Source organism: Odocoileus virginianus, chromosome 2, assembly GCF_023699985.2.
Source record: "Odocoileus virginianus isolate 20LAN1187 ecotype Illinois chromosome 2, Ovbor_1.2, whole genome shotgun sequence".
Taxonomy (NCBI): Eukaryota; Metazoa; Chordata; class Mammalia; order Artiodactyla; family Cervidae; genus Odocoileus; species Odocoileus virginianus.
Window position 1 is genome coordinate 40,156,653 of NC_069675.1, and position 72,089 is coordinate 40,228,741.

The window sequence follows — 72,089 nt, forward strand, 5'->3', positions numbered from 1 at the left end:
AGAATGCATGTTCTCGTGGGGAAAAAAAGGGCTTATAAACAAGGTTAAGAGTTTAGGCCTTAGCCATAAAAGCCTGGCTAGATGCATGGAGTGTAGTACTAGGTGTCCCAATGTCTCTATAGTAAAAATAAATGTGTTCTGGGATGTTGAGGACACACATCTAAACCACAGCCCCCAAGCACACAGTGAATCAGGAGCTCTCCAGGCTCCCAATCACTAGCATTCGGAGTGAGAAGGTGCCTGAGAAGGTGCTTCAGGGGCATAGGACACTGAGGGCCAGAAGAAGGTCCTTACAGAAAGGAGGGATATGACAGTTGACCTTAGAAGCTATTGTGAGGACCAGAATCTCCTGTCAGGTCAACCTGAGTAGAGGTTCTTCCTTTCTTTGCTCTTGCTGGCTCTAAAAGCTGAACCATCACCTCTGCTTCCTGCCATTAATATTTGCCACTTGTTGCTCCAAGATAGCTTATTTGGGTTGGAATAGAGGCCCAGGGTTTTCTCCTTACATTCCACTCCTATAGCCAGCACACAGTGATGCAAAAGGTTGGGTGCACTGATAGCTTTTCAGGGCCCTGTACATAAAGATCACGTCAGAGGAAGCAGTTTTTGCCATGCTCTACTCCCCTGCTGCTCTGCCAACGTGTGTGTGTGTGTGTGTGTGTGTGTGTGTGTGTGTGAACGTGTGTGCTCAGTCATTCAGTTGTATCTGACTCTTTGCAATATTATGGGCTGTAGCCTGCCAGGATCCTCTGTTCATGGGATTTTCCCAGCAAGAATACTGGGATGAGTCGCCATTCCCTACTCCAGCTCTACCAATATCATTCTGTAATTTAACAAAAACTTATTTAATACTGAAATTTGCAAGATATAATTGGCTAAAATATCAGTGACCTATGTTGTGATTATTTGGAGAACTATATCTGATATCATCTGGTACAAATTACCCAGATTTATATCCTTATTCCTGAGATTATCTATTTATATCTAAATTTCTACTGCAAGTTACTGAAGATTTCCCCCATATTCTTGTAACAATGATAGGCACTGGAGAAGGACTGTCTGGTTTACAAGCTTTTTGCCATTTATTTGAAAATTTAAACAATGAGAATAAAAGTAATATCTACCTTAAAGGGTTATTGAGAGGATTAATTGATTGGTTTTTGTAATGGACTTATCTTTATAATTACCAGGGTAAGCACTCAGTGTTTTCTTTTGATTCTATCATTGTAATCTATGAATGGTCTGGCACCTGTTGATTTATAATGACCTCCCAAGCTCATCCAGTGGAAGACAGAGAGTGGAAAGAAGTGATTCTTCTTCTTTGTTCTAATACAGAGAGTGGCCTATCCAAGCCCAACCCCAGAATGAATAAGTGGAGATAGTCCAAGGGCAGCAAATGGAGAAGGATGCGGCAGAGAGTAATAGTGATAAACGTGTATTGGGGTGGCATTGTCTGGGGTTGAACCCCCTTTCTGCCCCTTAATACCTATAATGACCTTGAGCAAGTTATATAAACTTTCAGTACCTCAAATTTCTTCTTTGTAAAAAGGAGATAATCATAGGATTTACTCACAAGTTTGTTGGGAATATTAAGTGACTCAATATATGTAAATAAAATAGAACATTTCTACCTGATACGCTGTAAGTTCTATAGAAGGAAGTAAAAAAGGGGGTGATGCCCCAGATTCAGTTAATACACAGTACTCTTCAATGGCTTTTCTTGAATCTCTTATTATCCAAAATGTGTTAATGTCAAGTGTCTTTATCCAACTGAGTTTTTTTTTCAATAATTGTCCAACTATCTTCTCATTTTTGGGTATATGTTTGAATTTTTTTTTCTACCATGGTTTCCTAACTTTATTATCAACTTTAGAAAAGAAACAGATGAACAAATGTAAGCCCTCCCTTACATGAATACACTCTCAGTCTGCATCTGGAGTGTATCCAGACTTGTCCCCTTTGGTGTCTAGAATGACTGGTAAGAAGCAGTCGGGTCCATTTCTGTCTCTGAAGGAGGGATGGCACAGCCTTCTTCTTGTATGAGTCCTATTCTAAAGCAACACTGGACTCTTTGATTACTCCGCTTATGTCAGGCTATGTAATTTTTCCCTAAAACAGCCTGAAATGATGAGAGACAATAGACAGAATAAGAAAGCTTGCTGGACTAAAGCAGGCATTTGCCCCTGTAACTGTTACTGAGCTCCTCTGAGCTTCAGTTTCCTCCTATGTAAAATGGACATAATGCCATGTACTATTTGGTGCACCATTTACAGTCATGGAGATCATAAAATATTATTGCAATGCTTTGTTTTACTAGAGTAGTTGTATTTTCTTTCTTGATTTTATAAAAAATCTGCATTTACTCATGGAAGTGTGCTCTGTAGATGAGTTCCATCTTTCATGTGTGGCGAAACAGGAGAGGGCTGAAGACATCTCCATAGATATTGTCTTCCTCACCTGAACTTATGATGTGTCCCCAGAGGCAGAGAGCTCACAGTTGTGTTCCCTGACAAATTCTCAGTGTGCTGTTCTAGGCCTCACGTTTGTGCAAAAACGTAAGGTCCACCAGCAAACCACGGTGACACAGAGTTCGACTTTCTCTTATGAATAATAAACAGCCTGAGAAGGACACTTGGCTGAATTGAAGGCCACCTTTTCTCCCCATGGAAGCAGTTCACAGATGTCTCTGTAATCATGACCAAGCTACTCCTGAAGTGGTTTTGGGTCAACACTGGCACATAAACAGAAGTCCAACTAAAACCCTGGTATGACTCTAATAATCTTAGTCTAGAAAAATTTAAAGCAGATGTAACCAAATGGCTGCTTAGTCATAACAAAGGAAAGATCACAAAAGGGAAAGCAGTCACAGGTGAGTCTCAACATTCAGATTTATTGTGTACCCTCCAATGAAGATCTCTTAGTATTGAACATGTTAATTTGCTGTATATTTGAATATCTGTGGCATCATTATGAAAAGTCAGTGAGGTCTACAATGGTGAGTTTTCTGCTTTTGTTTCCAGGTTGATATAATTTCTAAAATATGAAAAGACAAAACATACTGAGTCCTCTAGCAGACTACCTTATAACTTATAAAGTGCCACACGATTTCAGTTCTCTGGTTTATCTGTTGAGTTTATTGTCATATTGGTCCCCAGTGGTAACATACAGATAGAACATTTCTGGCTCACGTTAGGTGATCATGTCCCAGTGTTAATGAGACAGCATTCATCATGTGTCTGCTATTGTACTCTTGTTGGATTCTTTTACTAATTATAAAGACAAAACTCTTTTATAGTGATCAGCTACAATTGAAAGATATTTTTACAGACTAGGATTTTAGCTCCATAATTTATTTAATAAATCTAGAATGTTTTGACATCATGAAAATGACAATGTGGTGGAATAATGTTCTACATTAATTGTCAGAGGCTAATGAGAAAAGAACAGAGGCACACTTAACACATAAATGGGATTTTTGTATCAAATGAAGGGTAAATGATCTCACAGCACCTAGCGAAAAATGCCAGAAATTTGATAGTTGGTCAAATAGAGAATTCCAGTTGAATAGTTGTCATCACAGGGCATATAGCAGTATAAGCATACTGAACTCACAGAAATCCACGCAGGGCAATAGGTGTCATCCACATTGCTCATAGATGTCCTCTGCAGACCCATCTTTGTGCATCACAACTTGCAGGAGTTCATGAGTAAGTGGTAATTAACAATGAAGAATTTTCTATTACATTATATTTTAAAAATATTTTTAAGTATTTTAGGATTAATTTTGGGATGGACTGCTAAATGGATGGTTCCATTAAACCATTATGGATTTATGGCTTAAATTAACTATTCTTTAAAGAGGAAAAATGACTAAGTGATGACTATGATGTTTTGTTGCTCTTGTTTTATTTGGGTTCATCAGGTGTTAGTCATGCCATGTGGGATCTAGTTCCCTGACCAGGGATAAAAGCCCTGCATTGGGAGTGAGAAATCTTAGCCACTGGACCACCAGGGATGTCCCCAGTGATAACTGTGATCAAGGGAATTGTTATGAGGCTCAAGATTAAAATAAGTTTAAAGAAAATCAAATGCCATATATATATTAATATGTATATATTACAATTAAATCCCCAAAGATCATTTAGTTCAGCAAAACAACATCATCTGCCACATCAAATCATTTGAATAGTTTCAGCTACATAGTTTTATTTGTATATATTAAAACATAAACTGAGGCATATTTAAAATTTTAAGGGTTTATTGAGCATTTATTGATTAGAATCAGGTAGTGTGAAAAGAAGGGCATCCCAGGTGGTGCTAGTGGTAAAGAACCTACCTGCCAATGCAGCAGACATGAGACAAGCTCAGTCCCTGGGTCGGGAAGATCCCCTGGAGGAGGAAATGGCACCCAACTCCAGTATTCTTGCCTGGAGAACCCCATGGACAGAGAAGCCAGGTGGGCTGCAGTCCATAGGGTCACAAAAAGTCAGACACAACTGAAGCAACTTAGCACACATGTGTGAAGGCACACACATATATGAAGGCATACATAGTGTCAAAAGAAGTTCTTAGGAATCTTCCACTAACAAGAGTCAGGGGAAAGACTTACATGAGAAAATGTGGAAGCAAAGAAAGGAAATTATTTGACTGACTATCGCTTAAAGGCTGGTTGGTTGTTTTTGATTGGTTTCCTTAGTGTTTTGACTTGGTAACTTGGAGGCATTTACAGGTTGAGATTTTGTTTGTTTATGGAGGTCACCATGATATTGGAGTTTGATGGCTCTTTATTTAATTAATATAACATATATAATGTGAGGCTTTGTCTAGATTTTTACAAGGTATGAATTATAAGCATATTTGCACATACTTAGTAAAATATAAAAATAATTTATGAGAATGAAAGATTTTAACAATTTTTTCCTCCAAAAGTTTTCTTTATTCAAGTACTAGAGAAATGGATAATGGTTTTTCAAAGGATAAGGGTTTTAGTAGTAAAATTTTAAATTGATAGAATGCCGATGTGTGTGTGTATATATATGTGTGTGTGTGTGTGTGTGTGTGTGTGTGTGTATTTTAGGTCTTACTCTTCTCAGTTTAAAAATAAAATATATTCCAAAAGAATAAATGACTTGTTCAAAGTCATACAATTACTAAGTAGCAGAATAAAGAGTTAAAGTAAAACATGCTGCTGCTGCTGCTGCTGCTAAGTCGCTTCAGTCGTGTCCGACTCTGTGCGACCCCATAGACAGCAGCCCACCAGGCTCCCCCGTCCCTGGGATTCTCCAGGCAAGAACACTGGAGTGGGTTGCCATTTCCTTCTCCAGTGCATGAAAGTGAAAAGTGAAAGCGAAGCCGCTCAATTGTGTCTGGCTCCCAGCAACCCCATGGACTGCAGCCCACCAGGCTCCTCCGTCCATGGGATTTGCCAGGCAAGAGTACTGGAGTGGGTTGCCATTGGCTTCTCCGGAAAGTAAAACATGCATGGTTGCAATTTATACTATTTTCTCAAAACAGTACCCCACAGTATTAGCCAGGTAAATACAGAAGGACAGTTAACAAAAATAATGAATTTGGTTTTGGAAAAGTCGACCAGTAGTTCCCATTCTTGATGAAATTGCACTCTTGGTTCAGGAAATTTGATGAAGCTACTGGTAATAATTAGGATAAAAGATTAATTATATAAGAATAAAAAGCACTCTACACTAGCTCAGAAATACTCAAAAGTGTTTTCCATCAAAAGTGGAAACTCTTTAGCCTTACTGCATGAACATCACTCATCTTCCACTTTTAACATGATATAAATATTCACTTGGCTTCCCAGGGGGCACTAGTGGTAACGAATGTGCCTGCCAATGCTGGAGATGTAGGAGACCTGGGTTCACTATTAACAACTGTGATTTATAGGGAGAATGATCACTTTTCTACTCCTCCCTTTCTCGTCTTCCTTCTCCTGCAGCTGTTTCCCCTCTTTTCCTTGCTCCTCTTCTGCCTCCTCAGCCTTCTTCGTGTTCAATGTTTTGTTCTGTTCCTTTTTCCCACCTCTTGTCTCCTGATGCCATTGTCTGCCTCTAGATATTTCTGTCATGTTGATCTTCTAAGTAGGAAGCTTTGCCTTCATAGAGTGACTTAAAGTGAGACCAGCTCCACTGCCTAGGGCAAGAGAAAAGAGTTATCTTATAGGTGGATTATAATGTACCAATACCTGAGAATCCAAAATTATTTGACACTAAAAGACATGCTGTAGGGAATGAATGTATCAGAAAGGCATGAGATCTTTTCAAATAGAACCAAATCAAGTATTTATTGAGTACCTACCATGTACCAAGACTAGAGTAGTAAATAAAAACTGAAAACAAGGATAGGGCAAACTTGTTTTCAGATTGGGCATACACAAATTTAAATTATAATGCAAATTTAATTTTAAATAGTTGCTTGAGACAGCTATAAAATAAAAAGTTAGAAGGAGATATAAAAGTAATTTATAAATAGTGAAGGCTAATTCTATAAAGTTGAAAGAAGACAGAGGTAGAATTTGAATTGTATCTGGAAGTTGTATAAGAATTTGCATAGTTGGAAAAATAAAAATATAGTAGGACTATTATCGGAAGGAAATGGTGAATTATTCTAATAAATTCTTTATATAATTAGACAAGTCAATAACAGAATGTTTTTAAAAAAGCACCAAATCACTAGTGAATATCTCCATTTGAAGAGATTGTATATTATCATCAGGAAAAGTAGGGATAGTAATATCAGAAATAGAAAGAATAGTAGTTATGGTGGTAGTTACCACTTATGGAAACCCTACTACATCTACTACTGATACATGCCAAGAACTATAAACACTACTGCAGACTCATCATGAATCTAAATGATTAAATGTGGCAGATCATGAGTGGTAATTTAAAATTGTTTATTTTTTCCTTAACTATTGGAGTCCATCCTTTACATTTAAACATGTATTACATTTAAGTCTTAGAAATTGTCAGAAATGCAATTTGTATGGGGAGAGAAGGTATTATTTTGGCACCAGGCAAAATGAAAAAAAAAAAAGTTCTTTTTTTCCCCACACATGTTTCCAGTTTTTCTGCTTAATTTTGGAAAGAGGTAATTCTATGTCAAAATTAGGCCGAGTGAAAAATGCACACACAGTAATCTTCATTTTCATTATCTGGAGCAGTTCAAAAGGCTCAAAAAATGGAACTATTCTCAAAGAAAGGAATGCATATTCAGGTAATTACAAATAACAGACGCATCTGGTTATCTTAATTGTTTGGGAATGTCTCAATTAGCTGAGAATGTTTTCATGATGACTTGGAGACAGTGAAAAATTTTCACAGCAGATGGATTCAACGGTGAGAAGAAATAGAGGCAGCTCACCCTGAAGTCTATCTATGATGACAAAATCCATTCAAATATCCGTATCTTTTGGATTTTATTTGCCTGTAAAGGGAATTTGTTGTTGTTCAGTTGCCAAGTTGTGTCTGACTCTTTGCGACCCAGTGGACTGTAGCATGCCAGGCTCCTCTGTCCTCCACTATCCCCTAGAGTTTGCTCAAATTCATGTCCACTGAGTCAGTGATGCCATCGAACCATCTCATCCTCTGTTGTCCCCTTCTCTTTTGTCTTCAGTCTTTCCCAGTATCAGGGTCTTTTCCATAGGAGATGGCTCTTCACATCAGGTGACCAATGTCTTGGAGCTTCAGCATCAGTCCCTTCAATTAATTTTAAGGATTGATTTCCCTTAGGATTGATTAGTTTGATCTACTTGCAGTCCAAGGGGGGCTCTCAAGAGCCTTCTCCAGCACCACAAAGAAACGTTATTTTGTTTTGATCTCTTCAAATTCATTGGTTGGTCTGAAGAGGAGGCAGGACTGTTGATGCTATGGTCACCCAGGCTAAGGCATGTCAGCTTCCTATTCTCCATCTTGACCACAGTTCCATTTCTTAACAGAGGTTGCCTTCTCACTGAAATTCGATTTTTAGGCCTACTCTGTGATTTGACCTTGCTCATTGAGAAGCTTAGCGTGACCTCAAAATCTAGGCACACCCTCAGTCTAGTTTAGGACTGATGGTCTTTGGATACTTTGAAATAATTCACATTGGTGTACTTTGGTCAGTTACTCAGCAACATGTTTTGCTTTAGACTTGCCACCTCATGAGGGCTGCCATAACCTATCATACTTCTAGGAGGTCAGAGTCAGTCCAGATCCTGCCCTTTTCTGAGTTTTTCTTCTTTAAATACTTTTTTTTTTTTTTTAAAGAAACAGATTTGTCAACTGCAGGATGGTACATAAGCAGTTACCATGATGTCAAACAAATCAATACCTTATCCTCCCAAGTTTCCTCCTGGATTAAAATATGCCCCTCTACCCAACTCCCTTGCTTTGTGGTTTATTAATGTAGATTAAAACAGATGGGGTCATCTGTTAAAGGGGCAATTTCCAATGTGACTGTTGGGGAAAATCTCTCAGAGCATTTCTAATCTTGATAGACACTCTCTCAAGCCAGAGGAAACTGCCCATAATTCTTAGTGAGGAGGTTATGAATTATTAGATATCATTAATTCTTTGCTTAATAGCCACCTTTACACAGAAAACATAATCTGGGTTAAATTTTAAGGGCCAAAGACACCTGGGGGGATTAGTCTAATCAGCAAGCAGATGTTCTACGTGTGCCTGTTAGTTGCTCAGTCATGACCGACTATTAGCGACCCCATGGACTATAGCCAACCAGGCTCCTCTGTCCATGGAATTCTCCAGGCAAGAATACTGCAGTGGGTTGCTATGCCCTTTTCCAGGGCATCTTCCTGGCCCAGGGATTGAACCTGGGTCTCCTGCATTGCAGGCAGATTCTTTACCATCTGAGCCACCAGATGTTCTATGGCCCCAAACAAATTCTGATCAATATTATTCATCTGTCAGCCCTTGAAATAGAATGTGGACTACTCCACCAAATCTTTCTTGCCTGTAGGGATTAGCAGGGGAACTTAACTCTCTGACAGTTACCTTCTTGTGAAAAAGAAGTCAGTATCTCCTAATTTTTCACCGCAGCCCTACGTGTTTACAGCATGAATGCTTAGAAACTATTCGAGGCGGGTACAACTGAAAGGGAGTGGGAATCCCTGGTGGCTTAGACGGTGAAGCGTCTGCATACAGTGCAGGAGACCTGGGTTCGATCCCTGGGTCAGGAAGATCCTCTGGAGAAGGAAATGGCAACCCACTCCAGTACTCTTGCCTGGAAAATCCCATGGATGGAGGAGCCTGGGAGGCTACAGTCCATGAGGTCGCAAAGAGTTGGACACGACTGAGCAACTTCACTTCACTTCACTTCTAGGGAAAGAATGGGAGACTTTCTCTCAGGAAGGGGAGGATGTAAGATTCTGGTGCTTCAACCTTCTTCTCTCCTGTAGTTATTCCTTTTAAGAAATAGAGCCTACTCTTGCTGTTTAACAGAGCCTTACAAAGTCTCAAGGGTCTCATCAATAGCATTTCTTCTTAAATTCTGGACTCTTGGAAGCAAAGATATCAGTGTAATATGTTCTGAATTATTATATTAAGTCATGGGTCCCATATGAACCAAGTCTCTCTCTCAGGGCTTCTCTCCTACCACACATTTTCTCACCTAATCCTTGCTTGCCCACCATGGAAACGTTAGACAATTCATTGCTGGATTCTATACAAACTCTTTGTGTTTTAGAAGATATCAAACAATACCTTACAAAAGCTAAAAAGCTTTTCTTTGTGAGTGAAATAAGTGGCCATAACGTAGACATAAAACCTGTCTTCAAGGAACATCTGATCTCTTACTCCATGTTTTTTCACAAAGAAGTACACTAGCTTTGGAGCCTATCCTTCAGGGTTTCCGACCTTCACCTTTCCTAAATCTTCCAGGACTGTTATCAGTGTCAGAAAGTTCTCTACAATGGCCTTCTCTTCAATACCTGTCCATCCTTCAGGGTTCACTTGTCTGCCTTCTCCCAACTGCCTTTGCAATCAAAGAAGACTTTGATTAAAGGAAGACTTTGATTGCAATTCTCATTTCTAAAGATCTTTTATCTCAGAAGAGTTATAGGATTTAGTTAAGCAATGGGTCACATGAACATTCAGTCAAACCCAGTGCTACCTGCATAGCTGTGTATTCAGCAAGAGTAGTAATTTCACTTAGAAAAGGAATATGCCTTTTGTGTTTAGCACTATGTTTGGTCAACAATAGATTTTCAGGTGGGATAAGTTGAGAGGAGAGACATTTGCCAGGCTGCAGTCCAAGAAAGTCTTCCAGTGGTGGTTCTTTATGGATGCTTTAGACTTTATGAAAAGATAAAACCAGCAATTGTCTCATTTCATTACCAACACAAGAGTCAAAATATGCATATAATGTTTAAAAATGTAAGACATGACCTTACAGGTTATGAAAGAAGGAGTTAGTCCAACATGTCTGACTCTTTGTGACCCCATGGATGTAGCCCACCAGTCTCCTCTGTCCATAGGATTCTCCAAGTAAGAACACTGGAGTGGGTTGCCATTCCCTTCTCCAGGGAATCTTCCCAACCCAGGGACTGAACCCCAACTGAAGGCAGGAGGAGAAGGGGATGACAGAAGATGAGATGTTTGGACGGCATCACCAACTCAATGGACATGAGTTTGAGCAAGCTCTGGGAGTTGGTGATGGACTGGGAAGCCTGGCATGCTGCAGTCCATGAGGTTGCAAAGAGTTGGACATGACTGAGCGACTGAACTGAACTCCCTCATTGCAGGCAGATTCTTTACAGTCTGAGCCACCAGGGAAGCCGTATTCACTTATAACCTAGGAATCAAAGTTTTAGGCAATGTTCCTAATTCAATATTAATATATTTTCATTCTCAAGGTTAAATGTAGGTGAATTAATGCTACACACACATAGACATCAATGAAGAGAACGTTAGGACTTAACACCAGGTGAGTGACTCAGAATCATCTCAACAAATACCCTAAAGCGAATTACCCTAAGGCGAATCTGTGGCTCTGTGGGTAGCAGAGGGTTAGGCCTTCTGAACCACAGAAAACTGGCCTTCAATCCCAACCATGTGGTCTGGACCATTCACCTAATCTCGCTAAGCCTTCATTTCTTCAATCATAAAAGGTATGTAATAGTACCTCACACAATCAAATGAGCTTGAAATTCAGGTAAAACAATAAAGTCCCAGGGTTTAAAAGCTGCTGAATATCAGTGCAGTCTCTTAACACTATAACTCAAATCTTGATGCCCCAATATCAATCTGGTTTCTGCAGAAAAATGACTTACAGAGTTCCTCTTCCCAAGTATTTCTCAATTCCAGGCTGACTTTCCTCTGTTTACTGATCTGCCTTAATTTTTCATCCCTGCTACAAGGATCTCAGCTGAGACTCCACAGAACTTAGACTTAGAAAGTGTCCCAAGAAGTCCTGCTTCAAATTGAAGCCTTGTTCCCTTTATCACTGAGGTGCTGGCTGCAGTAGGAACCTCATGACGAGCTTGCAAGTGGAGTGAGAGGCAGTGCTGTGGCACAAGGCCAGGCCACTGGGTGGGCTTGCATCTGAAGGCAGGGGAACCTGATGGATCAGTTAGTTCCATCTTCAGACTCACAGTCAGGAGCAAAGTGGCCCCTTGTAGGTTTGTTTGGATTAAAGGAGGGAGGGTAAGGTACCACAGCAAAGTTTGATCGAGGTACTCAGTGATCTAGCTAGCCTCCAAATAAATTTTTACCCAAGTCTGCCAATCTGTCTGCCTAACTACTCATCTATCTCTCTAAGTCCTTGTACTCCCAGGAGTTTCTTCTGTATGAAATAGGTATACACAAGAGACATGTGGATTCTTGTCCACCTGGCTTAGTACATGGATGTCACACTGTTGAGTAAGTACTTGATATATCCTATATACAAAAGAAAGTCAAAAGCAGGGAGTTTGGAGAAGAAAAGCGTAGGTAGGCAATATGAGCACTTCTCCAGAAAACTGAACAATCCTTTTTTTTTCCTTGAGATAAAGCTGGAGGAGCTTCACCTCTGAGCAGGAAATAGATGGGTTTGCATGTTAATTGGATAACTGGTGTCAGTCAGTTCAGTCTCTCAGTTGTGTCCGACTCTTTGCAACCCCATGGACTGCAGCACACATCCATCACCAACTCCTGGAGCTTGCTCAAACTCATGTCCATGGAGTTAGTGATGCCATATAACCATCTCATCTTCTGTCGTCCCCTTCTCCTCCTGCCTTCAATCTTTCCCAGCATCAGGGTCTTTTCCAATGAGTCGGCTCTCCACAGCAGGTGGCCAAAGTATTGGAGCTTCAGCATCAGTCCTTCCAATGAATATTCAGGACTGATTTCCTTTACCATTGACTAGTTGGATCTCCTTGCAGTCCAAGGGACTCTCAAGAGTCTTCTCTAACACCACAGTTCAAAGCAATTCTGCTATCAATTCAAATATAAAGACACAGATTAAACCAAATTTTAAACAACTTTAAGATTACTTGTTTTAATATTCCTAATTGGTGCTCTTCTACAGACTACATGGAGGCAGCAGCTTGGTAGGCACAGAGAAGCATAGAAAAATATCTAGAAAAGGACGTCAAATAAAAAGTGTCTCCATTTTTATAAGAAAATAAAATGAATTTTAGTGTAAGAAGGCTTAACTTCTTGAAATAACAATCTAAAACACTGCATTTATAGACGAAAACACTGGGACAGAGAGAGGTTATATGTGAAACCAAAATATTATTCCTCAGAGCTTTAAGTTGAAGCCTAATTAATTTAAGAAAGTGTTAAGAAGAGAACTGAACTTATGATATTTTCTAGACTTTCTAGGCACAACATGTAAAATAATCTCAACTGGTGAATCTTCAGTTTCTACCTAGAATCGACAGGACCAAGATATTGTCAATAATCATTATATACATTGGATCTTAATTTGAGAATGCTGATATTTGCAATTTGTAGGTGGTTTATTTGGGTTCAGAGGCAAACATTTGTACAGCATTGTTTGATTTTACCAGGGGCAGAGTAAAGTGTGTTAGAAACAGAGACAGAATAGAAAGCAAGCATTCTTGTCCCGACATTTCACAAACTAAGCTGCAGGGAGGCATGGGCTAGCTTCACCCTTCTGATCAACACATCATTTGTAAAGTGACTCTGCAACTCTTCTTATCATGAATTGGGTTGTGCGCACCACTGGAGTTGGGTTAGCTTTGCAACTTGATTTGACCAATAGAATATGGCAAGAGTGACAGCATACCAATTCAGAACCTCGGTCTCAGGAAGCCCTGTGATCTCTCTCTCTCTCTTACTATAAAAAGCCCAGTCTAGCTTGAAGGAGGAGAGAACATGAGAGCATAACAAGTCAATCAATTCTCCTAGTCGAGATCCCAAATGTGGGACAGACCAGCTAAGACTACAAAGCTAGTCATCTTGTTGATCTACAGCCTAACTCTGATGCATACATGAGCCATGCCAGACCAGTATGACCCAGTGGCCTGACCCATAGCCTCATAAGCAATAACAAATGTCTACTATTTGAAGTCAAATCATTTTGGGAATGGTAGTTATCATGCATCATTATTGTGATAATAGACTACTGATACAGAGAGATATGTGTCTGATGGGATTAATACTATATTATTAATATTATTAATTATATTATTAATATAATTAACTATAGTTAATTAATATATTAATTAATAATATATAGTTAATTAATATTAACTATAATACAATATAGTTCTGACGTCTGCTGAAGTGGATTAGATGTCACTAATTTGTGGGTAAAAATATAAGGATATGAATATAAATATATACATATATTTCCTCTAAGTATATGTAGATATATATATATACACATATATACTATATATACATACACACATATACTATATATATATATACACACACACATATATACACACACATATATACATATATTTATAACCACATCTCTGTAGATATGTTCAAATTTAAACATTTATATTTGCCTATATCTAGATTAATAGACACAAACTGTAAAGTCAGATAAGATGTTTTACACAGAGCTCCTCAACCTGATACATTCATCTTCATGTAACGGTGAATTACTCATTTCTGTCATCAAGAATTTGCTAAAGGATCTACTGGTAGCATGTCCTGTGTGCTGACATAAACTGGCCCTGGGCAGATTTATTCAGTAGGCTGAGTAACTAGCATCTCTTGTGATTTAGCCAAACGCAGGTTTGATTTGCTCAGCCATCCTTTTCTTCCCCTTATTATGGTTCGGGTGGCCCTGCATAAGATTTCTTACATCAGCGATTAGTCCCTGTATCATTTTTATAGGTCTATTTTTAAAAGGTGCTTATTTAAGTGACTGGTAACTAATCACAGTTCTATAATTGACTGAAACGTTGACTCAGTGTAAAATCCAAATTAAATTGAAAAAGAAACCCAAATCCTCATTATAAATTATTCTTCGCAGCTCCACAAACACTCATTTTACAAACAGCAAAAGCATGAAGAGACAAACTTTGCCTTCCTGCAAAAAATATGTTCAACAATTACAGACCAAAATTTATAGCAAAGGAAGGATGTTCCTCTTTCTTTGCAGTGACACTAATAAAAGGAAAGAAATATAAGTGCTGCTTAGTGTAGGCTGGGAAATGCCTAAATTTTAAAATTAGAATAGTAGCATTTTATTTCTGGACAAGCTCGATTGATCTTTTTACACAGAGCGACAGACAGGCTTAGGGGGGCATGACCTCATCACAAAGATTTGGGCTTCAAAGGCCGCTCCTCAAACCTCTTGCTGATCACCTGCCCTTCTACCACCCCAAATTAAACATTTAAAAGTTTTGAAGCCGCCTTGCTTTACATTAAACATTTTTCTACCATCCTCCAGTCAATTACCCAGAGGCCAGAAATATCTCTTTCCCCATTCAGCCCATGGCACCTCCACTGTGAAGTGCTCTAAATCCATTAGCGGGGCCCTCTCTGCATGCTACATCATCAGAGGAACAAAGCTGTGATGATGTAGAACAACCCACGTTCATGTATATCACCAGAGTTCTAGCCTCCTGATCAGCCGGCGGGCTTAATAAACATTCCAGATGGCTTGCTCTGCCTGAAGGAAGAATGGATAATCACACTACACTCCCCTCCAAACAATAATAAAATAAGGCCATGGTAGCACAGAAGCCCGAGCCTGCCAAAAACATTGAAAGGACTGCTTAGAACAATAGAATCAAGTGATTGGAAGGCACATCAGTGCCCTCACCCTTTATGAAGGAAGGTGGCCTGCTTTCCTATAAAGCATGCAAAACCAATTGTGTTATGCAACAGCTCTGCTGAAAAATAAAGAAAGCAAAAAAAAAAAAAAAAAACCTCCATCTAAACCAAATAGTTTCTTTTAAAAGAATTTGGTGAAAAGGAAATTTAAATAAAAGCTCAGAAATAAAATAACCTTTGCAGGCCAGAATCAAGAGCTATGCATACATAGCCTGGGACATACAGCTTTAGGTTATACTTGTAAGTAGGCAGCAGAAGGGGTTTGATCAGTTTTATATTCACTTTAAGGGATTTTGAGTGGGATTGCATAATTAGAGTGACCAGGGTATTCTGTGAAGAGTCTGTAGAGGCTTAAAAGATGGATTTTTTAGGAGGAATTGAGGTGAGCACGCTGATGCTCAGTGCTGAGGCCAATTCTTACAGCATACATCCCTCCTCTTTTTTTTGTTCTCTCTGAATCTCTCTCCCATTTTGCATCTTGTGCTCTTTGGATGGATGCTCATCTATTATTGCTCATCTGCTTCTGATTGATAACTTATGTTCCCTTCTAGTTTAATACTTAATTTTGTTACTGTTTAGTTAGAGTGTATCAGAGTTGGAAGTTAAAGTCTGCTCACTATTTGTCAAGAAAGGTCTATGCAGAGCAGAGAGTATTTGGAGGACAATGAAACTATTCTTTGTGATACTATAATGGTACATACATGTCATATTTGTCAAGACTCGGGATATACAACACCAAGAATGAATCTTAATGTAAACTATGAACAGTGGGTGATAATGATGTCATTGTAGGTTCATCAGTTACAACAAAAATTTCACTCTGGTGGGAGATGCTGATAATGGAAGAGGCTACCCATGTTTGGGGACAGGGGGTATGTAGGAAATATCCATCTTCCTAACAGTTTTGCTGTGAACCTAAAACTGCTTTTAAAAGTACGGCCTATTTTTTTTTTTTAAAGAAAAGTCTATGTAGGCAAAATATGGGCTCCCCTGGTGGCTCAGATAGTAAAGAATCCACCTGTAATGTGGGAGACCTGGGTTTGATTCCTGGGTTAGGAAGATCCTCTGGAGGAGGGCATGGCAACCCACTCCAGTATTATTGCCTGGAGAATCCCCATGAACAGAGGAGCCTGGTGGGCTACAGTCCATGGGGCTGCAAAGAATCGAACACAACTGAGCGACTAAATACAGCACAGGGAAAATACACCTAGAACTCTGAGCAGTATTTTGATATACAAATTTGTCTCTGCCTATGGTCCAAATGAGATTTTTAAGTTCTGATTAGATGTATCTGCACATTGGTGTATATTAAGATTCTTTAAGGGTAAGCCAAAATCAAAATATTATTTCCCTGAGGAAAAGTATCTGCATATAAGGGTCCATGATGCTGGTCCCCATTTCTCCTAGTAATGTTTTCCACTGTTCATGATGAGTTGTAGGGGGTTATGGTGATGAGACTAGGGATGAGCCAATGGAGGTTACCATTATTGATGTTGTCATCTGAAGAGGAACATATCCATTAAGGATCTATAAGGTTTATGAGTGTCTGCTCAGTCATGTCCAATTCTTTTTGACCTCATGGACTGTGTAGCCTTCCAGGCTTCTTTGTCCATGGAGTTTTCCAGGCAGGAATACTGGAGTGGGTTGCCATTTTCTCCTTCAGGGTATCTTCCCAACCCGGGGATTGAACCCAGGTCCAGGGATCAAACCCATATCTCCTGCATTTGCAGGCAGATTCTTTACACTGAGCCACCTGGGAAGCCCCTATAAGGTTTATACCTGTGCCTATATAAAATTTATCCTCCTTAAGTGTGGGGTTCCATATCCACAGATCTGGAAGTTTCGTTGTACTAAGTCATTTTACATCAAGGACTTGAACATCACAGATTTTCACATCTAAGGTGATCATTTAAATCAGCATATAAACAATTTGTGAAAAATTAGTCTTAATTTTGGTTTTTATATTTATCATTATTATTCCCATGATATGAGCTTATTGTATAAAGCTAATGCAAACATTCTGCAAACAGTCCTCTGTCAATAAATTATTTAATGTACCATAGGAGATAGGATGTCAGAGTAGAAGGACTTGAGCTCACCTCCTCTCACAAAATCACCAAAATCACAACTAAATGCTAAACAACCAACAACAACAAAAAACTGGAACCTACCAAAAATGTTATCCTACATCCAAAGACAAAGAAGTCACAACAAGATGGTAGACAGATGTTTTCCTGATATAATCAAATCCTATACCTGTTGGGTGGGCTACCTGTAAACTGGAAAATAATTATATTGCATAAGTTCTCCCACAGGGGTAAGAGTTTGCAGCATCATGTCAGGTTTCCTAGCCTAGGAATCAGGCATCAGGAGGACGAGCCCCCAGAACATTTGACTTTGAAGGCTACCACAGTCTGAGTGCAGGAGGAGCTCGATAGGACTGGAGAAAACAGAGACTCCTCTCTTGGAGGGAGCACACAGGGTTTCATGTGCTTTAAGATCCAGGGAAAAGCAATGACTCCAGAGGAGCCTGAGCCAAAACTGGTGGGTCTTAGAGGGTCTCTCGGGGTTGGCTGTGGCCCATTGCAGGGGCACGGACACTGGTGTCCCTAGGGAATATTCCTTGGTGTGAGCTCTCCTGGAGGCTTCCATTTTGGCACCCATCCAATAGCCTGCAGGCTCCAATGCTGAAATCTCTCAGGCCAAACAACCAACAGGTTGGGAACACAGTTCCACCTATCAACAAAAAGGCTGCCTAAAGTCTTCCTGAACCTACAGCTACCTCTAGACACTTGACATGGCCCTGCCCACCAGAGGGACAAGACCAAGTCCACCTAGTAGGCAGGCACCAGTCACTTCCATCAGGAAGCCTGCACCAGACCAACCTCAGCCACTAGGGGGCAGACACTAGAAGCAAGAAGAACGGTAATCCTGCAGTCTGTGGAACGGAACCCACAAATACAGAAAGTCAGACAAAATGAGACAACACCAAAATATGTTCTAGATGAAGGAACAAGATAAAACCCCAGAAGAACAATTAAGTGAAGTGGAGTTAGGCAATCTGCCTGAGAAAGAATTCAGAATTACAATAGTAAAGGTGATCCAAGATCTCAGAAAAAGAATGGCGGTGCAGACTGAGGAAACAGAAGAAATGTTTAATAGAGATAGAAGACTTAAAAAACAAGCAAACATAGATAAACAATACAGTAACAGAAATGAAACATACACTAGAGGGAATCAATAGCAGAATAAATGAGGCGGAAGAACAGAGAAGTGAGCTGGAAGACGAAATCACTACTGTGGAACAGATAAAGAAAAAAGAAATGATGGTAGTCTATGGGACCTCTGGAATGAGGAAAAGAATAGAAAAGATCAATGAAACTAAAACCTGATTCTTTGAAAAGATAGACAAAATTGATAAACCTTTAGTGAGACTCATCAAGAAAAAAAATGTGAGGACTCAAATCAATAAAATAAGAAATGAAAAAGAAGTTATATGTGACATCACAGAAACACAAAGGATTATGAGCAACTACTATAATCAACTATATGCCGATAAATTAGACAACCTAGAAGAAATGAAAATTCTTAGAAAGGTACAATCTTCTCAGACAGAACCAGGAAGAAACAGAAAATATCAACAGACCAATCACAAGTACCGAAATTAAAACTGTTATTTTAAAACTCCCAACAAACAGATGTCTAGGACCAAATGGCTTCACAGGTAAATTCTATCAAACGTTTAGAGAAGAGTTAACACCTATTCTTCTGAGACTATTCTGAAAATTACAGAGGAAGGAACACTGCCAAGCTCATTCTACAAGGCCACCATTACCCTGATACCAAAACCAGACAAAAATACCACAAAAAATAAAATTAGAGACCAACATCGTTAATGAACATAGAGGCAAACATTTTCAACAAAATACTAGCAAAAAAAAAAAAATCCATCAATACATTAAAAGGATCATATACCTTGATCAAGTGGGACTTACCCCAGGGGTGCAAGGATTTTTCAATATCCACAAATCAATCATATGCAATAAACTACATTAACAAATTGAAGAATAAAAGTCATATGATCATCTCAACAGATGCAGAGAAAGCTTCTGACAGAATTCAACACCATTTATGATAAAAACTCTCCAGAAAATGGTCATAGAGGGAAACTACCTCAACATAATAAAGGGCATATATGACAAATCCATAGCTAACATCATACCCAATTGTGAAAAGCTGAAAACATCCTGTAAGATCAGGGATGAAAAATAAATGTTCATTTTTGCTACTTTTATTCAACACAGTTTTGGAAGTCCTAGTTACAGCAGTCAATCTTAAAGGAAAAACAAGTCAATCCTAAATGATATCAACCCTGAATACTCATTGGAAGGACTGATGCTGAAACTGAAGCTCCAGTTTTTTGGTCACCTAATGCAAACAGATGACTCATTGGAAAAGACTCTGATGCTGGGAAAGATTGAGAGAAGAGAAGAAGAGGGCGTCAGAGAATGAGATGGCTGGATGGCATCACCAATGCACTGAACATGAACTTGGATAAACTCTGGGAGATTCTGAGGGACAGGAAGGCCTGCCATGCTGTGGTCCATGGGGTTGTGAAGAGTCAGACATGACTGGGCAACTGAACAGAAACAAGTGACAGCAGAGAAGAGAAAGAAAGGAATCCAAATTTGAAAAGCAGTAAAAGTGTCACTATTTACAGAAAACTTGATAGTATACAATCATAAAGATGCCACCAGAAAACTACTAGAGCTCATCAATGAATCTGGTAAAATTGAAGGATAAAAAAGTCAGTACACAGAAACCTCTTACATTTCCATACACTAGCAATAAAAGGTAAGAAAGAGAAATTAAGGAAACAGTCCCATTTACCCATTGCACCAAATTAGTAAAATACCTAGAAATAAACCTACATAAGGAGGCAAAAGCCTATATTCTGAAAACTATAAGACATTGATTAAAGAAATCAAAGATGACACAAAGAGATGGAAAAATATATCATATCCTTGGATTGGAAAAATCAACATGTCAAAATGATGGTACTACCCTAAGCAACCTATAGATTCAATGTAATCCCCATCAAATTACCAATGACATTTTTCACAGAAATAGAACAAAATTTTTAAAAATTTGTATGGGAACACAAAAAACGTAGTCAAAGAAATTCTGAGAAAGTCAAACAGAAAATAAGGCTGCCTGACTTCAGACTGTACTACAAAGCTCCAGTAATCAAGACAGTATGGTGAATGAGTGAGTGAAAGTTGCTCAGTCGTGTCCGACTCTTTGTGACCCCATGGACTATACAGTCCATGGGATTCTTTAGGCTGGAATTCTGGAGTGGGTAGCCTTTCCCTTCTCCAGGGGATCATCCCAACCCAGGGACTGAACTCAGATCTCCTGCACTGCAGGTGAATTCTTTACCAACTGAGCCACAAGGGAAGCCCAGATAGTATGGTCCTGGCACAAAAACAGAAGTGTAGAGCAATGAAACAGGATAGAAAGCTGAGAAATAAACCCAGCCACCTTTGGTCAACTAATGTATGCTAAATGAGGCAGGAATATACAAGGGAGAAAACACAGCCTCTTCGATAATTTGTGCTGGGAAAACTGGACAGCTACATGTAAAAGAATGAAATTAGCACATTCTCTAACACCATATAACAAAAAGAAACTCAAAATGAGTTAAAGTACTAAATATAAGTCTGGATACTATAAATCTCTGAGAGGAAATTATAGGCAGAATACTCTTTGATATAAATCTCAGTAACATATTTTTGGATCCATCTCCTAGAGTAATGAAAATAGAAGCAAAAATAAATAAATGGGACCTAATTAAACTTAAAAGCTTTTACACAGCAAAGAAAACCATAAAGAAGATGAAAAGACAACCTGTAGAATGGGAGAAAATGTAAATTTGCAAACAAAGTGACCAACAAAAGATTAATATACAAACAGCCCACATAACTCAATATAAAAAGAATTTTAAAATGAGCAGATCTAAATATTAATAGGGGCTTACCAGGTGGGACTAGTGGTAAAGAACCCACCTGCCAGTGCAGGAGACCTAAGAGACATGGGTTTGATCCTTGGGGTCAGGAAAATCCCCTGGAGGAGAACATGGCAACCCACTCCAGTATTCTTGCCTGGAAAATTCCAGGGACAGAGGAAACTGGTGGGCTACAGTTCATGGGGTTGCAAAGAATTAGACATGACTGAAGTGACTTAGCAGCAGCAGCAGCAAATATTAATAGACATTTCTCAGTAGAAGACACACAGATGGCCAGAAGACATAGGAAAAGATGCTCAACATCGTTAATTGTCAGAGAAATGTAAATCAAAAATACAGAGGTATCACCGCACACTGGTCAGAGAGGCCATCAGCAAAAAGCATACAAACAATAAATGCTGAAGAAGATACAGAGAAAAAGGAACCCTCCTACACTGTTGGTGAGAATGATACAGCCACTGTGGAGAATAGTATGCTCCCGTTGCTCAGTCAGTTATGTCCAACTCTTTGTGACCCTACGGACTGTAGCCTAACAAGCTCCTCCATCCCTGGGATTTTTCAGGCAAGAATACTGAAGTCAGTTGCCATTTCCTTCTCCAGGGGATCTCCCCAATTCAGGTATTGAACCTGCATCTTCTGTGTCTCCTGCATTGGCAGGCAGATTTTTTTACCAGGAAGCTCCAGAATACAGTATGAAGATTCCTTTTAAAAAGTGAAAAACAGAGCTACCATATGATCCAGCAATCCCACTCTTGGGCTTAAATCCAGAAAAGATAAAAGCTCCAATTTGAAAAGACACATGAACCCCAATGTTCATTGTAGCACTGTTTATAACAGTCAAGACACAGAAACAACCTAACTTTCCATCGACATGGGAATGGATATAGAAGACGTTGTACATATATACAATGGAGAATTACTCAGCCATAAAAAAAGAATGAATAATGCCATTTGCAGCAACATGGATAGACCTAGAGATTATTATACTATGTGAAGTTAGTCAGACAGAAAAAGACAGATATCATGTGATGTCACTTACACGTGGAATATAAAAGGATGATACAAATGAAGTTATTTACAAAACAGAAACACATTTGCAGACTTTGAAAACAAATTTATGGTTACCAAAGGGGAAAGGTGGGAGAGAGGGATAAATTAGGAGTTTAGGATTAACACATGTGTGTGTGCTAAGTCTAGCTCTTTGTGATCCCTGGACTGTAGCCTGCCAGGCTCCTCTGCCCATGGCATTTCCCAGGCCAGAATAATGGAGTGGGTTGCCATTTCCTCCTCCAGGGGATCTTCCTTAACCAGGGATCAAACCCACATCCCTGTGTCTCCTGCATTGGCAGGTGGATTCTTTACCTCTGAGCCACCTGGGGAGCCTAGGATTACACGCTATTACACATACACGCTACTATATATGAGAGTCAATCAAATAGGACCCACAGTATAGCACAGGGAACTCTATCAATATTCTGTAATAAAATTCATGGGAAAAGAATCTGAAAAGGAATAGGTGTATCTATATATACATATATAGATATGTATGTATGTGTACACATGTACAGATATGTATATGTATAGATATATATCTATATGTATAATTGAATCACTGCTGTATAGCTGAAACTATTAACACAAAATTAATCAGCTATACTCCAATATAAAATAAACATTAAAGTAAAATTAAAACATATATATACGTATATCAAAATGTTAATAAAAGCATTAAAAACAAAAAGGATCTATGTTATATCATGTGTCCTATTAAAATATCAGCACTCTATTTTGCTTTTAAATACAGAATATTTCAAATCAAATGAGTTAGCAGCTTTTTAAAAAGTTAACCTGGCATAAAAATAGATAATAAGAAAAACTATGTTAAAATGAGAAAGAATATAAAATGTATTATTAAACTACAGTAATTAAAACTGTATGATCTGGATCATGAACAGAGAAGGAAAACAGTGAAATAAAGTCCGTATCAATTTATGACAAAATAAAGCCAGCTTCTCAAATCATAAGGGGGATAGAGGGATTATTTAATTTGACACAATTTCTAACTTTAAGGGGGAAAATAAAATTGGATGTGCAACCCTCAAGAAAGAACAGTAAATAAAAGGATAAAATTGTTAAGAGAAAATACAGGAAGGCATTTTCATACATCTAATATTTTAAAACAATTTAAACATGATTACAAGGTCATAGACTATAAAAAATAATTGAAAAGTTTATAAAGACAAAAGGAAAACATCTATTTAGTTTAAAATATACTATAATCAAAGTTGAGAATGGAAATTCAGTTGAAACGAAGTATCAATATATACACGAGGTTAATAAGTTTAACTTTGATATAATGTTTTTAAGCATTAAAGACAAAGATCAAAATTACAAGAGAGAATTATGCACAGGAAAAATAAATTTATTCAGAAATTAGATATAAGCCATGTAACACCATGAAATGATGTTCAACTGCCTTAACAATCCAAGAAGTACCAGGCAAAAATGAATAGTAAAAATTTCAGGAAATATGACAGATAAGAACACTTTCAAACATAATACTATATAAAGTATATGAAAATATTTTATATATAAATGTATTACATAAGCATCATATATACTGAGAAACCTCTAGCCCCCCTCACCTGTTTAAGATTCTTCTCTGAGAAAAGTGACTATATTATGAGGAAACATCTATAGATAATGACATTTTGTGGTCCCTAAGTGAAATCACTGGTTTATCACTTTTTCAACTAAAGTAAAATTCACAGGTTGTCTACCAATGTTTTAGAACTCTTTTCTTGAAATTAATGGGTAGCTTAAGATCAATCATAGATGTCTGAGGAAAACTTTAAGCATGAATAAAAGAGACTAAAGCAAATACAGAAAATCTTAGAGAACATAAAGACAATACAGATATTAGAGTGAAACTTGAAAAAAAAACAAAAACAAAAGTGTAGTTAACCTCCAAGATAGAAGATATGGAATCCAAGATGTAATAAACTTCTATGAGAACAAACATGGTAAGAAGAAGACATAAACTGTCAGAAACTAAATATATGTTAGCTGAAATTTTAAAAAATCAACCAAAGACCTAGAAGGAAAACAAACTTGTTAGAAGAAATTAAAGAAGAAAAGACTGAGACATGAGAAAACGCATAGGCAAATCTAAGCAGGCCAATGTCCAAATGAGAGAGGTCTTAGAAAAGAGAAATGCTGGAGTGGAAATTATGAAAACATTAACAAGAAAATATTTCAAAGCTGGTGACTGATCAGAAGTCTCCAGATTTAAGGTTTCCAAGGAACATCCAAAAAAACTATTAATTGAAATCTCATCACACAATGACTCATCATCATGACATTATAGATCAATAAAGAGAAAAAAAGATTTAAAAAAATATGACATAAGAAGACTAGGAATCAGAATGGCACCTGACATCTCAAAAGCAAATCTGAAATCTAGAAACAATGAAGAAACTAGAGGAAAACATATTTCCCACCAATAAATCTATATTCAAAAAAATTGTAAAATGAAGGTATTTCCAGATACCTGAAAAGTCACTCTCCAGATATTATTAAAATACTATATTGTAAAAGCAAAGGAGAAAAGGAAAGATATTCCCATTTGAATGCAGAGTTCCAAAGACTAGCCAGAAGAGATAAGAAAGCCTTCCTCAACGATCCGATGCAAAGAAATAGAGGAAAACAACAGAATGGGAAAGACTAGAGATCTCTTCAAGAAAATTAGAGATATCAAGGGGACATTTCAGGCAAAGATGGGTTCGATAAAGGACAGAAATGGTATGGACCTAACAGAAGCAGAAGATATTAAGAAGAGGTGTTAAGAATACACAGAAGAACTGTACAAAAAAGATCTTCACAAACCAGATAATCACAATGGTGTGATCAATGACCTAGAGCCAGACATCCTGGAATGTGAAGTCAAGTGGGCCTTAGAGAGCATCACTATGAACAAAGCTAGTGGATGTGATGGAGTTCCAGTTGAGCTATTTCAAATCCTGAAAGATGATGCTGTGAAAGTGCTGCACTCAATATGCCAGCAAATTTGGAAGACTCAGCAGTGGCCACAGGACTGGAAAAGGTCAGTTTTCATTCCAATCCCTAAGAAAGGTAATCCCAAAGAATGCTCAAACTACCACACAATTGCACTCATCTCACATGCTAGTAAAGTAATGTTCAGTAATTGCTGAAGCTCAAGCTTCAGCAATCCATGAACCGAGAATTTCGAGATGTTCAAGCTGGTTTTAGAAAAGTCAGAGGAACCAGAGATCAAATTGTCAATATCCGCTGGATCATCGAAAAAGCAAGAGAGTTCCAGAAAAACATCTATTTCTGCTTTATTGAGTATGTCAAAGCCTTTGACTGTGTGGATCACAATAAACTGTGGAAAATTCTGAAAGAGATGGGAATACCAGGCCACCTGACCTGCCTCTTGAGAAACCTGTATGCAGGTCAGGAAGCAACATTTAGAACTGGACATGGAACAACAGACTAGTTCCAAACAGGAAAAGGAGTACGTCAAGGCTATATATTGTCACCCTGCTTATTTAACTTCTATGCAGAGTACATCATGAGAAACACTGGGCTGGAAGAAGCACAAGCTGGAATCAAGATTGCTGGGAGAAATATCAATCACTTCAGATATGCAGATAACACCACCCTATGGCAGAAAGTAAGAAGAACTAAAAAGCCTCTTGATGAAAGTGAAAGAGGAGAGTGAAAAAGTTGGCTTAAAGCTCAACATTCAGAAAACTAAGATCATGGCATCTGGCCCATCACCTCATGGGAAATAGATGGGGAGACAGTGGAAACAGTGTCAGACTTTATTTTGGGGGGCTCCAAAATCACTGCAGATAGTGACTGCAGCCATGAAATTAAAAGACGCTTACTCCTTGGAAGGAAAGTTGTGACCAACCTAGATAGCATATTAAAAAGCAGAGACATTACTTTGCCAACAAAGGTCCATCTGGTCAAGACTATGGTTTTTCCAGTGGTCATGTATGGATGTGAGTGTTGGACTGTGAAGAAGGCTGAGCACTGAAAAATTGATGCTTTTGAACTGTGGTGTTGGAGAAGACTCTTGAGTCCCTTGGACTGCAAGGAGATCCAACCAGTCCATCCTGAAGGAGATCAGTCCTCGGTGTTCATTGGAAGGGCTGATGCTGAAGCTGAAACTCCAGTACTTTGGCCACCTCATGCGAAGAGTTGACTCATTGGAAAAGATCCTGATGCTTGGAGGGATTGGGGGCAGGAGGAGGAGGGGACGACAGAGGATGAGATGGCTGGATGGCATCACCAACTCGATGGGCATGAGTTTGAGTAAACTCCGGGAGTTAGTGATGGACAGGGAGGCCTGGTGTGCTGCAATTCATGGGGTCACAAAGAGTCGGACATGACTGAGCAACTGAGCTGAACTGAACTGATCATGTGATACATATGTTGTACCTAATATAATGTACATATAAGCATACATAATATGATACATATACAATAACACACCATGTATAGTATTATGGAAACGGTGACAGATTTTATTTTGAGGGGGCTCCAAAATCACTGCAGGTGGTGACTGCAGCCATGAAATTAAAAGACACTTGCTCTTTGGAAGAAAAACTATGACTAACCTAGACAGCATATTATAAAGCAGAGACATCCCTTTGTCAACAAAGATCCATCTAGTCAAAGCTAGTGATTTTGCCAGTAGTCATGTATTGATGTAAGAGTTGGACCATAAAGAAAGCTGAGTGTCAAAGATTTGAATTGTTTGAACTGTGGTGTTGGAGAAGACTCTTGAGAGTCCGTTGGACTGCAAGGAGATCAAACCAGTCAATCCTAAAGGAAATCAATCCTGAACATTCATTGAAAGGACTGATGCTGAGGCTGAAGCTCTAATACTTTGGTCACCTGATGCGAAGAACTGACTCATTGGAGAGGACCCTGATTCTGGGAAATATTGAAAGCAGGAGGAGAACGGGACAACAAAGGGTGAGATGGTTGGATGACATCACCGACTCAGTGGATATGAGTTTGAGCGAGCTCCAGGAGTTGGTGATGGACAAGGAAGCCCGGCGTGCTGCAGTTCATGGTGTCACAAAGAGTTGGACATGACTGAGCAACTGAACTGATATATATTTATATGATTAGAAGAATCCTTCTCAGGGAACTGTTGTAGAAGGCACTTCCTCAAATCAAAGGACTTAAGAAAAATAACAGGAAGGCATGCGGTTCAGGAAAGAGGGGGATACAGAAAAAGAGCATAGCAAGGGGAAATACTAAGATGATGGTGAGCAGAAGTTTTAAGATGAAAGTTTTGTAGTGTGTCTTGAGAAAAAGGTCAAGAGTGGAACAGAGAAATTCAGTTTCTGTCTATAATGGGCTACTTGATTTTAAATAACTCCCATTCAATATAACTAGAGAATATGAAAAAAAGAAAACCTTTATGAATGCATCAGTGAACTGATAATGGGACTAAGACCTGAGAGACAAATATCTCAAAAGAAGGGGATCTTTAAGAGGTGAACCCAAACATTCTGCACACAGTTTTTCCCTTTGTAACATTACAGACATTTGATTCTAGGCAAGAGACTGCAAAATCTCTCTATAGTGCCATTAAATGGCAGACAATCAATGGCGATTTTGGCAATCTTATAGGGCTATGAAGACAAAAGTTGGAAGCCAGTGTTGTCAAGGCAGTCAGGATTTCAGGGATCAAACTCCTATTAAATAAGTAAATAAAGCTGATCCAGAGAAGTGTATGCCTAATGCTTGATATCAGATTCCTCCTCAAGGCACTTACCTGTTCTTAAGTTGCCAAGGTCAAGATAAGAAGCAAAACAGAAAACAGTGATAACACAGTTGGGTAAGGGGTAGTGATGAGTGTGGTGTCTGGAGTAGTGACAGCTAGGATAATAGCAATGTGGTAACATATACCTGGAGACATGTTTCAGCTGGAAGACTAGAGGTTAGAAGTCAGAGCTCACTATGGTAAGTTCCAAGATAACTGCCATACCATTTCTTCCCTTTCTGAACATACATCCCATTATTTGATAGAGTTAATGGCAGACCAGCCAGAGAAGATGTCACAAAAGAAAATATACAAAAATAAAGATAAGTAAACCTGAAGGACATGTTAGTAGAAATAATAGAAAAGGGTGAAATCAATGGAACAGAAAATCTGAGATAAGCAGGACAATATTAAAAGGCCAAACATAGATGTAATTTGTGGCCCAGAAACAGAGAAAGTAATAAGATGGAAGAAATACTTAAGGTGGAAGGAGCCCAGCATCTTCACCAAACAAATGAAAGACATCATTCTACAGGGCCAAACATTTCAGCAAACACCAATCAGGAAATGTGCAATGGTAAACAAAACAGCACATCAGAGTCAAATGCTAAAAATCAGTGATAAAATCTTAAAAGCAGTCATTAAAAAAGACACACTATATGTAGGGAAACAATTCCAGGAAACATCATATGACAGAAGAAATAGAACGACATCTTTAAAGTGCTAAAGGAAAATTTCTCTCAACCCAGTAAAAATATACTTTAAAACTGAGAGTTAAAGACATTTTAGACAGATTAAAAACTGGAAGAATTATTTCCAAATGATCTGCATTTTTAAGAAGTGTAATAAGAACTTCAGGTTGAAGAGATATAACTCAGGAATAAAAACTAAGACAGCAGGGAGGAATGAAGAGTATCCAAGGGGTCAAAATTTAATATAAAAGACCTTTTAAAATATGTATGTATATGTATATATTATATATATAAAATATACTTGGATATATAAAACTTTACACATACTAAATTACCTGGTGGTTCAGCTGGTAAAGAATTAGCCTGCAATGTAGGAGACCTGCATTCAGTCCCTGGGCTGGGAAGATCCCTGGGAGTAGGAAACAGCTACCCACTCCAGTATTCTGGCCTGGAGAATTCCATGGACTGTTTAGTTCATGGGGTCACAAAGAGTCAGACACGACTGAATGACTTTCACATTCACATTCAAATTCTTTAAAAAACTATTCACTAAGCAAAATTAGAAACAGTATATTATGAGGTTTTTAGTATATATGGGAGAAGAATGTAGGATAAGGTGGCTGAGATATACACACATTATTAATGTATACCTTACATATATCTTCTGTAAGTTGTATATGTGTATATGTCTTTTACAAATAATTTATATTATATATGAGACAAACTTATACATATAATGCTATAATATATATGTAATATCAGTATGTTATATATATATTAAGAGTAACTGATAGAAGACTAGTAATAGAATATATAAATTGCAAATAATAAATAAGGGGAATAATGAACATAAATTGATCCAATGGAAGACTAGAAAAACAAAAGAAAAGTGTTAAAGGAAAAGAATTAAGATTGCAAAAGTAAGTCAAACTATATTCATAATAATTTGACATAGACTGATTTCATCTATTGAAAGATAGAGGCTATCAAATTGAATTTTTAGCAAGTCAAGATATATGCCCTTTTAAGTGTGACTTCTAAAGCAAAATAGTGCAGAAAGAGACATAATGAAAATATACAAGAAGATATACCAAATATAGCCAGTCAAGTGAATTATTAGGTATATCATATATTTTAAAACCTGATACAGAAATTCAGACAATTTCACAAGATAAATTCCTAACAAACAAAAACTGAGGCCAAACTCACATTAATTAATTAAACCTGAAAGAGTTATTGCAAAGAGAAATTTATATATCCACAGAATTTGAGATTTTAATAGAACACAATTATCAACTAGTAGACTGAGGACAAAAAAATATTAGAAATGTTTAGCACATAAATACCACAAGATATTTTTAAATGAATACATATTTTACAGAATTTTTCCAATAGTGGCAAAACTTAGACTCTGCGATAATAAAATAATGAAGACCAGCATGTGTTTGGATAGGTAAGAGTGTAGAGACCCTTTCCTTAATAACTAATGGAATAAAAAGAATCATCATATTAGAAATTATAAAATACTTACAATTAATTACAATAACTTTACTACATAAGAAGCTTGTAGTATCTAGTAAAGTGATCCTTAGAAAGAAAATTATAGTCTTGATATTATTGTGACTCAGAGGTAAAGAATCCACCTGCCAAGAGCAGGAGATGTGAGTTTGATCCCTGAGTTGGGAAGATCCCCTGGAGGAGTATTCTTGCCTGGGAAACCCCATTGACAAAGGAACCTGGAAGGCTGCAGTCCATGGGGGTCACAAAAGAGTTGGACACAACTGAGCAACTAAACATCAGCAACAACAAAAATAAGAGCATAAGACCACTCCCTATGACTGGCATATTGGGCTGGTCTCTTAACAAAAGATTTCAGATTCTTTGTTGGGAGGAACCTGCTCATTTGTTTGCTTCCTTGTTTCCATCTTTCTCTTTTGCCTTTGACAAGGTTACGCAACATTTAGACAACATTTGTCTTTTTTACGTTGTTATATTTTCCACTTATGAGATTTGTGGCTGAAACTTTTTGCTTTCAGGGGCTCTGTTGATTAAAAAAATGTGTGAAGAAGAAAAAGTGTAGTGAATCTCAGAACAAACAAGACTCAGTGGGAAATGAAGCAGAGTATACCATGAGAATTCTCAGGGGACAACAGAGACAGAGGGGGTTTCCAGGACAAGATCAGGTGAGGGAGAAAGCTGCCAACCCTCCTCTGTGCAAGACACTGTTGTGAGCCATCAAAGGGCGCCCTGACAGAGAAAGTTTGCATTTCATTGCAGTTGGGCACGTTGAAGAGATCTAACTTCACTTTGCAGAATGTGAATCTTGAACTTCCATTTCCTTCTTTTCATCCCAGCTTTCTTTTTGATATTTTTTCCCTTCTTCAAGAAAGCCACAGCAATAGAAAAATGAATATGGTGAAAAAAGTTTCCAAAGCAATTGCTTCAGAAATTCTTTTCTTATGGTGGACTAAGATTTTATTTTTTTCGTTTTTGTTTAATTAGGTTTTAAATCTTTACTTTCTTAATTACATTTTTTTTTTTTGGTATTAGCACCTAAATATACTTCTATTCGGAGCACAAACATACAGTGATAACAATTAGCAGAATAATTACACTCTTTTTGTCAGTGTAACCTCATGGCACAGAAAGTATTACAAATCCATTTTAAAACATATTAAATGTTCATATTAATGAGGATAATAGAGAACAAGTACCAGCAAACTAAATATTGTTAATGATTTTGAGCTATTAAATTCATTACCATTTTCTTTCATAATAAAGTGGTTACTTGCTAATTAGACCTTTTTTAACTCATCATTATTGAATTCATTACATTGTGTGCAGTTAACCCTTGGAGGTCTGTGGGTGTGTGTGCACAATTAAAATCACTTTAATTCTATATTAAGGCAATATGGGGAGTTCTTATAGCTTTTCTAACAGTCATTCCACATACTTTCCTTATGTACATTTTCTTGGCAGGGTATGTCTGGCAGCTTCATAGCTGTCACTGCACTTTCACCAACATATAATACAGAAGCAGCCGGAATTCATTAGAGTTATTACTATTGGTATTTAAAATAAAAGTATATCCCACTTGCTTCATGATAAAAATGAGATGTACAAAGAATACACTAGAGCAAGTAGGCAATAATTTAAACTAGTTTTAGCATAGCTTATGAGGTAAAGACCACAAGGCAATTTTCTACCATTCTAAAGTCAACTAAAAATTAATATCGATCTGGGGAGAAATATAATCTCAGAAGTTTAGAACTTATTTTTCTGTTTAAAGACAATTCTACTACTCTTTTGCATATTACCCTTGTACAGTCTGAAAGATATATATAGTGTGTGTGTATATATATATATATATATATGCACACATGTATAAATACCATATATCTAGACACCTACATGCACACATAAAAGATAAAGAATATACATACATATAATATCATAGGTGTGATATATATATAAACATTGTATATACATACACATGCATGCATACACACACACATACCCTCATCTACCTATTAACTTCCTAGATGTGGTCATATTGATCCAGTTGCCTGAACTCTTTTATTGGTTTCTCTTGTGATCAAACATGCATATTTTATCCTGGCTGCTAACCTGAGGAGGACAAGTATAATCAAAGGACAAATTTTTTTTGTCTGTATATGCACTCAATGAAAGTTGCTCAGTTGTGTCAGACTCTTTGTGACCCCATGGACTATATATACAGTCTGTGGAATTCTTTAGGCCAGAATACTGGAGTGGGTAGCCTTTCCCTTCTCCAGGGGATCTTCCCAACCCAGGAATCAAACCCAGGTCTCCCACATTGGGTGGATTCTTAACCAGCTGAGCTACAAGGGGAGCCCAAGAATACTGGAAAGAATCTGCTTGTGATGCAGGAGACCCCAGCTTGGTTCCTGGGTCAGGAATATCTGCTGGAGAAGGGAAAGGCTACCCACTGCAGTATTCAGGCCTAGAGAATTCCATGGACTGTATAGTCCATAGGGTGGCAAAGAGTCGGACATGACTGAATAACTTTCACTTATGCACTCAGCGCTAAAATGTAAACTGTAATCCTCAGTACCAATAAGCTAAGTCTGAAAACAAAAGTTCTGTTGGGTGGATAGGTATACGAATGAGGCAGATACTTAGTAACAGATAAACCTCTGTGTGTGTGTGTGTGTGTGTGTGTAATACAGATGAGCAAGGTGTAGTGATGAGTGAGGTTGTTGGGGTGAGTGACACTGGCAGTGTGGTAACACATTTTGAGACATTGGTCAACCAGCAGACTAGAGGTCAGGTGACAGAGCTCACTCTGGTAGCTTATCTCTATGATGACTGCCATCAATTCCTTTGCTCACTAAACATGCAGGCCACTCGTTCATTGAGAAGGGGAGTTTACTCCTCTCCTTTCCTTGAATCTGGGCTGGCATTTGTAGTTTGCTTGACCAACAGAATGTAGCAGATGTGGTTCTAGGACTCCAAGTCTAGGTCACAAGAAGCTTCTCAGTTTCCCCTTCAGCTTTTTGGAATACATACTCTGGGGAAGTCAGCTTCCCAAAAAACAGAAGTCTGACCACCTTTAGTCTGCAATCTGTAAGAAGATCCCAGGTCTCCACTTGAGAAGGTTCCTGGGAGAGATCAATGACAAATCAGCCTGAAACTCTTCCAGCCACCTCAGCAGCCCTGGTTCTGAGTGGAGAAGCCTTTGGATTACTCCAGCCTCAGCTGCTGTCTGACCGAAACCATATGGAAGGCCCCCAGATGAGAACCCCACAGCTATGAGATGATAGTAAGTCGTTGCTTTAAGTCATGAAACAATCGATGACACAGCAATAACCACAGCATCACCCGCTGTCCAGGTGGGTACTTCAAGCAAATTATTCTGTGAATATCTTATTTTCTTTTTCTTCTTTTGAAAATTTAAACAACAACAACAACGAACAGTGTGCAGAACCACCGGAATTGCACAACTCCACTGGAATACAACTGAAATGTAATACGGTATTAGACCCTGGAGCATTTCATTCTATGTGAATGGTGCCTTCTGAAGTCACAAAACACAATGGTCCTATCATGTCTGATATTTTTACAGAGCTGGACTTTTAACAGATAACTTTATCCTTGCATCTCATTTCCTTTCATGACAAGCACTGGGAGTACTTTGGATGGAAAAGAGAAGGTCAAAATGGACTAGTGATCTGCTCAAAGTCACATAGCTGTTAAGTTTCAGAGCTCAGACATAGACCAAGATCCAAAACACTTTGGCCTGCATAGTCTTGAAGGCCTGCCTGGAGTAAATTTCAGAGTTTTCTGTGAATCCCAGTGTGGTAACACCTTCCTTTCCCAGCTCTGTTCTTAAATCAATAGTTGATTGACCTTGGATAGTCTCTTAATCACATTTCACTTTCTATATCCCTATCATTAAAAGAGATCTAGTAATACCTTTCTCAAAACCAATGAAATGAAAGCACACTCTATATTTTAAACCATTACACAAAGGTTGGATGATGCTACCAAGTAGACTCTTAAGCGCTGGAGTGAATCAGAGGAGATGCTAGCCTAAGGGATAGTCACGTATCTTCATATTGGGTTTAGCGAGCAAATACTTAAACAAGGCCTGATTTCAGAGGAAGTCTTGCATGACAGCTAAACACACACATGTCCACACACAGATATACACCATCACCATCACTACCACCATCATTTCTACAAATTACTGAGACTAAAATGAGTAATCAAAACTATAGTGAAGTATCACCTCACACTGGTCAGAATGGCCTTCATCAAAAAATCTATAAACAATAAATGCTGGAGAGGTTGTGCAAAAAAGGGAACCCTCTACACTTTTGGTGGTGGAAATGTAAATTGATACAGCCACTATGAAGAACAGAATGGTGGTTCCTTAAAAATCTAAAAATAGAGTTACCATACAATCCAGCTATCCCACTCCTGGACATCTATTTAAAGAAAACCATAATTTGAAAAGATACAAGTACTCCTCCAGTATCCATTGCAACACTATTTATAATAGCCAGGACATGGAAGCAACTTAAATGTCTATCAACAGAGGAATGGATAAAATAGACATGGTACATATTCAATGGAGTATTACTCAGCCATTAAAAAAGAACAAAGTAATGCCATTTGTAGAAACACGGATGGACCTAGTGATTGAATTAATTCAGAGAAAAACAAATATCATATGATACCACTTCTATTTGTTATCTAAAATATGGTACAAATGCACTTTGGTACACAACAGAAATAGAGTCACAGATGTAGAAAATAAATAGGGGAAAAACGGGGAGAGGGATAAATGAGGAGATTGGGACTGAGATATACATGCTGCTAATGGGAATACTCTAATATGGGAAAAGAATCCAAAAAGGAGTAGATATAGGAGAGATGTTTATGTATAACTGATGCACTTGCTGTACAGCAGAAACTAACAACATTGTAAATCAAATATACTCTAAGAAAAATCAATTAAAAATTAAATGAGTAATATCTTGTCTTATATTTCATCATAGTAGACACTGCGTCCATCTTGTTGATCAGTTGTATTTGTTAAACAGTTTATAACACTGCTGCTGCTGCTAAGTCACTTCAGTCGTGTCCGACTCTCTGCGACCTCATAGACGGCAGCCCACCAGGCTCCCCCGTTCCTGGGATTCTACAGGCAGGAACACTCTTTGGGTGATACAGTTTGGTTTTTTTTTTTTAATAGCTTTTTATTTTATTTTATTTTTCATTTATTTTTTATTTTTTATTTTTTTTTCAGATTAGCATTTTATTTTATTATTTTTTTTCCATTTATTTTTATTAGTTGGAGGCTAATTACTTTACAGCATTGCAGTGGTTTTTGTCATACATTGACATGAATCAGCCATGGATTTACATGTATTCCCCATCCCTATCCTCCCTCCCACCTCCCTCTCTACCTAATCCTTCTGGGTCTTCCCAATGCAGCAGGCCCAAGCACTTGTCTCATGCATCCAACCTGGGCTGGTGATCTGTTTCACTATAGATAATATACATGTTTTTAATAATACAACAATGTACAAGAATGACTGATTAGAGGAAACTATACATTTTTATTCTGCACACTAAGAACAAATAACTAAAAATACACTTTAGTACAGTCTTACCTTCTTCTTCCAAGAATATGTAATTTTTATTGAAGCACAACTATATAAACAATATAAACCTGCTGAGAAGAACACATCCCTCTCAAAAATATTCCTTTTTATTAAAAAAAAAAAATCTAATGGTCAGAAACCCCAAGACTGATATATATTCTCTTGTTATACATGTTTAGCAAAAAATACTGTTGCATACTCTCTCCATGTTTATGATGCTTGGAGAATTAAGAGTAAATGTTGATACAATTAATGGCAAATAGAGAATAGAGGCTGTTTTTTCCTTCTTAAAGAACTGAAGCACAGAAAATATGAAAGTAAAGAAAGACTTGGATTTTGCAAATCAATATACTGAAAGAATGTAGGTCAGGTTGCTAGTCTTCTGAACGTGCTAAATGCCTCTCAAAATTACTTTTTAAAGGATCTGGGGCATGAGTTCTGTCCCTCTGTGGCTGCCCTGATAAAAGGTTATCAACTCTGAATCAAGATGGCTGACTGAACAAACGACTTTCTTCTCCTCCCTCCTCAAATCCCACCGAAATGACAGAAGAAATATAAAAATAAATCTATATCAGTTCTAGGAAGCCCACTGGGGGGTCCTAGACGAATGATCAGTTAGGAAATCTGGAAGATATTTAGCAGAAGGAAACGGCTAGACCACAAAAGCCCCTAGAAAAGGGAATATGCACCATCCACTGACAAAAGGGCTCCAATAAGGAGTTTTTTCCAGTTTTATCCCCAACAAAATTTAAGATTGGAGGTTAGAATAAGGGGCAAATTGGTAACTTACTACAGAGCAGGCAGCTATTCTTAAAGTGTCTTATTTCAGCACTTGTTCTTAGTTAAGACTTCAGATGCAATCTTTTAAAGTTAGATTTTCTTGCACAGAAAAAGGGTTATTTGGGGGCCTCAGCTCAGTTACTTAATAGGTAGTGCCATTAATGAGGTCAAGACTTTAAGTTATGAATTTAGGCAACTGGTGTTTACTTGCTTATTTTTCATTCATTAAATAATTTGGCATGTGCCAGATATTGTGCATAAATTCATGGTCCAAACTATTTTCCTAATCTCTAAGGATTGACACAAATTATGTTTCAAGTTCCAGCTGCCACTTTTCATGTATGATGTTCACCATGGAAGTGAGAGTGGTGTGGCTCCAATTGGAATACATGAGACACACATCATCTTAAAGAACAGAGTGTCATTATGCAGAAAGTCAGCTGGTACAAACAGAACCAGAGTCATGTATTTTTATAATCTCTGTTCGAAGAGTTAACAAGTCAGTTTTCAAAACATAAATTTTAACTAGATCAAGATTTCTGAGACAACATCAACAATGAAGAGAACAATATGGGAGGGTGGGCCTAGGGGATCTGCTGTCTAGTCGATCAATACATATATCAAGAATAAATTTATCTCAGAACATAGACACACACACACATGCCTGCACCCCCACACACATAACCAGGTGTCTCTTCATTAAATGTGTAAATCTGCATTGGATTAAGAGCATTTCCATCCTATGGCAAGTTCAGATCTCATATCATAGAAATAATAGTTTTATTAAAACTAACAACAAAAAATCAACAATAAAGTTATCCTTATCAAAAGTTATAATTTGGGTAAATTTTACTCTTATTTCAGTGATAACAATCTCTTTGAACATTATATATTTGGAGTATGTCTTTAGATTTACTGCCAGAGCCCAGGGTGTTCTATTTAAACATTCTCAACAGTAACACATTTTTCCTTTTTAGAGTGAATTTGATTCCTGGATATAGCAAAACATCATTTGGTAAAAAGTCTGGTGAATAATATTGTTAGCTAAGCTGGGAATAGTATTTTTGGTAAAAAGTGAGACAGATTTTACATGTGGATTAAAAAATGATTCTAGAGGAAAGGTTATTGTTGGTACCCACCTCTCCATCATGACTGCTGATACTCTAGACCTTTCTTTTTATTAATTTTATTTTTAAAATTAGTGTATGTATTTTAATTGGAGGCTAATTACTTTACAATACTGTAGTGGTTTTTGCCATACATTGACATGAATCAGCCATGGGTGTATGTGTGTTCCCCATCCCGATCCCTCCTCCCACCCCCCTCCCCATCCCATCCTTCAGTTGCCATTCACAATCTATGGTAGAGAGATGAGGAACTCTCAGATGGATCAGAGGACACAGTAATAAAGATACCTTCATAATCAGAAGCTGGAAGGACTGTGTGACATTATTATTTTATTACAGAATTATATGTATTCAGGACTTTTATGAATCCTGTCTTATAGCTATACAATATTAAAACAAAATCAAGGAACTTAAATCCCAGAGTCTCCCACTCCCAATCTCCCAGTAGTGTTTGTGAAGAAGAATGTATCTTTCCAATGTTTTATCATAAATTAAGGACTTAACCACTCTTTTTCTTTCTCTCTGAATGTCATTCTCTTTAAATGTCTCTCTCTCCCACTTCCCCATCCCAACCATCTCTCTCTTTCACACACACATACTCACAGATATAAACAAACATACCTCATAGATGTGCACACATTTCTACTAATTGTCTTCTTTTTTGCATTTTACTTGTTACTCACAAAGAAAGACATAAAGTTAGTTTTCTTTTATTCCTATTGCCCATTTCAGTGTGAATTTGCCTCTTTTAAATTTAATCTCCCATTTGAAGATGTTTAATGTGGACTTTTCTTTAAAACAGCAATTTTTCCTTTAGTTGTTGTACTCCACAAAGTCTGTTTGGGGAAGCAAGTTATCTCCCTTTACAAGATATAGGAATAGAAATAGTGTATTTCAGCTTGGTTTTGTTTATCCTGAATATTTTTGTCTATAAGAACCTGTGAATCAAGTTCAAAATCTTTTGTTTGTATGTTTCCAAAGATTTATCCAAGTGCGCATGTTCACATTTTTCTGTTTGTTTTGCTTCCTGATAAAATCTTTGGGTGGTAGGTGGCAGAGATCCTGGAAGATAATACAGGATTTTGATGCTTATTTTGATGTTCTTATAGCCTTTCCAAACTTCTATAAATTCCTTCAGCCTTTTAAAAACTGAAACACTCCCTTTGAAAACACTGCCTGTATAAGAATGGTGCTATCTTTCTAAGAGACCCTGTTCAAGAAAGTTCCTCTCTTTTAGGATCTTTTGTGTAAAAGTCCCATAAAGCAAGCAATGCAGCTTCCCACTAGCTGCAGTAGAAACCTACAAAAGATTGTAAAGCAATTATCCTCCAGTTAAAAACAGAAAAACAAAAAATTAAGTATATGCATTTAAATATAAATAAATATAGGATGAACACACCCAAGTTATTTACTATAGTAGACAACAGTTTTAAATTTGTACACTCGGTATGTTATTTGAAACATTTAAATAAGCATGTATTACTTCCCTAATAAAAAAGTAATTCTTCATTGAAAAAAAGAGAAGACAAAGACCAAGGGGAAAAATAAGGGGTAGATGTTCATCTGGCTACAAATACCAAGCTTTCCAAGAGCTATTGCTGTGGGTTTATCTTTGAGACAGAGCATACTTGTATAAATCTGGTTACTCATCCTAGTGGGGGTGGGATTTATGTGGGCAATTCCTTCTGTGCAACATTAGAAACATAGCCTATTACCTCCTGACTTTCCAATTCCTTGTTCTTTTCCTAATGAATGACTCATGTATTAATAATGGTAAAAATAATAGCTTGCAATTATAGTACGCTCTTTTTCTCTCCAGGATACTCAATGGACATTAAGTACATAATTATTTTTTCATTCAGACTGTCCTGGGGTGTGGTGGGGAGGCTTACTACTGGAAATACTAGCTTTATATTATCCTTTTTCTGCAAACATACATTTCTGTGCAAATGCCAATTTTTGCATCTTTAGGAGAAAGCTAAGATGGTTCTTTTCAAGATTCCAGAAAGCTGTGGCAATGCACATTGTTCAAGACCATTAGCTCATTAAAATTTTAGGTAACAGGAACGTGGGACTGACTTGTTAACTCCCCATGCTATCTGATCCTGTACCTAACATGTAAATACAAGAGTACCTTAAGCTTCAGTCCCAGGCCCTATTTCCTCTCTGTCTACACTCTGTGTTTTGATGACATCATATAATACCAAAGCTTTACATGCAGTCTCTAGGCTGATTCAGTTCAGTTCAGTCACTCAGTCATGTCTGACCTTTTGTGACCCCTTGGACTGCAGCATGCCTGGCTTCCCTGTCCATTGCCAACTCTCAGAGCTTACTCAGACTCAAGTTCATCGAGTCGATGATGCCATCCAACCATCTCATCCTCTGTCATCCCTTTCTCCTCCTGCCTTCAATCTTTCCCAGCACCAGGGGCTTTTTCAATGAGTTAGTTCTTCACATCAGGTGGTCAAAGTTTTGGAGTTTCAGCTTCATCCCCAAATTAACATTCTATAAAAAAAGTTCAATTTTTCCCCAGACTTAAACATCCAGCTCCCTGAATCACATCTCTTCTTGGCTGTGTGTAGGGCATCTCTCAACTTACCTGCATAATTCCACACTCCCACCCCTATATCTCCATACATATCCTTCATTTGTTCCTCCCCCAGTCTTCCTCATCCTAGAAAAAGGTACTAACATCTGCTTAAACTTAGGCATTCCTTACTCTTCCTTCTCACCCTGCATTTTCTCCATCACAAGTTCTGTCAGGTTTACTGCTAGCGTTCCACCCTACTGTGGTTTACTCCATCACCTTTTAGCTTTACAACATCAGTTATTTAACTGGCCTCCTTGATCTATTCTTGCCATGATTCAGCCCATTTCCACAACAGTCACATTATATGTCCAAAGTGTGAAACTTTTCAATTTGACTCCTTTCTTAAGACTACTGTCTTGTAGGTACTCAGTTCCCCGTGAACACAGAAGACCATGAGCTGAAGAGTATAGTCAATAATATATAAACTTTGTAAGGTGACTGATAGTAACTAAACTTATTGTGATGACCATTTCCCAATGTATACACATGTTTAATCACTTCGCTGTACACCTGAAATTAATAAAGTATCAAATGCTAGTTATACAGTCAAAAAGAGAGAGAAGAGCATAAGGACTGTTGAACCTTCTGTGTACTGGCCTATGGCCTTCTGATCTGACCTTGTGCCAACCTGCCCCTTGCTCACTGTGCTCAGCCACACCCACCACCTCTCTGTTTCTGCAGTTTAAAATCAAATCTCTTTCTGCCTCAGAGCATACCCACTTTCTATTTCCTTTACTTGGAATCCTCTACCTCCATGTCTTCATAAGAGTGACTTCTTCTTATATTCTCATTTTTTAAATCCCGAATATCATCTCACTAAGACTTTCCTGCTGACCTCATCTGAAGTAGCCTCATTTCCTTCATATACTCTTTCTCATCAACTTCTCATCAACTTCTTCATTTCCTTCAGAGTTTCATAATTCCTGTCTAAAATTAACTATTTTCTCTGCCTTCCCTCAAGGTCCCATGGGGCCTGTGAACTTTTGTACATTAATCTTCTCCCTATTTATATTTTCTCAAGTAGTTTATGGGTTATTGTAGGTGATGAACAAATATTAGATAAATAATATTTAATGAATGAATGTAGGTGATGGTAAAAATACTTTATATTCCAACACCAGAGATTGACCTCATTCGATTTGTGGTCTAAAAATAAAATTATGTGGAGTGTGACTGGGAAGCGATGGGTGGCACTAGAGGCTTGGAGAATAATGTGAAGTGCGTCTCACTAAGCCAGGTAACAAGTTGGAAGGACCTGGGTTAAGGCAACATCAGTGGGCACAGGGAAGGGGAAGAGAAAGGGAGGAGGATTCATGGGATCCAAGGACAAGACAGAACAGAGGCAGGGATACAGTCCAGGCTTCTAACCACAGTGACCTGAGTGGATGATGGTGTTATTGACTTAGTTTGAAAATCAGGAACAGAATCAAATTTAAGATTTGTATTTGATAAATTGGGGGAGTCTGACTAGATTTCAATAATCTCTTCTTCTGTGAATAGACTACTCCCTTCTACAGGATGGGATCCTAGTAACTATATATATATATACACATATGTATACACACACACACACACACCTTGATACCTTACTTATAGCCTAGTAGTTCTGGAATGGTCACCTGATCTAATTCGAGTCAGACTCTCTTTCCCTGAAAGTTGGAATTGGAACTGATGGAAACCTAGTTTCTGGATATGGCTAGAACTGAAGGAACATAAATTCTCAAACTTTGGGGCTGTTCCTCTTTAATAGCAACAGAGAATGTCTGTTTATATATCAAGAGAGTGAAAGTCAGGTATGCAGACAGAAACAGAAAAATGAAGAAAAATGAAGACTGTCTACTTTTCTGAAGACTATTCAGTTTTTTCTTAAAATACCCCAGATGCCTAGATGCCTTTCATTTCCTAGAAATACTCTAGAACCCAGTAATCCAATATTCTTCCAACAAATTTCTCTTCTAATTTGTTTTCTACAACCTACAAAGAAAAAAAATGTACACACATATAATTTATACACACTTATAAAAATATAACATCAGAGAATTTACCCTATTTTTCTTATAAATAAATGATATAATTCACTCTTCTTGCCCAAGTACTTTAAATCAATAAATACTTACTGAGACAAAACCTGATATGTACCAAGGAAAATTCAAAGATTGTATAACATTTGGTACATGCCACAAAAACGTATTAGAAACTGAGATCTGAAAAGTTATATCACATAAATTTAATAATGATGTAATACAGAAGATGCCACAAACCAGTGGTATACATGAGTCGTTACAGAATAGTTCAGACAATAATACATTGAGCTCAGAGGCCAAGGAGAGCCCAGGGCTGAGTGGACAGGTAAACTTCAGTAAAGAATGAGGAGAGGGGTCACAGCTTGAAGAATGGTGAGAGTTTGCACAGCTGGACAGGAATGAGATGGGAGTGAGATTTCCTCCACTGAGAGTCCTCCTATGATCAAGAGCTGTTAGATAGGGGAATTACAGAGCCCAGAAGCCCGCTAATCTTGATCTAAGAAGGACGCAGGGTGAGTAGAAGTGACAGCAACGAATGCTCTGGTCTACAGGAAATAATTCAGCATCTTCTCCCAAATGAAAATGCCCTTTGGCTCCCCAAAAGAAGAGACGTTTCATATGAACCTCTTTTTCACCTGCCTGTCTTTAAATTTACAAAGGCTTCCCTGGTGGCTCAGTTGGTAAAGAATCTGCCTGCAATGCAGGAGACCTGGGTTCGATCCCTGGGTCAGCAAGATCCCCTGGAGAAGGGAATGGCAACCCACTCCAGTATTCTTGCCTGGAGAATCCCATGGACAGAGGAGCCTGGCGGGCTACAGTCCATGGGGTCGCAAAGAGTCAGACACGACTGAGCAGCTAACTCTTTCTTTCTTTCTGGCCAAAGGAGTTCTTAATCCAGTGGCAGTGACTGGTGACAACTCCCAGGTAAATTCCCAGTCCCCAGAAATGTTTTTGTTGTTTCCATGTAACTAACCATGAAAGAAACCACCTCCCCTCAACACACCCTGCTAACGGAGGCGTGTGAACACTGGGAACTGCGCTGCACTTTCTGTACGCAGGACTGAACAGCTTGGAGAGCAGGCAGGAGCAAGCCAGGGACTTGGCAGCTCAGCCCCGTGAGGGTAAGCAGACCGGGAACGCGAACCATGTGGACTACATCAGGGCCAAGATGGCTGAATCCGCGCTGGCCGGTGTCTGACCCTGGAAGAAGGAAACCTGCATAAGCTGAAGCCCAGCTTAGCTCCCAGACACATGTGTAAGCAATACCACCCCCAGCCTGCTCCTCAACACACAGGGTCAGTGTTCTCCTAACAGAATACAGATGGGGGAGTCGCCATTTCTTCAGCCAGGACATAGCAGCTTGGGCCTCTGCTCCCTCTTTTGAAAAAGCAACACATTTTCTAATGAATCTTTTAAGACACCAATTGTAAACACAAACAAACCCCCAATCTTGATCTGCTGCTGGAAGTTAGCATGCTTAAAACAAAAGAAAAAAAAAAGTCAGGCCTTCAAGATTTCTACTCCCTATGTGTAATGTAATGCTCATTTTTAAAAGTTTTTTTTTCCACCTACTTTCCAGAAGAAAAAGTTCTAATACTTAAGTGCATTTATTCAAACCAAACTCTAGTGTGAAAAGAATCTGCTTTGTCAGCATTTTTCTTCTTTTAGACACTTGGGTCATATTTTATAGGCACTTAAGACACACAATCACCAACTGTCCATGTCTTACCCAGACATCGGCACCACTATTTTCATATGAATCTAGGTCAAGGCAATGTGAAATGTTAAAAACCTGGCATGCCTGGAAAAAAGGCAAAGCAGCACAACTCAGACTCAGTTCCTGGCACAGCTCCCCAACATCATGTTGGGAAAGTTAGACGTGACCCCACAGAGTGAGTCCTCGCTGTGATGGGGCTGGCATTTCAAGAACACATGGACAGGTGGAAAGTCCGAATTCAAATCAAGTTCCACTCTTCCAAATGCCATGAGTCGAATCCCTCTCTTTATACCCATTTACACATGAAAGGAACAAATGGAGAAAGAAAGAGACTCAGGCAAAGCTTTTTAGCACATAAAAATCAATGGAGCTACAAATTCTATTCCATATAATGAAAAATTAATATGTCTAATTAATTTTGAACCTTAATTAATTAATGTTTGTAAAGCACTTTGAGATTCTCAGATGAAAGATGGCATAAGTGTATTTGGGTATTGTTTTATGATGTCATTCTGGCACTTTGAGCTAAGGTGCCATATGGTAATATTATTAGCACAAATAATATAGCCACTCTCAATAAAAGAATCTCAGATATAGTAAGGTCATTTAAATTTTTACATGTCAGTTTACATTCCACAGAATACAGTAGTTGTATAGAGGTTAGGAAGCTGGGAACACTCTACAGTGCCCTAGTGAGAGCAAATTTATTATCATATCCAGGTACCTTTGAAATAACAGGAACATTGTTAGCATATGAATCATTGTAGCTTAATTATCAGCTAATCCCATTACCTATTTCTGTTCCAGGTATACAAAATCATTCATTCTTTTTCATAATGCCCCATCCTTTCCTACTTGTGTGCCTTTGCTCTGGTTTTTCCCTGCATCCGGACTGACCTTGTTCCCATCTCCCCTTATCTAATCTAAGTCCTGTCCATTCATCAATGTCCATCTGAAGTGTCACCCTGCCATGAAGCATCTCCCAAATCCCAGATGTTAGTTTTCTTCAGTTTTTTGAAGTACCCTAACTCTACATTCAGGTCATTGTATCCATCAGGATGGTCATGCTTATCCTGCAGTGACACCTCAAAATCTCTGTGACATAAAACAATGTTTATTTTCACTCATGGCAGGTCAACAAGGGAGATGAAGTAACTTGTCTAAGGTAGAAGCTAATATGACACTAGTGTAAAGCTTGAACTGATTGGTGTGAGGTCTTTCGAGAATATTCTGTATTGACCAAATATGAAATAAAAATGCAGTCTGCAAGTTTAATTTCTCTGGGCTTATAACAGGAAGGTTATTTTTTTCTGCTTTGTAATTCTCCACTTTACTTCATCTTTTCTTCCTCTTTATTTGCTTTTATATTTAAAGATAACAACAATTATTTAAAGAAAATAATTACCCTTAAAAATTTCATATGGAGATTACTTTTTGTCTTAATAAAACTTTAATGCATAGAAATATACCTTAGGAAGTCAGCACATAAAACTAGCTCTCTTAGTGGATTAAAAGATACAAGTAGCAAATGAATGTTTTGTATGTTTGATTTGGCTCTTTATTTGCATTTCGTGGATTTTAAAAAATAATCATCAGTGTAACCTTTGATTGTTGAACACTATTATGTGAAAAGAGAAATGCATCCAGAAGGAAATTCATCACATGTGACCCTAATACAGAGTGATACCGTCTCCATCTCACTGGTATCATGACCCTTTCTCTGAATGCACACATCCCCAGTGCCTTTTTCTTTTAAAGAACAACAGTCTTATAGTTTAGGGACCCTAAACTCATTTTAATTTAATTACTCCTTCAAAGGTCCTATCTCAATTGGTTACATTCTGAAGTACTAGGATTTAGGACTTCCATCCTAAAGGAAATCAGTCCTGAATATTCATTGGAAGGACCGATGGTGAAGCTGAAACTCCAGTACTTTGGACACCTGATGCGAAGAATTGACTCATTTGAAAAGACCCTGATGCTGGGAAAGATTGAAGGCTGGAGGAGAAGGGGACGACAGAGGATGAGATGGGTGGATGGCATCACCGACTCAATGGACATGAGTTTAAGTAAACTCTGGGAGTTGGTGATGGACAGGGAAGCCTGGTGTGCTGCAGTTCATGGGATCACAGAGTCAGACACAACTGAGTGACTAAACTGAACTGATATAGATTTGGTGCAAACACAATTCAGTAGATAACAACTATGTAGCCCACTTCCAAAAATAATTTCAGGAACTCCTTTTTATGGAATTCCTTCATTCCCTCTGTCTCTCTTTTCTTTTTCTCCTGTTTGTCCTCTCCCTCCTCTCTCCCTTCCTCCCCCTCTCTCTGTCTTTATGTAGAATCTAAATTAAAACAATAACAACAAGAGCAAGTACATGGAATAACATCTTCCACTCTACAGGTGTGAAGACATAGACGCACAGAGATCCACAGATTCTGAGTACTTTTCAAATTTGCTTGAGGAGCTTCTATTGCTGGTTGCTGTTTAAGAATAGAGAAAGTCAAAGGGGACAGTGAGCAGGCACAGTGTGGGGCACGTGCTGGTCTTTGGAAACCTAACTGCAAGTACAGTTCTCATTTTCCAGACCATCCCAGCCTCAAGCACAATAACAGAATCAGTGACATTTCTGGAACCCAAATCCACACATTTGAATCAAGGAGCACTGGGAGTTTCTCCTAAGTGCTCTTCCATAATGGTCATTTTCATGCTCATCTCTTAGAATCTTTGTCTTGTACTGCCTCGTGAGAATAATACTTGAGTAACCGGGACACTGTATATAGCTTTGCAAACTGATGAGAACAAAGAGAACTGGACTTCTTTTGGAGGAGGCTTTGAGGTAGTAACAAGACGAAGATTCTAAGAGATGAGCATATGAATGGCCATTATGGAAGAGCACTCAGGAGAAACCTTCAGTGCTAGTGGTAAAGAACCTGCTTGCCAGTACAGGAGATGTAAAAGACTCAGGTTCGATCCCTGGGTTGAGAAGATCCCCTGGAGGAGGACATGGCAACCCACTCCAGTATTCTTGCCTGGAGAATCCCAAGGACAGAGAATCCTGGCAGGCTACAGTCCGCAGTGTCATAAAGAACTGGACATGACGGAATCAACTTAGTATGCATGCACTCATAAGATTATGATTATCATAGAATTCCTCTTTTCTGCTCAGATAGGTATCACAAGGAAGTGAGAGGAAATATACTCTCCCTAACTGATTAGACCACAAACAGAGGTGCTAGGGATCTCAGATTCTTGCAGATACAATTTGTATTTGACTGGCTGTTAATCACCATCACCATTCTATGTAGCAAAGTTCCTAGGAGTTTGAGCTTGAAAACAAAAGATTTATGTGAAACTGTACAATACCAGAATCTAAAATTTTGTTCTCCATCCAGCTACTCTCCCTTTTGCAAGTTTCAGGTAATCTGATGTCCTTCTCTCATGTAGATTCTTTCTTTATCAGTTATGCTGTGAGAGAAGCTGGGGGTGGATTGGGGGTGGTGGGTATCATTCCCTAAAGTCCCATCATCTTGGCTCCAAGAGGAGTTGCTGAATTTTGTTATTGTTCTCTCTGAAGACTATTAGGGGCTATGCAAACATGGTTTCATCCCTGAAAACATGTCTAAAAAAAAACTGAATTTGCAATAGAATCATATTCAGTGGGACATTCCAGTGGGACAGCATTGGAATCTTTCTATGCAAAGCCATTTATGGGCCATATCTGCATCTAGTACAAGGATAAGCATGTGTAACCTAAAATATAGCTACCCTACATCATATCCAAGAAAGGTGGCAGAACACCCCAAAACACTGTTGAAACTTAGCTTCAGATATGTTGAGTGTTCAAGTTATTTATCCAGGTATTAATGTATACTTGTGAAATGTATATAACTCAATAAGAGTGCTTGGCTAACCATCATGAATATGAGCTCAAAATGCCATCATAGCATGGATTTCCTACTTATATTTAATAGCACTCAGAACTTCATTCAACTACTTGTTATCTATGTGATTCAGATTGAAGCCCCCACCATCCCATAAATATACCCTCTGGTGTGCTTCTGTCATAGTCTCCTCTTGCTATGTCTGGTCCAGTTTTTAGAGTAACCTGGCTGCTGGTTCAGTGGCTTGTTCATAGTACATGTTTAATTATATGTATGGAATAAATAACATGAGTGCAAGAGAAATACCAGGTTCAAAATAACATGACACCTCTCTTTCTTGGAATACAATCAGTTATAAAGATATTACACTGGCCAGCTAACAGTATAAGACGGGATTTTCAATCTACCCAACTCCCACTAGAGTTAAAAAGGTATCCTAGTTCCTAATTTTATCTTCAGTTAAAGATGATGAATGAGATGGACTGGACTCCCCCAAAAGTCACATCCTTCACCTAGTTCTAAGGTACATCTGAGCCACTGTGGGTGGAGCTGAAGTCTGGAGGAGTAAGGCCAGGTGATGGGGGACAATGCAGAGGCGGGTCTCCATCACCTTTCTCTTTCCACCTTGAACCCCGGAGAGAGGGTTGTCAGCCTAGATGTTATGAACCCTTTGATTCATAGCTTTCTCATCTGACTGCACAATACTTTGGTGCTTTAATAAGACTCAGGTGAAAAGAGACTTCCTTCTTTTCACAAATTGAAAGAGAAAATCTGTTTGGACACTTTTAAGGGAAAGGGGGAAACTTCTAAGTTTTCTTGCTTTTTTTTTTTTCTCTTTTAAAGTTGTTTCTGTCACTTAGTAGCTCTCTATCTTATATGTTTGTGTCAATTTACTGAATTTTGGGGGAATAAATAAGGAAAATAATGAGAAAATATTTATATTTCAGATTTTTAGGCTTGAAGGTCCAAGTGGAACACCACTGAACAGACATTTTTCAGCATGTATTTTTTTAAAATTAGGAATAAGTTAACATTACCTTTATGCTATTAGGGAAATCTCACCAAATGTTTACATATTTCTAAACTTTGTTTTGTTATGTTTAGATTATAGCTCAATTTAAAAAAGACAAAAGAACTTTTTAAAATAGATCTTAACTCTTCAGTCCCATGATTTCTGACAGTTTTCTAAACCAATAAAAACTATCATCAAAACCAAGATATAGAACCTTTTTATCACTGGAAAAAGCCCTTTCTATTCCTTCCTACTCAGTTTTCCCCATCCCTGAGTGGGACTTTCTTATCTCTATTAGTTTAGATTAGCTTTACCTGTTCCTTTTCTCATTAAAATGTAATATATCTTGTACTTTTCTATATTTGGCTTCTTTTGTTCAATAAACTCTTTTAGTGATCCATCCATTTTGCTATATCAAAAGCATATTCATTTTCCTTGCTAAGTAATACTCCATTGTGGGAATGCACCACAGTTTATCTAACTGTCTTGTTAGGGTGGTTTGCTCAGGTTTTGGCATTTATAAATGAGGCTGATTTGTATAATCTTAAGCCTTTCTTTGGTGAACACATCTATATTTCTTTGAATAAATATCTGGGAGTAAAATTGGTGAGACATAAGGAATGTGTATATTTAAATTAAAAAAAAAAACTGCCAAACAATTTGAAAGTGGTATTACCTTTGGTACACACTCCATTAGCAGTGTATGAGCATTCCAGTTTCTCCATATCTTCACCAACTTTTGGTATAGCCAGTGTTTCATATTAAAAAGAAAAAAAAAAAATGACTTTTAAAGATATAATATACTACTATAGTTTTGATTTATATTTCTCTGATGACTAATGATAGTGAGAAACAATTCCATATGTTAATCACTTGTGTATTTTCTTTTGTAAAGTGTTCAAGTAGTTTACCCAATTTTTAAAATTAGGTGACTTGTATTTTTATTATTTAATTATAGGAGTTTTATATATTCTGAATAAGGTTCTCCTTGAGATATATGTATTGGGAAAAATTGTTCCAAGTTTGTGGCTTGCATTTCATTTTCTTAATGGTCTGTATATTGATTTACAGAAAGGTTTTAATTTTAATAATGTTCAATCTATAATTCTTATGGTTATTGTTTGTTGTGTCATGTTTAAATATTATTTGGCTAACCCAACATCATGAACATACTCTCCTATTGGCTTTTAGAGGCTTTATAATCTTAACTTTTACATTTAGAACTATATATCTCAATTTAATTTTTGTGTATGAATTAGATGTGTCTAGGTTCTATTTATAGCCTTATGCATTGATATATATGCTGTTGTTCTACCACATTTCTTGTGATGGTTTCTTTCCTATATTTAAGATTTTATTTTGAGATAACTACAGTTTTAAATAACTATAGATTCACTTACAAAAGGATAGAGAGGGATCCATGTACCCTCTGCTATATTTCCCCTAAGGGTAATATCTTAAAAAGCTGTACTACAATATCACAATCAGGATACTGACACTGGTACAGTCAAGATTCAGAATACTTCCATCATCACAGGATTCCACATTTTGCCTTCCTAGGACACACTCACTTCCACTCAGCACACTTATCCCCTGGAAACCATTCATCTGTTCTCCATTTCTACAACTGTGTCACTCCAGGAATGATATATACATGAAATCATGCAGTTTATAATCTTGGGATTGTCTTTTCCCTCAGCGTAATTCTCTGCAGATTCATCCAAGTTCAACCGTCACTTCTTGAGAGCTTCTGCTCTGAATATCCCCATCTCCAATGTCCACTTCAAGATCTTTTGTTAAATGTCATAAAGCTACTTCCCAATGATGTCCTCAGAAAATTCATTGAATAAAACATAATTCTCAACAACAAAAAAACGACTTCTCAATAATGATTTATTTCAGCCTTTCTGTTCCCTCTTCCTGAAATTATCTTTTCCAGATTTTCATCTAGCTAATGTCTTCTCTGCTCAAAGGCTTTCTTCACCTTCTTCTATAAAATAGCTTCCTTATCCCCACACTTGCCACTCTTGATCCCATTCACTAATCTGCTTTCTTTGTAGCACTCATTTATATCTGAAATTATTTATTTTCTGTTTCCTCTTATAGAGTAATGTTGATCAGACAGCATCCTTTTCTTCTTTGGGCCTCAGAACTTAAAATAGTCTTCATTTTTCTTAGGATCTCAATCAGTCCAATTCTGCAGACCCCTTAGTAAATAAGCCAATAGCAAAATTTATTCTATGAGAATTTTCATGTTCCTCCAAATTAATGACTGAGGAACATGAGTTTAAAGGGTTTTCTGACCCAAAGTCTGATGATAAACATTCTGAGTCAAAGAACATTAAAATCCAGATCTATGGTATTCATCTCTAAAACATGCCTGAGGGAGCCAGAAAACTGGATTCAAACTATCACAGTTTGGTAATATATTGACTCATAGAGGAATGTGTATAATCCTAAGTACAGATATTCAAGAAATGTGGGATAACTCTAAGAAACACATTAATAAATATGATAAATGTGATCATTTTTGATAAATAATAATTTATACAACAGAGTATTGGGTCTATACTATCTAATTGAGCAAATTGGCAATGTGTCCAACCAGGGTGGAAGTCATTTTGAGATCCTGATCTTAGTTATTTTCCATGAAGTTAACTTTTTTATTCTTCTCCTTAAGTATGAAAACAGAAAATTTGATTTCAAAAAATATAATTATGAAGTGACACTATAATTGAGGATAATAACTTTCCAATCTAAGCAGTGTGTTGGGAGCTTAGAGGCTGAGAGTCCTAGGCAACTTCAAGGCTTTCAGCTTCTTTCCTCAGTTTATCAGACTCCAATAAGGGACAGTTTATCAGCTAATCAAGAAGAATAGGTGTGGCACTGGCAACATGTAGTATCAATGATAGATTTCAAGCTGAGTGCCTGACAAGCATTGACATTAGAGTGTCATGTCATCTTTAACTTCCAGATAAAGATTCTTGATTCTGAAAAGAAATATGGTCTTAAGAGTACCTGTTGATCCCTAGGAAGTTTTTTTTTTTTTTTTTAACTGCTAATACCTCAGATATGACAGGACCAAATGATACCTTACTCAACTACTTCATTATAACGATGACCAGTTAGTTTTGTCAGATGTGGACTCTCTGAACTCCAAGTTTCCCACTTGAGAAATGCAGCTCTTGCACATAGCCTATTTTCCACATTTAATCTATGTTATAGAATTTCCACAAGAGCCAAGGAAACCCTGATATTCAACTGCAAGTCTCGGGTGTGCATCAGAATTCCAGGAATTTCTATTGCATTTGCTCTAGGGCTGTCTTAAAAATAACAAAGCACTAAGATACTTTGGCCACCTCATGCGAAGAGTTGACTCTTTGGAAAAGACCCTGATGCTAGGAGGGATTGGGGGCAGGAGGAGAAGCGGATGACAGAGGATGAGATGACTGGATGGCATCACTGACTCAATGGACATAAGTTTGACTAAACTCCGGGAGTTGGTGATGGACAGGGAGGCCTGGCGTGCTGTGATTCATGGGGTCGCAAAGAGTCGGAAACAACTGAGTGACTGAACTGAACTGAAGAGAAAAAAGAGAAACTTAGAATAATCCATACAGTCACTTCCTGTGAAGAGGAAAAGGAAGGAGGAAAAGGAGCAAAGAAGGAAGGAAAAGAGGAGAAAACCACTTATAGATACTTAGGACTTAAAGGGCCATTTGCTTGTGGAGAGTTATTGCCTTCCCCTTTCCTCTCTTGTATGCAGGTCAGGAAGCAACAGTTAGAACTGGACATGGAAAAACAGACTGGCTCCAAATAGGAAAAGGAGTACATCAAGGCTGTATATTGTCACCCTGCTTATTTAACTTATATGCACAGTACATCATGAGAAACGCTGGGCTGGAAGAAGCACAAGCTGGAATCAAGATTGCCGGGAGAAATATCAATCACCTCAGATATGCAGATGACACCACCCTTATGGCAGAAAGTGAAGAGGAACTAAAAAGCCTCTTGATAAAAGTGAAAGAGGAAAGTGAAAAAGCTGGCTTAAAGCTCAACATTCAGAAACCTAAGATCATGGCATATGGTCCCATCACCTCATGGGAAATAAATGGGGGGACAGTGGAAACAGTGGCTGACTTTATTTTTGGGGGCTCCAAAATCACTGCAGATGGTGACTGCAGCCATGACATTAAAAGACACTTACTCCTTGGAAGGAAAGTTGTGACCAACCTAGATAACATATTAAAAAGCAGAGCTGTTACTTTGTCAACAAAGGTCCATCTAGTCAAGGCTGTGGTTTTTCCAGTGGTCATGTATGGATGTGAGAGTTGGACTGTGAGGAAAGCCGAGTGCCAGAAAATTGATGGTTTTGAACTGTGGTGTTGGAGAAGACTCTTGAGGGCTCCTTGGACTGCAAGGAGATCCAATCAGTCCATCCTGAAGGAGATCAGTCCTGGTGTTCATTGGAAGGACTGATGCTGAAGTTGAAACTCCAATACTTTGGCCACCTCATGCGAAGAGTTGACTCATTGGAAAAGACCCTGATGCTGGGAGGGATTGGGGGCAGGAGGAGAATGGGATGACAGAGGATGAGATGGCTGGATGGCATCACCGACTCGATGGGCATGAGTTTGAGTAAACTCCGGGACTTGGTGATGGACAGGGAGGCCTGGCATGCTGCGATTCATGGGGTGGCAAAGAGTTGGACACGACTGAGCGACTGAACTGAACATCCTCTCTTCTAAGATAAATAGGACTAAAGCCTAATTTGTATGTTTCTTCCTTCAAGTGTCCTTGCCTCCCTCCAAACTTAGTAAATGTCTGTGTGGTCCCTTATACTATTTATTATTACAGGAATTTTCTATTATTGAATCTTATTCTTTTCTGTTTTGTCTCCACTACTAGACATATTTGCACTGTCTTTCCTACAATGGCATGTAAAATGGTTCTGGGATGACAAAATGTTCTTCATAAAGATTTTCCTGTTCATTGTTGGATTAACTGATTGCCTTTCACACTGTGCATCCTATTATAGGATGTAGAGCCATTTTTGTTTCTAGGTGTTCTACTGCTGCACACTTCTTCTCCCAAGTCTCACTGAACTTAGATTCCCATTTAGACATCTCAGGAAAGGGTAGCCAAAAAAGTCTTTGTGTGTTTTTGATATACTGAAATACGTTCTCTAGAAATGTTTACCCAACAAATCAAAATGCCCAAAATTCCCTCATTAGAGTAACTCCTAATCCATTTCCATCACTTTAGTTTCAATGCTGATAGGCTGTGAGGAAAAATTAAATTTTCCCCTAGTCATATACTTGTAATACTTTTGAGGGGACTCTCGGTGTTCTAGGGAGACTTGTTTTAAGGAAGACACCTGTAGCTAGGTAAACTGTTTTCCTGTTGTTGTTATCAACATTCTTTAATCAGATCTTCTAGCTCTAATTTTTTGAGGCAAGAAAGGAAAAAGAAAGACTCCAGGTTGGGAGGAAGTTGAAAAGTACACATGTTTTTTTTACAAGGGTTTGAGTGCCTGACTGAAACTCGGTTTAGATCATACTTTCTCAATGAAAGTTTTTGACTGAAATAGATAGCCATACTATGTTTTTGGTGAAAGCATCTTAGTATGTTAAGAGCAAAGATTTATGATTGTCTCTACTAATGACTGCTTTTTATTTTTTTTTTATTTTCAAACTTTAAACTTTTTATTTCGTATTGGAACATAACCAATTAACAATGTTGTGATAGTTTCAGGTGAACAGCAAGGGGACTCAGCCATGCATGTACATGTGTCCATCCAGGCTGGCACATAACATTGAGAAGAGTTCCCTGTGCTATACAATAGGTCTTTGTTGGTTATCCATTTTAAATATAACAGTATGTACATGTCCTTCCTAAACTCCCTACCTATCCCTTCCCTGGTACCCCTAAGTTCATTTTCTAATATGTGGAATCTAAAGAGAAATTATAAAAATGAACTTACTTGCAAAACAGAAAGAGACTTACAGACATGGCTGCTTTTTAAATTAGTCCATTGTTCAGAATACTATGATATCCTTTCAATAAGCTGAAATTGGCATCCTTGGGGGTATTTTGTGGTACCAAAGTTTCAGTCTCCATCCTTAATCCTGTATATTTTTGTGACCCTCAGTTTACATAATTGCCCATGAATGATTAGTCATGCTTGGTATAGCTCTTTTAATGAAAGACCATGTGAATATCCAGTTTCTATCCTACTGAAATCAGTGAGGCAAAGCTCAGGTGAGGATGGCCTCAGAGGACATGTTACAGATAAGCACTCCTGGCAGTGGTGGAAGGACATAAAGGTATACAAATGACTTGTCTTCCTCTCCTGGGAATCCTGCCTATAGATCTTATATGACTGGGCTCTTCCAGGTTGGTTTATGACTTCTAGCCTTTGGAAAAAAGAACTGAGAAGTGAATCCCTATTTACCGTATCTATAATTCTCAGCATTTCAGTGGTTCACTTTTTCCAGTTGTCCAAATCTTCACTCTTATGGTTCAGTTCAGTTCAGTAGCTCAGTTGTGTCTGACTCTTTGCGACCCCATGAATCGCAGCACGCCAGGCCTCCCTGTCCATCACAAACTCCCGGAGTGTACTCAAACTCATGCCCATAGAATCAGTGATGACATACAGCCATCTCATCCTCTATCATCCCCTTCTCCTCCTGCCCCCAATCCCTCCCAGCATCAGGGTCTTTTTCAGTGAGTCAACTCTTTGCATGAGGTGGCCAAAGTATTGGAGTTTCAGCTTCAGCATCAGTCCTTCCAGTGAACACCAGGACTGATCTCCTTCAGGATGGACTGGTTGGATCTCCTTGCAGACAAGGAGCCCTCAAGAGTCTTCTCCAACACCACAGTTCAAAACCATCAATTTTCTGGCACTCGGCTTTCCTCACAGTCCAACTCTCACATCCATACATGACCACTGGAAAAACCACAGCCTTGACTAGATGGACCTTTGTTGACAAAGTAATGTCTCTGCTTTTTAATATGTTATCTAGGTTGGTCACAACTTTCCTTCCAAGGAGTAAGTGTCTTTTAATGTCATGGCTGCAGTCACCATCTGTAGTGATTTTGGAGCCCCCCAAAATAAAGTCTGATACTGTTTCCACTGTCCCCCCATCTATTTCCCATGAGGTGATGGGACCAGATGCCATGATCTTAGTTTTCTGAATGTTGAGCTTTAAGCCAACTTTTTCACTCTCCTCTTTCACTTTCATCAAGAGGCTCTTTAGTTCCTCTTCACTTTCTGCCATAAGGGTGGTGTCATCTGCATATCTGAGGTGATTGATATTTCTCCCGGCAATCTTTTTTTTTTTTTTTCCATTTATTTTTATTAGTTGGAGGCTAATTACTTTACATCATTGCAGTGGTTTTTGTCATACATTGAAATGAATTAGCCATGAATTTACATGTATTCCCCATCCTGGTCTCCCAGCAATCTTGATTCCAGCTTGTGCATCATCCAGCCCAGCGTTTCTCATGATGTACTGTGCATATAAGTTAAATAAGCAGGGTGACAATATACAGCCTTGATGTACTCCTTTTCCTATTTGGAACCAGTCTGTTGTTCAATGTCCAGTCCCTAAGAAAGGCAATCCCAAAGAATGCTCAAAGTACCACACAATTGCACTCATCTCTCATGCTAGTAAAGTAATGCTCAAAATTCTCCAAGCCAGGCTTCAGCAATATGTGAACCGTGAACTTCCAGATGTTCAAGCTGGTCTTAGAAAAGGCAGAGGAACCCGAGATCAAACTGCCAACATCTGCTGCATCATCAAAAAAGCAAGAGAGTTCCAGAAAAACATCTATTTCTGCTTTATTGACTACACCAAAGCCTTCAACTGTGTGGATCACAATAAGCTGTGGAAAATTATTCAAGAGATGGCAATACCAGACCACCTGACCTGCCTCTTGAGAAACCTGTATGCAGGTCAGGAAGCAACAGTTAGAACTGGACATGGAACAACAACTCTTATGGTTATTTTTCCCGTAATGGGCAGTTATCTTTCTCCTCAGGTTGCTTACCAAGCCCAGGACACCTACCCTTCTCTTTCTGAGATCACCTCAAAGAGTAGTTTCAATTCTAACAATATGAAGCATTCGACTCACATTTAGCCTTCTCAACTTTCAAAAGAGTGTGTGCGTTGTATGTGTAAAATTTGGTGTTGCTTTTACTTCAAAAGTAGCCTGAAAATGATGGCAGCCTAGCCCCACCTGTCTTCACAGACATAGTCTATTTATATAAAGGACATTATTATGTTAGCCACTGTATTATCCACTTCTAAACTGCCTCCATTTTAAAAACACAACATAAATCTGTGTGTGTGTGCTAAGACATGTCTGACTCTTTGTGACCCTATGGACTGTAGTCTGCCAGGCTCTTTTGTTCATGGGATTCTCCAGGGAAAAATAAAGAGTGGGTTGCCATTTCCTTCACCAGGGTGTCCTCCTGACCCAGGGATCAAACCAGACCAAGCCTCCTGGATTATCAGGCAGATTCTTTACCACTAGCACCACCTGGGAAGTCCAAACATAAATCTGACCTCTCCAATTTGTCTCTGGAAAAAAAAAAAGAAAAAAATCTCTCTCAGGATTTCTTACATTTTCATTTCCCCTGTAAGATTTTGTCATCCTTGTTCCTAAAGGTCCCACCTGTCCTCCCTCACCAGGGTTCCCTGCTTCCTCTTCTCCCTGACTCAAGCATACATAAAGATTCTTGGATATTCTTCTCAGAAGAGAGGCATCCTCAGGCTGACCACAAAACTTTACCAGTACATGAATTATAAAACAGAAAAGAACATAATGACATAAAATACAGATAACCTAAAAAATAGTCACATTTTAAGATGCAGGATATAAAATTAACATGCAGAAATACCTTGCATTCCTATACACTAACAATGAGAAAACAGAAAGAGAAATTAAGGAAACAATACCATTCACCATTGCAACAAAAAGAATAAAATACTTAGGAGTATATCTATATGAAGAAACAAAAGACCAATATATAGAGAACTATAAAACACTGATGAAAGAAATCAAAGAGGACACAAGAAATATACCGTGTTCATGGATTGGAAGAATCAATATTGTGAAAATGAGTATACTACCCAAAGCAATCTATAGATTCAATGCAATCCCTATCAAACTACCAACGGTATTCTTCACAGAACTAGAACAAATAATTTCACAATTTGTATGGAAATACAAAAAAACTCTAATAGCCAAAGCAATCTTGAGAAAGAAGAATGGAACTGGAGGAATCAACCTGCCTGACTTCAGGCTCTACTACAAAGCCACATTCATCAAGACAGAATGGTACTGGCACAAAGACAGAAATATAGATCAATGGAACAAAATAGTAAGTCCAGAGATAAATCCAAGTACCTATGGACACCTAATCTTTGACAAAGGAGGCAAGAATATGCAATGGAAAAAAGACAACCTCTTTAACAAGTGGTGCTGGGAAAACTGATCAACCACTTGTAAAAGAATGAAACTAGAACACTTTCTAACACCATACACAAAAATAAACTCAAAATGGATTAAAGATCTAAATGTAAGATGAGAAACTATAAAACTCCCAGAGGAGAACGTAGGCAAAACACTCTCTGACATAAATCACAGCAAGATCCTCTATGACCCACCTCCCAGAATATTGGAAATATGAGCAAAAATAAACAAATGGGACCTAATTAAACTTAAAATCTTGTTCAATGGTAAGTTTTTTATTTCAAGGATTCCAGTAAAAGGAGAGCAGGGCCTTATACCCTGGGTATAAGGAGCTCCTCCTTAGATAAAAATACATCATCTGGGGAATTGATGTTGTAACTCCAGAGTTGGATTATTCTTCCCTCCAAATTCCTGGGCCAATTGCCTTTAAATTTTATTTTCTGATCTTTCAGGGTGAGTCTATTTAAACTCTTCAAAATGGAACATTGTCCTGGTTCAGCCCTCCTGAATGGAATGCTACATACACTTTTTCCAATTGCCAGTCTGAAAAAAACCTCACCTCTAAATAGAGCACAGTCTTGACCGATAGTACAGGGATATAGGATAATGCCATAATTCAATTCCTAGCCATGTTATGCATTGGCTGTGTGGCCTTGAGTGTATTACTTTACCTTTATGTGCCTTGGTTTCCTATGTTATAAAATAAGAAAAATAACAGTATCTACTTCACAGTATTTTAAAAGAATTAAGTGAACTATTTCAACTGGGTACTTAAAAAAGGCTTAGAGTCTTGTTATTGTTGTTATTGACACTCCAGAACACAGAAGAATGATCTATTCATCCCTAGCTCATTTTTAGACTTAAATGGAATAATTAATCATATTCTATCATATTTAACTCAGACGTATCCAAACTCATTGTCAGGGGAATTATCTTGCAAACAGGAACCTATGGTAGTTACATAACACAATGATTCCAGATCACTCAAAACAGTTCATTCAGAAAACATTGGTTGGTCACATACTATGTTCCAAATACTGTGTCAGGTGCTAGAAATGTAAAGGTAAGGAAAAAAGAAACTGTAGGCACAAGCCCTACTCTCATGAAGAAGCAAGCATCAGTGTAGATGCTTAATGAAAATGTTTCTGCTTTATTGACTATGCCCAAGCCTTTGACTGTGTGGATCACAATAAACTGTGGAAAATTCTGAATACCAGATCACCTGACCTGCCTCTTGGGAAACCTGTATGCAGGTCAGGAAGCAACAGTCAGAACTGGACATGGAACAACAGACTGGTTCCAAATAGGAAAAGGAGTATGTCAAGGCTGTATATTGTCACCCTGCTTATTTAACTTATATGCATAGTATATCATGAGAAACACTGGGCTGGATGATGCACAAACTGGAATCAAGATTGCCAGGAGAAATATCAATCACCTCAGATATGCAGATGACACCACCCTTATGGCAGAAAGTGAAGAGGAACTAAAAAGCCTGTTGATGAAAGTGAAAGAGGAGAGTGAAAAAGTTGGCTTAAAGCTTAACATTCAGAAAACTAAGATCATGGCATCTGGTCCCATCACTTCATGACAAATAGATGAGGAAACAATGGAAACAGTGGCTGACTTTATTTTGGGGGCTCCAAAATCACTGCAGATGGTGACTGCAGCCATGAAATTAAAAGACACTTACTCCTTGGAAGGAAAGTTATGACCAACCTAGACAGCATATTAAAAAGCAGAGACATTACTTTGTCCACAAAGGTCCATCTAGTCAAGGCTGTGGTTTTTCCAATGGTCATGTATGGATGTAAGAGTTGGACTACAAAGAAAGCTGAGCACTGAAGAATTGATGGTTTTGAACTGTGGTGTTGGAGAAGACTCTTGAGAGTCCCTTGGACTGCAAGGAGATCCAACCAGTCCATCCTGAAGGAGATCAGTCCTGGGTGTTCATTGGTAGGACTGATGTTGAAGCTGAAACTCCAATACTTTGGCCACCTGATGCATAGAGCTGACTCGTTTGAAAAGACCGTGATGCTGGGAAAGATTGAGGGCAGGAGGAGAAGGGGATGACAGAGGATGAGATGGTTGGATGCCATCACCAACTTGATGATCATGGGTTTGTGTGGACTCCAGGAGCTGGTGATGAACAGGGAGACCTGGCCTGCTGCAGTTCATGGGGTCGCAAAGAGTCAGATACAACTGAGCGACTGAACTGAACTGAATGAAAATGTTGTCTGCCTTGGAATCATACAGGATAGTAGTGACTTTCCAATGATTGCCCCCATCCAAATGTGCCCTTAGGTATTTATACCCTTGTGCAGCCATCCCACTCACCATATTGGGTCTAGGGGTGGCCATGTTTTGTTTTTTGTTTCTGTTTCAGGGGGATTTTAATTTATTTTTAAGTGAAAGATAATTGCTTTACACTATTGTGTTGGTTTCTACCATACATGAACATGAATCAGCCATAGGTAAACTTATGTTCCCTCCCTCTCAAACCTCCCTACCACCCCTCTCGGTTGTTACAGAGTTCTGCTTTGAGTTTCGTGAGTCGTACAGCAAATTCCCATTGGCTGTCTGTTTTACATTTGGTAGTATATATGTTTCCATGCTACTCTCTCAGTTTGCCCCACCCTCTCCTTTCCCCCCTCCCCCACCATGTCCGTAAGTCTCTTCTACATGTCTGTATCTCCATTGCTGGGGTGGCCATGTTTTAACCAATAGGATGTGGTAGGTGTAATACAATGCCAGTTCAGGTCTAAGCCTTACAAAGGCCTGACAGGTTCTCTTTTGTGCTTTTGGGGAGTCTTGAGCTACTGCATTAGTGATCCAGCTACCCTGCCAGAGACATCCCATGGAAAGGGGATGTGGAGAGGAAGAGGTTCTGCAGTGACGTGGAGGGAGAATCACAGTCATTCTCATAGCCCAGCTGAGCTCAGCCTTCCAGTCAACCCTACCCAAACCCTGGACGAGTGAGGGAGGGGTCCTGAATGTTCCTATTCAGCTTGCCTGTGGATTCACCTAATATCAGTGGAACCCAGGCAACCCACAGAATCATGATGGGCTATAAAATTGTTTTTCATTTAAGACATAGATTTTCAGGATAGTTTGTTAGAAAGACTATGTAAGAACATTTTCTTTGCCATTTATAGAGGGATAAACTTGGTGAAATTATTTAACTTTTATGAGGTTTAGATTTCTCAACTCTAAAATGGAACAACAGTAATACTTCACAGAGGGGCCATAAGTGTCAGATATAATACATATAAAACTTCTGGCAACTGGTGTTGATAAAAGGTAGCAATTATAAGTGATCAGATGCTGTTACTTTTATGACCCTCTCCCAGGAAGATTTTCATTTTAAGTCAGGATCCCGAAGACCATGTGTCTACCCTCAAGTTGCTATTCATATTTGACTAATGACTGCTTCTTCCCTGTATGTGGATAAAGTCAGGGCTACATGGGAACAGCTTTCACTCCATACATGCAATTGAGGAGATAAATGCCTGTGTGGAATAAAAGTTGTATTTTTTAAATAACCTTCTTTCTTACTTTTATATAAGCAAGATATGCATTCAGTTGTTGTGCCAAAATGAAGTAATTAAAATAATTGCTAAATATGGCAACACAAAGTTGTCACCCTTGCCTCCAAGTTAATGCTTCCTGAGAATGTTTGGAGACTTGTAAAATATAGGATATTTGAGGTTTGGCAAATCTTCTTTATTTTTCCCATCATCACTCACCTGGTATATAATACCTGCTCCATGAATACTGAAATATTAAAGATGTTTTCAAAATAATATTAGCTATGGAAAGCTAATTAATTTCTCATGAATGGAATTTCTAATGAATGGAAAGCTCTTGAATTTCTCATCTGATTAGTTTCAGTCTATATCCCCATCCACAGAGTTTCTGTATATGTATATTTTTTAATCTTGAGCTTCTTGTACCCTTGTTTCTGCCACGAGTTGCCCATCCAGTATACAGCCACAGAGAACTTGAAAAGAGTTCCTGGCATTCTAAGAGACACATAGGATTAAAGAACAAGGAGGCAAAAGATAAAAGTAGTTGTAACTATTCATTAGTTTTTGGTACATCAGATAATTTGTGCAATGACTCTGGGGCTTTAATTGAATCATTTTCCCACCTTGTCTTAATTTTAATTATGCAGCAATCATTTTTACCAACCTGTGCAAAGGAACCATATAAAAATATGACATATGACAATATACATTTATCTAAGCTCCAGAATTACAATGACCTATAGGTAATTAGCTACTGCCTCCAGCACTGAAGTGACCAATTAAAGAGTTAACGAAATGCCCTCCAAATAACCTACATGTTCAGGATTTTTGGACTGCCAGGAACATTGCACTTCAACTGATATAATTTTTGACTGACTGATTTAGTAAGTCTACATCTGCTAAAATTCCAGACTCATGCCTGTAAAACTGAGGAGTCAGGTTTTATAAGGTGCTTTCACTGTCATTAAAGATGATCCCACCTTAGCCCTTTTCCTAACAAGACAATCTTGCAGCCATCATTAAGAGGCATGATCCTAGCTTGTCATCATGGAAAAAAATGGCTTCCTAGGTCAATGAAAATGGTACTGAGTTCATCTCAAGGGTGTAAGACATTCATTCTTGTGGCTATAATAAATTAAATATAAAGAAGGAAGAAAGGAAGGAAAGGTAGGTAGAAAAGAAAGGAGGGAGGGGAGGGAAGAAAGGAATCTGATATTTCAAAATATCTTTTTAAATTTAATGTTTCAATTTAAATATTTTTTAAGGTTTAGCAGCAGCTCTTCTATATAATTCAGATATTGAATAAACTAATAAGAAATGGAAGCAACGATCACTGTTGTGACTGATTTTTACTTGTACCAGGCTTTGCTTGTGAGTCTCTCTCTCTAAATGCAGAATTCATACTAAGAGTTTTGTAGGTTATAGTCTCCTGAAACTAAAGCTTGATGTAAGGATTCATTCAATATGTGATTCCACAAAGATGTGCAAGTGGAGTGAAGACACAGACAGGAAGGGAAGGTTGCTAATGTGGTATAGACTTCCACTGTGGTCAACTGTGTGGTCAACTGGAGTTCAGTCCTACTGGAGACAACTGGATGCCAGTGTGGACCATGCTGAGCTGTCCCACCTGAGGGCTAAAAGAGCCACTGTGCTTATCTACCAACTCATGTTGGTCATTGGCCAGGAGTGCACTTAGGTATTGGCTCCACAGCGTTCTTGCCTTCCCTATAAAGAAGGCTGGACATACTCCAACAGCCAAAGAAAACCCCCCAGTCAAGTTGGGGTGCTTACAGCAGAAAGCCCTCAAGCATGCACAGAATAGTGAGTACTGAGCATCGAGTGGTTGCTTTAAAAGATGATCCAAACTTAATTGAGTGTGAGCAATACCAAGTTTGTTGTGGGGCTTACTTCATCTAGTCCAGTCCATACAGTGCATTTGCTATACCTTGCACGTGATTGTATCTGCCCATTGTTATCCAATTTAATCTCCAAGAGCTGTTCTTGGTGTCAAACACCTCTGAGCATCACCTTTGCCCTCTGGAACCCACAATGTGAGTGCAAAAGTGAGGCACAAGAAGCAACATATGCTCTATCGGAGAGCTTGTTAATTCTCTACATCACATATTTGATTTGGCTGGGGCACCTGACTGGGGTAACCATATGGGAAGTATGCTTGTCAGATTAAACTGGGACAGAAGATCTATTAACTAAATACATTTATAAGAAGCAAGAAACATAACAGAAAAAGCTGAGACTTACGAAAACTAGACCAAATGAAACCAGTGACCAAAATCCTTCTCTAAACTACTTTTGCTGGGACCTAGACATGCACATTAAACACCACAAGGATAAAGACAGAAAAATTGAGAACCACATGGACTATGCTGTATCTTGCTTTTGGATGAAAGCCCAAATCATGCAACCTAAAAGGAGCTCTCGACTCCTGTTGTTATTCTTAGCTGAAGAGTCAGTTCTAAAGAGAGATCCAGATACCACAGGAAGAGAAAAATCCTTTTCCAGAAGGCTTCTCCTTCCTGATTTCTTGGCTGTACGCCCTGGGATGCTGTCCATCAGTTTGTCTAAATGTATGGAGCACTTGTAGCAATTCAGTGCATATTTCTTCAGCACCTACTACATGAAAGCAGTAGGCCCCAGTCTGAGGTCCAGAGAAGCTTAATGAACTGCAGGGTTCTGAGTTCCACACCTGCTGGAGATGGGCTGATGGACAGATTGGTTAAGTGACTTAACTAAGTGAGTAAATGGAGTTCCACAGCCCAGCTCCTTTGTGGACAGTAACCTTGTCTTCTCTAACTTGTAAAACCCATACCACTTCTGATGCTTCACGCAGGCTGTGGACACTCCATAAATGATGCTGATGTTGATGGCATGAAATTAAAACAGTGCAAAGACTCGTCAGTATGCCATGGTGAGATCTGTAACTCTTAAAATGCTGCAACAGTTTTCTGGGTTAAGGGAACACAGATGAACAGAACTCCTTACCACTCCCTAGGGCCACTCTTTGGATGGGGGCTGAAGTCCTGACTTACAAAGCTTAGATAGTTCCACCTCACTGGGAAGACTTTCTAGATTATGAAACAAGTAGTTTTTCTCTCACTTTATTTCCTCTCCCTTGATTCCCTCCTGTCATGCCAGGTAACCTTCTGCTCACAAGAGGAAGTTTTGACTTCTTTCTTCAAATTTTCTTCATATTTACCTCCATACTTTAATATTCTGATTATTATATTTTTGCTAATAAAGTCTTCTCACTGTACTTCTGCTGTCTTTTATACATCTTAAGATGTGAGTCTTGAGAGTGTTCACTCAGATCCAAATTGGTGCAATCAACAGGTGTATGCATTAGGCATATTACTGATCAGTTATATTTTTAAATCTAAAATTTTGAAATAACTTAGAATTTAGTACATTCTTTGAGCTTGAACAAATATAAATAATTTCATGAATAGGTCCACATCTATTGGTTGTTATGGATTGAGAACACAATTTACCATTAGAGTAAAAGTCTGTTACCATGTCTCAAGGTCAGAAGGCTTTGAAGTTACACTGCCCAGGTGCCCATCTGCTACTCTTTCTGTGACACAGCCACATCTCCTCTAATTAACAATGAGAACAAACTGGTTTAACATCATGTAAGAGCTTGCACCACAGTTGGAAAATATGCTTAAACTATTAATACCTTGTGATTAAATAATATATTAAATTAATATTTATTTGTAAGTATAAATTTGTCAGACAGCTAAGTTCTCTTAAACTCCATGAAACTGTTTTGGGTAACAGTCCTTCAGTGCTTAGAATATGCTAGAAAATAAGGAAAATTTAAAGTACCAATGCCACACGGTTATTTATATGTGCTTGTGATTGTGTGCACGTGAATGCATGTGATTATGCCTCAGTGTGTATGTGGGTAATAGGGCATTAACACCATCTCACAGAAGCTGCTCTGCTTTATGAGTTGGGATTTGTTTTTTAAGAAAATCAAGCCATATTTTTTTTCTTCCCATTCTCAAAGATGAAGCAGTTTACAGATGCTGAGTCCTTTTTTAGGAATAATTCTCAAAGCATCATTCAAATATCCTTTGAGCTGAGCACACGATATGCACATCATGAATACATATAATCACTGCATGGTCCTTTGTGAAGATTTTGAAAATAGCATCTAAAAGAGCCAACGGTGGGGCTTCATCTGAGGACATGCACTTGGTGAATGTGGCCAAGCCAATTCTGGCCACTGATTTCCTCTTTCATGGGCCCTGCTCCATTCCTATGGTCCTTGTAGAACATTTCAGTGGTCCTGGTAGTTAAACAGTAAGTCACAATTTCTGGACTGCTGTATGAATTGTATGCATTAGCCTGATCAGGGCAGATGACAGTTGTCAATTTGCAACACATGCCATACACATAGATGCTTTTTTTTTTTTTTAAACACATTGTCACCTTCAAACTAACTATTTTCATTCTCTTCTGCTGGCTTGGGGCTGATGGGACTAAAATTCCAGACCCTAATGTTGTGGGCTTTAGAACTGCTATTTATCTACCAAAAACATTTGTAAATGGCCAAAATACAATTTAACAAAAGCAATTCAATAATAAAAATCCTTTCATGCTTTCACTGTTATTCATCACTGACATATTTTTAAACTTTTTCTTCACAAGGATAAAACAAAGATTTTAGGAAATTCATGGTTGAAACTATGAAATTCATAGTTTGAAACTCAGAAAACTTAGCCTAGAAGGCCATGTATCCTTTTCTCTTTTCCCATTTGACATATGGGAAGATCTGAAACTATTTGCTTCTTTCTCCCATTTTTACTCTTTTATTGCCTCTCCCTATCATGAAAATCTAGGATAAAAAACACCAGATCCATAAGGTAAAAATCTTACCTTCTTCAGTTTTAGGGCACCTAAGATTTTTGGATAAACTCTTTCATGTGAACCTGAAGCTCATTTACCTAAGGTGGCACCCCAAATGACTTTAACTACCCCCAATCCCTTTTTCAGACCTGATGGTTTTCAGGTGAAGTAACAGATATCCAAAGTCATGTTTTATTTCAAATATAAAGTAGAACATGAAATGTTTGCGTCTTATTACCATTTTATAAACATTGTCTTTGAGATTCAGTTTCCATGGGGGATTGTTTCAAGATTTGCATGGCTACCAAATCTAGGGATGCTCAAGTCCTTAGACTGCCCTCCAAATCCATGGGTCTCACCTTGGATTCTGCCAAACAAGAATCATAAACATAGGACTACATGATTGATGGCTGGTTGAATCTGTACGTGTGGAGCTCACAGATATGGAGGGTCAACTGTATCATGCTCTGGGTCACTGCAATATAGCTATATAGGATTCTCTGCCTGGACAGTGCTTCTCAACATTTTGGGGACTGATTAATTGCCACTTTGGATTTAATCTTTAATGTGGCACCTTCAGTGTTCCCAAGTTGGACTAGTCATTCCCCAACTATGCACCTCCATTTCAGCCTATATTGACCACTCCAAGTATATATAACCTTTCTTTATGAAAATTAATCAGCACATGGGAAACACTTAGAGTATCTAGCATATCACACTCAAGATACATTAGCCATTATTATCTCACTATTAAATTTTCTGATTCCTCAATAGTCTTCCTCAGCAAAATCTGAATTAGTTTCTGTCTTGTTCCACCATGCTGCCCTTTACCTAGGGCTGTGCCAGGCACATGGTGAATGGCAATGAACACTGGATGAAAGAAAATATCATAGCTGTTACACATATGCATTGGTATTTAGATTCCATACTTTCTACCCTTTTCAATACAATTTCCCAGCAAACCCCAATAAAGATTCTCTTTTTCAAAAAAATTTTTAAACAATTAAAAATGAAGGAATAGGAGAGACAGGGTAAGAGAAAACCTGGTGCAAATAAAGAACTATCAGACATTCCATTACTATAAGTGATGGCTGGATAGTTAGGATTATGTAGGGCCTGTAATAGGTTTTTTTGTGTGTATGTGACTTTTTAAAAACTGCTGCAGCTTTATTGCCAGGATCTGAGTACTTGTTGGTGTTTCACAAAAGGGAATATCATACTTTAAAAACACATTTAGGCCTATAATTTAAATAGAATGCTCTTCATTTTCCTTCAGAATTACTGTTTAAGAGTTTCCTATCATGTTGTAGGACTGATCTGTAGACTAGGAAAATGGGGGCAAGAAAGGGAGTTCACTCTAAGGAAATTACATGGAGTTTACATAGCATTCTGTTACAAGGTGAGTTTCATTATCATTGAATTTCTGGCTTTTCTCTTGGTACTCATGCTTTTCTTGTCCTGGTGAAACACACACATACACAACCATATTGCTACTTGTATCCACATTCTAAAGTTCACATCTTCCTGTCCTCACTAACCCCTACTTCCAGTGTAATCCCAAATTTGTCCCCATGGAGAACAAACCCTAAAGCTTGGAAGGGAACGTACTTGGTCCTGTGATTAAGACTTCACCTTTCAATGCAGGAGGTGGGAGTTCGATCTGGGAGTTAAGATCCCATATGTCTTGTGGCCAACAAACAAACAAACAAAAAACCCATAAAACATAAAGCTTGCAGATATAAAGGGGTTACCACTCACTCCAAAGCATCTGTAGCCTTTCTCTCAACAGCAAAGTAAGTAGACTTCCTTCTAATTCTGCTCAGTCTCTCTGCGTTCATTTGCTATCATTTGCCAACTGGGTATAAGTACATGATCCATCTTGTTCACACTTTAATTTTTAACTTAATTTTCAGCTTCTCTAGAACATGTAAGTGGCTCCCTCCCTTGGGAAAGAGCAAAAAATTTAGTAATTTTATGATGATAACACCTTTGTTGGCAATATCTGATGATCTACAACCCATGTAAAGAAGGTTATTTTCCTGAAGGAAGATTTTCTCAAGTTCAGCTATAACAAAAAGTAAGAAACAAACTTTTCAACACTTATAGCCCCTATAACTTGAACATAATATTTTTCCCAAATAGGATTGAAATTTTGAGAACCCATAATATCCATGTTATATATCATTGAGATATATGTGTCTTGTTCTTTCATTTTCTAAGCTAATTCTTTACTTTTATAAAGTAAATTTTTCATCATCAGTTTCTTCTACTACTATATTTTGTAAAGATCCCAAGAAGAGACATTTCTTTCAGGAAGTGACTGTTATGACACAATTATAAACAGCCAAATACACTCAGATTAATATAAATGTCCTGCATAGGACAGTTTGCCCTCACCACAAGTGATTCTTTACTAAGATTGAGCAATTTACCTGAGAAAAGCACTTGACAGAGACAGAACCTGTGTCACTTGTCCAAAAGGGGTACTCAGACAAATATTCTCATCTGACTGTTGCTCATTACCTGACTCTAAGCTACACATCAACCATATTTTTATCTACCACACTTTAAGCATTGCTGTAATTTGAGCAGACTACAAAGTTCAAGAGCATGTGTGCCGTTCCACCTATTGGACAGTTGATTAGATGGACTTCCAAGGCATGGATGAATGAATCTGGTTCCGGAAGAAAAGGGAGCCAGAAGAAAAGTAATGCTATCAAGTACCAGGCAGTACTAGGATGAGTAGCACAGTCTTTTTCTAAATCTTGGAATTATGCCGGGGTCACTAATTCTGATTAGCCATAGACCAGCTCCTTATCCCACACAGGTCCTATGGAGCTGAAGAAGATGAACCTGATCTGCCAAGACAGAGCTTGCATTTAATCTAGGGAGGGAAATGGGGACACCTACACTCAGCCAAACCTTCCTCTGGGTTCTCTCTTGGGGACCAAACAGAGGGCAAGAGTAGGGGAAATAAAACACAATGAGAAAGACAGAAGGTAAATTATGAAGATAGACAAGACTGCAGGAGAGCAGATGAGGAAACCAAGGAAGAAGGAGGTAGGGGTATATCAGAAAGCCCAAAGTGATAAAATTAAAGACAACTTTTCAAGGTACATCAGGTTGTTCCATCTCATTTTCCTGGGCCTACTTATTTAATGGCAATCTAAAAATCATTTAATCACTACATATTTACTAAGACCTACAATAGACCAGGCACTGTATGACAAACTTTGCTTACACAATTTTGTTTAATCTTTGTAGCAATATTGTGTGGTGGGCTGTTTTACACATAATGATTATAAGGTTTAGAAAAAAATTAAATTCCTCCTCTACTTTGTGGCAAAGTCATAATTCAGTTCCAGGTTTGCCCAACTCCAGAGTTTAGGCACTTTCTATTACTCCAGTAGAGTAAAAATAGCAAGAGGGGCTCATTAACTTCTGCAAGGGGGTATTTCTTTTAAATCAATAATTTTAATAGAAAGACCAATGCTGGAACAATGTATTGCTTTAGGGAAAAAACCCCACAGAGATGAAGGTCCAGGAAAAGACGTTGCTCATTTTAATATTTCTCGTGAAAACTTCCAACAGGGGAAGCTTTGGGACTATATTTCTTAAAAGTTTCATGTGATAAAGCACCTGGAAATAGGAACTTTCATTGTAAAGCAACCATGACAAACTGACATAGAAAATGTAAAGTAAGTGTGTAAAATGTATACTGTGTGCCAAATTAGACATCATTACATATCATGCCCTAGCTAGTAAGCACCATTTCTAATGAACATTTGCAAAAGAAAAACTTAAAATTGAGAAAGTAATGTGTTGAGTATTATTTTCCTGTAGTGTCTCCATGAATATCTTCTCTGTGCCATTTTGGGATGCCAGGTTTCCATGCAGAATTTGAGAACCCACACTTTGGGCAATGGGTTGTCTCATAATGGGCTTGAAGTTTTGAAATATACTTCAAATATGATTTGAAATATATACGGTTATAAAAACTGTGAAACCTCTCAGAAGGTTTGTCAAAGTTACTGATTTTATCTCTTTGGGCTTTCTGGTACACTCCTATCTCCTTCTTCCTTTTTCCCCCATCTGCTCACCTGCAGCCTTGTGTTTTTCATAATTTACTCCCATCCTTATCTGATTACAAGTATAAGAAGCTTGAGATTCTCATAGAGAAGCTCAAATCCTAACTTGATTGGACAGATAGAAATCTAGGTGTACAAGAAGTCATAGAGGGTACTTCCCTGGTGGCCCAGTGGCTAAGACTCCATGCTCCCAATGCAGAGAGCCAAGATTTGTTTGCTGATCAGGAAACTGGATCCCACATGCTACAACTAAGGGTTCACATCTTACAATTAAAGATTCCACATGCTGCCAGGATGATCTAAGATCCCACATACTGCAATTAAGACTTGGCGCAGCCAAAGAAAATAAATACTAAAAAAAGTCATAGATGATTCACTAGAAGCAGAATATAATAGAGCATGGAAAGAATGGAGTGGAGCAACTAGAAAAATTCATTTTGCTTATATCTTTTATATTCCATATTTGCTTGGAGTTCCCTGTATATTTCAGAGACTCGTTCTTTCTCACTCTTTTAAAACACATTCCTTTTGGTGTACCTAAACATGCTAATTCCAACTTTAACCCAGCCCCCAACATTCATGACAACCATCACCTTCCTTTCAGTGCATGCTCCCTCAAATCAGTAATAACTGAAGTTTGAGTTTTCTTTCTGAGTATCTCTGTGTGCAGTGAGACATTATGAAGTTTTCTCTTTTGCAGATTGAGTTACAAAGGCATATCTATTGTATCGTCATTGTGCCCAATGGACTCCGTTTCCCTCTAAACCTTTCTCGCCTCTGTTCCACATCCCAAAGCCTGGCCTCCTTGGACCATCTCACTGGGCTTCCTCACCCATTCTCTGATGACTTTGGCCGATGGGAGAGAGCAGTGAGAGACAGCGGGCAGGAGGACAGGTTATGTGTCTGTTGTCCCTGCTTCCTCCCCATGAGTTGTGTTGGCCACAGTGCTGGCAGTGGCTCTCACCTGGAAGCCCACATCCAGTGAGGTGTTAGTTTCCTAGTGGTGCCATCACAAATCGCCTCAAACTGGAAGGCTAACAACAACAGAGATTGATTTT